We start from the raw sequence: 71,212 nt of genomic DNA, 5'->3' as shown, positions 1-71,212 counted from the left end.
GGGACAACCTCCACAACCTCCCCAGGGCCTCCTCAGTCAGTCAGGCCTCCCCAGTCAGTCAGGCCTCCCCAGTCAGGCCTCCCCAGTCAGTCAGGCCTCCCCAGTCAGTCAGGCCTCCCCAGTCAGTCAGGCCTCCTCAGTCAGTCAGGCCTCCCCAGTCAGTCAGGCCTTCCCAGTCAGGCCTCCCCAGTCAGTCAGGCCTCCCCAATCAGTCAGGCCTCCTCAGTCAGGCCTCCCCAGTCAGTCAGGCCTCCTCAGTCAGGCCTCCCCAGTCAGTCAGGCCTCCCCAGTCAGTCAGGCCTCCCCAGTCAGTCAGGCCTCCTCAGTCAGGCCTCCCCAGTCAGTCAGGCCCATTCTGGGAAACTGGTCTTGGACTAACACATACTTCGGTTCTCACTATTTCTTGGTGTTGGCTGTCATAGAGTCAGGCCAAGGTGAGGAGTTGAGAAAGCAAAGGAGTTTTCATTTGTTTCTTAAGAGAACTATTAACTTCCCCCTGCATTTTCTACCCACCCAGCTTTGCTGGAAGCAAGACTCCTTGTTAAGTTACGCAATCAGCAGTCCCCAGATTATCCCCCAGAGGTTCCAGCTGTGAGTACGAGCCCCTCCCCCACTGAAGAAAATGAGGGGCGGTGTTCTTCCCATCAGTTAAGGGGGCCCCCACCCCTCTCACCCACCCCACCCCACTCCCTGCACATGTTCCCTTCCGGTTGGGTGCCTCACCCCTGACACCTCCACAGGTCACTGGCTGACCATCCAGGGTCCCTCTCCTGGGGCTGGACAGCATGCCCACCCCTAGCCAGATGGATCAAGGCTGATGGAGGAGCAGGGAAAAGCTGAATGATATGGTTGGTACTGCATTTTTTTCCTTTAAAAAAAATACTTTTTTTTCTGATTTGAATCCAGGGACTCATGGCCTTGAACTCCTGAGTTTCCTGCCTCAGACTCTCAAGTGCTGTGATTACAGGTGTGCACAATACCCCCATTTATCCCATGCTAAAGGGTAAACCCAGGGCCTTTGTTGCTTTGTTTTTGTCTTTTGAGACAGGGTCTCTCTATGTAGTCCTGGCTCTGTCCTGGAGCTCACATCTGTAGACCAGGCTGGCCTCGAACTCAGAGATCCGCCTGCTTCTGCCTCCTCAAGTGCTAGGATTACAGGTGTGTGCCACCATGCCCAGCTCAAACCCAGGGCTTCTTGCCTGCTAGGCAAGCACTCTACCAACTGAGCTACACCCACCAGCCCTGCATTAAATTTAAAAAAAAAAAGATTTTATTTATTTATTGTATATGAGGGCTCTATCTGCATGTACACCTGCCCGCCAGAAGAGGGCATCAGATCACATCATAGATGGCTGTGAGCCACCATGTGGTTGCTGGGAATTGAACATAGGACCTCTGGAAGAGCAGACAGTGCCCTGAACTGCTGAGCCATCTCTCCAGCCCCTCGTTTCTTTCATTCATTCATTTGTCAGTTTTTCAAGACAGGGTTTCTCTCTGTAATCCTGGCTGTTCTGGACTCACTTTGTAGACCAGGCTGGGCTTGAGCTCACAGTGATCCGCTTAACTCCATGTCTCCTGAGTGCTGGGACTAAAGGTGTGTGCCACAACGCCCAGCCAACCCCCCACCTTTTCTTTTTTAAAAGGTCATATTCACAGAAAATTTCAGCTGCTCCACAAAGAACCTTATCTCAGAAACCATTTTTAAGTAAGTGGCCACCTTGCTGCCTTAAGGTGAACGCGTGCTCACACACCGTAGCACTGCCTCTGGAGCTGGGGCAGGGACAGGGAAGGAGCTCTGCCCTGAGTGCCTTACATCCCATCTGTTGTCACCTGTGTCCTTCGGTCTCCAAGGGTCCTTTCCAGATGTGTATTCGAGATTGAATTACGTATTCGCCTCCTCCAGCCTGACGCTGACACTAGCGTGACCGTTCTCCCTGGGCAGAATCCCCAGCGCGTCTGGGTTCACGCCGTTGGCAGCTCCTTCAGGCTGGCTGCACTCCACTGACGGAGCACCAGCATTCGTTAAGTATTCTTTCTTTCTGGCAGTGAGACACATTTGGATTCATTTCCTGCCCCAGCCTTGGACCCAGCATCTCTCTGCCATGCTCTGAATCCTTGGGTAAAATGTTATATTCAGTACTTACCTGCCAGGAGGGCACGTAGCACCGAGGCCCTTTCGGGGACAGCTGGGAGGCAGGTGTATCTGCACTCTTATGTCAAGGACACAGTTGGACTGCTCGGAATGTGCTCATGTTCACAGGGGCTCACCGAGAACTCCGCTTTTAACCCTACACTGTGAGCACCTACAGGAACTGTTCCACTCTTCTCTTTCTACATGTTCATAAAGTCCTTCCCTGAAAAGAAACCTAGTTCTTACTGTTTACTTTTTTAAAATCTATTTACCTTTATTTTATGTGCATTGGTGTTTTGCCTGCATATATATCTGTGTGAGAATGTCAGCTCTTTAGAGTTTCTGACAGTTGTGAGCTGCCATGTGGGTGCTGGGATTTGAACCAGGGTCCTTTGGAAAAGCATTCAGTGCCCTCAACCACTGAGCCATCTCTCCAGCCCCACTGTCTACTTGTAGTAGGGTCTGCTTATGCTGCTAGTGTTCCTGTGGCCTCTGCCAGCACCTCCTGCTTGCAGGCTTCCTCCTCCCTGTGCTCGGACTCAGCCTTCCTGGCAACACCTCCCACCATCCTTCAGATCCCAGACGTCCCTGGGGACATTACCCCTGCCCCCTTTCAGATGCCTCTGCTCCACAGCCTCTCTGCCCTGGTCCCCTCTTTTGCTCTGTCTTTCTTATGGCTTCAGGACAGATTTTTGAGGGGAAAAATGTGAGGAAGTGAAGGTCTTTTTCATTTAAAAAAAATAACAAAATCACAAAATAATCACAACAAGAGCTCTGCACCAATAAGGCAGCCAGCCTAATCACAGCCCCTTAGTGACTGAGTGGCCTCTGTATGCCCTTTGCCCACTGAGCGTCAGTTAGTTTCCTCAACAAAATGGGAGGGGACAGTGGTGTGGGTGAACCAATGCCAGGCCCAGCCTGGCCTCTGCCTGAGATAATCACTGCACGGATTGAGCAATGGCAGCTATTGGCTGTTGATTAGAATCCTTGGAAATGCTGACTTCCCGGGAGGCCAGCCAGGCTGCAGCTATAGCTCCCAAGCCTTTCTCCTTTGGCAGGCTTGCTTCACTTTTTTTTTTTTCCTTTTGCATTCCTTCAGCCAAGTTTTGGGAGGGTTTCTCAGACAGAGGTCCTCGTGTGCTCAGCCTGCACGGACTCTGCCTTCTGACCCAGGCCCCGCAGCAGCAGCAGCAGCAGCAGCAGCAGCAGCAGCAGCAGCAGCATGGAGTTCTGGGGCACCTACTTGCTCTTCTGCCTCTTCTCCATCCTGTCCCAAGTGACTGCAGAGTCACCTACGTCCAAGCCCAAGAAGGCTGCAAATGCCAAGAAAGGTAAGCAGGGGGCTCCTGTGCCTCGCTCCCCTCTAGGGCAGCCTTCCCTTCATCTTCAGGGGAGCATTCACCCTTGCCCACACTCTGGGGGCAGCTACCTCATGACCCTCCCCTTCCCACTCTGATCTTGATGAGTTCTTCTGGGACCTCGGGTGAAAGACGCCCTGGTGGCTGGGACTTTCTCATGGCAGGGATGGTTGTCAGAGCTTCACGAGCCCCTGACGCTTAGAACGGAGGAGGACCTCATTAGGTTTTCTAAACTGGCATCTTCTCCCCTCTGGCACCTAATATGTTGAAGAAATCAAACCCCAAAGGGTGGGGGGCAGAGGCAGGTCGCTGTGAGTTCGAGGCCAGCCTGGTCTACAAAGTGAGTCCAGGACAGCCAAGGATACACAGAGAAACCCTGACTTGGAAAACCAAAAAAAGAAAAAGAAAAAGAAAGAAAAGAAAAGAAAGAAAGAAAAGAAAAAGAACTCAAACCCCTGGCTTAAAGACAGCCAGTTCCCAACAGGAAGCACCAGACTGAGTTCCTCAATTGTGACGCCAGGAAGGTGGAATTTGCTCAAAGACTTGCAGCCAACATCTCATAATGTAAAATATGTAAAGCCCCTCATGGGCAAACCTGTTCTCAGCACCCAGAGGGGCAATGGGGAACAGATGGACTCTTAACGTCCATGGGACATCAGCCTTGTCACCTCAGACTGCCCTCAGAGCGTCTCTGTTCTCCTCTGAAACGCTGAGGGTGGAGTGTTCTCAGGTGATCCTGTGGCAGCGAGACCTACCACCATGGCCAGGTCAGTAGTGAGGGCATCCTGAGGTGGGTGGAGATGAAACAGCAGAGTGTAATGGCTGTCACCTCTGCAGGACTCGGAGGATGGCAGGGAGAGTCATGTGTAGAAACAGGGCAGCGCTAGAGCCCAGCCAGAGAGGAAAGGGTGAGGGGAAATCCACAGGCCCTCTGCACCTGGGTAGTAAACACACCAGCATCTTGGAGCACAAGGCTACAGCAAAGAAAGGCAGAATTCAGTTCTTAGGGGGCTTGCCTAGCATCTGCAGGAAACTGCGTTGCAGCCCCAGTGTCACACAGACCCAGAGTGGTGGTGCACACTCTAACCACAGCACTCCGGAAGAGAAGGCAGGAGAATTAGGAATTTAAGGTAATCAACTATACAGCCAATTCGAGGCCAGCCAAAACTAAAGAACCCCTGTTTCAGAAAACAAAATGAAACTCCAGGGTTAGAGTTAACAGCCTCCTGCTCTGCTGTGAGCGCCTGCCTACCATGTGTGACATTCTGTTCCATCCTCAGTACTGCAAACATTAATCTCCGTACTCTGGAGGCAGAGGCAGGGGCAGGTGGATCTCTGCTAGTCGGAAGCCAGCCTGGTCTACATAGTGAGTTCTAGGCTAACCAAGGGTGCACAGGGAATCCTTGTTTCAAAAATAAACAAAGAAGCCAAAATACCAAAGGCTGGGTTTACAATGTAACAAAATTCAAAGCAGAATGGATACTTTACTGTCATCGCTTTGGCAAAGGAATTCATCATGAGGCATAGCGCATGGAGATGAACCCCACTAACCTGAGCAGGTGACATGTGTCAATGATTACTTAGAAAATCTGAACGGGCTAACTAAAAGTAAATGTCTGGTATACATGTGTAGAACTATTCCAGAAAGATCCCAGAGATGACTTCTGGAAAGAAAAGCAGTGTGAATTGGGAAGGAGATTTTTAGGGTGGTTTTGATTTAAGTCAGACCAGCACATAGTTGTTTACAAATGTTCATGTTAGACCCGGAGGACTGGATGCCCTGCACAGTTCTGCCCCTGAGCATTGTCAGCACTGCCCCGAGGCTTGCTGTGTGGCGCAGACAGAGCAAAGGCAACACGTTCTGAGTGTGGAAATCCCTTTCCAGTCCTAGATTTTGATGAGTCTTGTAGATCGTGTCATGTGGGGAAGGAGAGGGTCAGAGCAGGCTAGGGCTGCATGGGCCTTCAGTAATGGCCACTTGCAAGCTCTGGTCCCAGATGCTCCCACGGACACTCAAACTAATGCTCAGGCATTGCTTAATCATTTGTGACATCTACGTGGTGCCCCGTGTTGGTGTCACATGTGAGTGTGCACAGGCGTCTGTGAATCCAGAGGTTGGAACAGAGGCTCACAGTGACCTGGTTGCTGCCTACACAGGCACGCACGCACGTGTCCCTCACCTACGCCTGCTGATGCGCATGTGATTCACCCCCTCGGGCAGTTGCTATCAGACTGACGGGAAGAGAGTGGCTCTGTGGCTACTTGGACCACGGCTTTGGGCTAGCTGATTTACCATGCTAGGCAGACATTTAAATCTGGCCTTGGGAACACTGGCCCTGCAAAATGGTGGAGAGTTAGGATGGTACTTGCCCATGGCATGGGGCGTGGGTGGTGCGCAGCAAGCCCCAGTCTCTCGGCAGTGGCTTCTGCTCTGTGGGGAGCAGGGTCCCTGCGCTCCCTCAGCTACAGCTGGGTGGGCACACGCCCTGTGCTAGGTCATTTCTCCTGGGCTTCCTCAGTCATCCCAGAGCAGTGTCGTCACTGTGCAGATGAGAAGGTGGAGCCGTTTTGGTGTCTCCACCCGGTTGCCCTCATCTCAGTCTGGGGCTTGCTGTCTGGGTTTGCCCCCCAATCCTGGGGGAGCTGACCTCTGATGTCATGGCCCTTCTGGAGCTGGCGAGGTGGCTGTTTCTTCAGGTCCTGCTAATCCCAGCCCCACCATGACAAGCGCAGGACAGAGAACCCTGAGAGGAGCCAGGAACAGGCACCAAGGGCCCACTGGAGGGTCAGTGCCTTGGATAGGGGCAGAGGAGGAAACACGGAGAGTCCGGGAGGAGTTGCTTCCCCTCGGCTCTCTGGGGCTGGCAGGCGGGGAAGGGGGCATCTGCCTGCTTTGGGCTTTCATTGCTTCATGCTTCTGTCCCAGATGTGGTGAGCCCAAAGATGTTTGAGGAGGTCAAGAAGAAGCTGGACAGCCTGGAGCATGAGGTGGCCCTGCTGAAGGAGCAGCAGGCTCTACAGACCGGTGAGTGCAGCACAGCTGTTTGGAGGAACACACTCAGGAAGGGGCCAGGCTGTAACGGGCAGCAGTGGGGAAGAAGGCTCAGTTTCCAGCCAGTGCCACGCTAGAGCCCTCCCTCACATGCTTCCTCAGGGGAGGCTGTCGACCTTCAGTCAGGCACAGTTAGGTCTGGTCACAGCTAGAGGCTGTGGCAGCTGAGTGCTCCCCAGGCCAGAAGGCACTCGCCGGGACCCTAACGCTGCCCAGTGGAAGTGAGAGCTCGGGAGCAGGGCCACGTGCTGCAGTGCAGCTGGGCCAGCCACAGGGGAGCTGCACTTAGTAGTCTCGGAGCTCTGAGCGCGTTGCTGCACACTCCTCCCCGTGTCCACCTCTCTGCATGTCTGCAGCTCTACACCACAGTAACCAGGCCAGCATTTGTCAGCCCCAATGTAAAGGTAGGTCAGCTGATGGGGACTGGAGAGCTAGCGTGACAATTAAGAATGCTTACAGCTTTCATAGAGGACCAGAGTTTGATTCCCAGCACCATGTCTGGTGGCCCACAGCTCCCTGGAACTCTAGCATTTCCTGTCCTCCATGGGCACCACATTAGTGCTTACACACACACACACACACACACACACACACACACACACACACACTAAAATTAAGGCTGGGCGTGGTAGCACACGCCTTTAATCCCAACACTCAGGAGGCAGAGGTAGGAAGATCTCCATGAGCCCAAGGCTAGCCCTAGCCTGGTCTACAAAGTGAGTTCCAGCCTGGTCAGGGTCATACACTGATTCTCTATCTCAAAAACAAAATAAATAGTAATAAGATAAATAAAAAATAAAATCACGGAGCTGGAGAAATGGCTCAGTCACTAGGAGCGCTAGCTGCTCTTACAAAGAACTTGGGTTCAGCCCCAGCACCTACATAATGACTCACAGCCATCTGTAACTCTAGCCCCAGGAATTTAATTCAATACCATTTTCTGCCCTGAGAAAAACCAAGCCAAGCAGTGGTGGCGCACACCTTTAATCCCAGCACTCGGGAGGCAGAGACAGGCGATCACTGTGAGTTCGAGGCCAGCCTGGTCTACAAAGTTAGTCCAGGACAGCCAAGGCTACACAGAGAGACCCTGTCTTGAAAAATAAGAAAAATAAAAAATAAAAAAAAAGAAAGAAAAACCTTACACAGACTTGCCATACACTCACACAGACACATATGCACATAAAAATTTCAATAAATACAAATAAGTTATATTTTTTAAAAGATGGGCTAACTGAGGCAGAGAGAGTCCCATGACCATGGGGACTGGAGAGCGGCAGAGTAGGACCACTGCCTCATAGCTCAGCCACTCTAAAGGCCAGGAGATCCAGCCTTCGGTCTCTTGCTCGGGTGGCCAAGCAGGCTGGCCAAAAGCACAGACCTGTGGGGCCTGGAAACAGAGAGGAGGTGGCCATCTACTCTGCCAGGCTAGTCCTCTTTCAAGTTGGTTGTCCCTCTCTGTCCTGATCTTTTTTTTTTTTTTTAAAGATTTATTTATTGTTATGTATACAGTGCTCTGCTTGCATGTACATCTGCAGGCCAGAAGAGGGCACCAGATTTCATTATAGATGGTTGTGAGCCACCATGTGGTTGCTGGGAATTGAACTCAGGACCTCTGGAAGAGCACTCCGTGCTCTTAACTACTGAGCCATCTCTCCAGCCCCCATCCTGATCTTCTTGCAGTGCCTCTGTCCCCACTCTCTATGCCAGTGACCTTGCCTCTGTTCTGTAGTGTATACTTAGCGTACCATATATGTGCTCGGCCCTCTCTAGGTATATGATGCGCCTGAGTGTGTTGTGGGTGCGCTCAGAGTCTGAATAAACACTTCTGTGAGGCCTGGTTGTCAAACCCCTCAGGAACACGAAATGCTTCTTTTACTCGCTGAGTGGAAGGCTAAGAGCATGGGGGAGGGGCCAATATGGACCTCTGACGTGTGTGGCCCCGCAGCAAAAGACGCCTCCACCGCAGTCTGCCTGGTGTTCAAGTTAGAAATCAAGCTAAGACACAAACTGCTGCCCCAAGCTCAGCATGAGTCCCCTCCTCTTACCGTGGGAGGCCAGTGCTCCCCTGAGGTCCCATGGTTCGTGTCAACCTCTGCAGCCCAGGGACCCCCAGCAGACACCAGGTGACTTTTTCACTCCATCTCTGGAAGTCAGTGTCCCTTTGCAAGCAGAGGGTGGCCATTCCAGGAAGAGAGCACCCAGTCCTCTTAAATAGTTTTCTGGCCTCTTCAAGTGTTTGCCACAGAAGGTTCCTGAAGCAGGAACAAGCAGGCTTCAAGCGATAGGTTGGATGGGATGGCGGTTGCGGGCTGGGAGGACGACAGCCTGGAAGAGGTCTCTTTGGGCTGGAGCATCCGACATTCTGTGACGCCTCTCTCTCCTTTCAGTGTGCCTGAAGGGCACCAAGGTGAACTTGAAGTGCTTCCTGGCCTTCACCCAGCCGAAGACGTTCCACGAGGCGAGCGAGGACTGCATCTCGCGCGGGGGCACGCTGGGCACGCCGCAGTCGGGGCTGGAGAATGAAGCGCTGTTCGAGTACGCGCGCCAGAGCGTGGGCAACGAGGCGGAGATCTGGCTGGGCCTCAACGACATGGCGGCCGAAGGCGCCTGGGTGGACATGACCGGTGGCCGTCCGGCCTACAAGAACTGGGAGGTGGAGATCACGGCACAACCCGACGGGGGCAAAGCTGAGAACTGCGCCGCCCTGTCCGAGGCTGCCAACGGCAAGTGGTTCGACAAGCGGTGCCGCGACCAGTTACCCTACATCTGCCAGTTTGCTATTGTGTAGCGCAACCCCGGAGGGCTGTGATGGGTGGGGCTTGCGGGGCGTCTGTGGTCTGGGTTGAACATCGGTGAGAGGGGCGGGCAGGGTGCTTCCTGGGGGAGAGACAAGCTGATGCAGGGCCCAGAGAGGGACATGGGAAACTTTTCTGTCCCCTGTTCCTCAATGCTCGGTTTTTGCAAATAAAGTTGGTACGGAATCCCAGGAGTTGGTTGGTCGGCGGGTCAGGAGAGCCCTAGTCACATTTCCAGTCTGCCTTTCGTGGAGACTACTTGTCTGTGTTGGAACGCGACGCCCACTCCAAGTCTGGCAGGTGTGCTTGGGGGCCCGGGGAGGGCTATCCTTCCTCTTGGCCGAGATCCATCTGGGGATGCAGGGACATGCAGGGGACGGCTGTTTGGTAAAGCACGAGGGAGATTATCAGGGCTTCCCAAGGAGATTGCTGTATGGCTCCATTCTCATCCCAGCGGGCTGGTCCGGGAGCCAAAAATGACCCGTTGTCAGCACTGCCTGGATAGTGTGTCCCTTTTGCCCCACTGCCAGCCCAGGCAGCCAGCCAGGAGTGCCATGTTATTGCATGTCAGCACAGAGCATCACTGAGCCCACCATATTGCCAGGCTGTGGTGGTGCATGCCTGTAGTCCCAGCACTCAGGAGGCAGGATGTTTCTGTGAGTTCGAGGCCAGCCCGGTCTACAAATCAAGTACAGGACAGCAAGGACTACACAGAGAAACCCTGTCCCGAAAAACATAAATAAAAATAAAATAAAATAAAATAAAATAAAAAGGAAGGTCCCAGCATAGAGAAGTTCCGTGGCTCCAGCTCATGAAAACCTAGTGATTGCAAAACCAGAGTTCAACCCTGGGCTGATTCCCCAGGCCTAGGCCTACCCAGCACCATCAAATACTGCTCTCACGTGACTAGAAAGCTCCAAAAACGAAACACAAGTAGCCTTGGGCCTCTCTTTCCCCAAATGGCTACTGGCTGGCTTGCAGTGTGCCCTGGCTTTGGCTGCCCTGTGGACCCAGCTCTGGGGCTTTCTCCTAACGCCCTTAGCACAGACTTAGTTCACAGGAGGGACTGCCCCAGCACCCTCAGCGTCTGGATAGGACAAGAGTGCCCTCCCATCCATGCCACGTTGATGACAGCGCACTCTGACTGGGATGGGAGGCAGCTGTGTAGGTCACCACTTGATTGCCTCTCGTTGGCACAACACTGTATGGGAATCAGGTGGTGGACAGAGTGATGAGCACTACCGTCCATATAGGAACATTCCGGAGTGAGGCCTGCGCTCAGGATGATGAGCACTGCTGTCCATGTAGGAACATTCCGGAGTGGGCCCTGCGTTCAGGATGGCCAGCCAGCTAAGAGCTCTGGTTCCAAATAGTCCTGGCTATTTCCTGAGCTGTGCTGATCCGGAGAAGTCTGTGTGTCCTGGCAGCAAGGCATTCTGGGCAAGCAGTAAGCACTGCCTTCTTCCATCAGAAGATGGCAGTGTAGGAAAGAGTGACTCCCTGTTCGGTCAGTCTGGGCTGTTTTTAGGTTAGAACACCTGCGCACTTCAAACTCAGTCCACCTGTCTTCCCAGCTGTGTTTGTTTTAGGGAAAAAAGAAATCTCATTGTGTTGTCCAGGTTGCCTTTGGGTTTGCGCTCCAGGATTCGTTCACGCAATCCTTCTGACTCCTGGCCAACTCTTCCCGCTGTGGTGACCTCCCCATGGTGAGTCGCTCTGGAGTGCTCCGGGATGGCAGTAGGAGGGACAGACTCACTAAGATTCATTTTGCTAACTTAGTACTTTCAGTCCTTTGCCCTCAGTATCAACTTAGGCAAAGAGTTGTCAGCTCGTCGCCATACAAGATAATTTCCAATGACTACACATTTTTCACCTATATTTTAGAAATCCAGCATCTGGACAGTTTCTACAATTCTTTTTGTTTTGTTTTTGTTTTTTGTTTTTTTGAGACAGGGTTTCTCTGTGTAGCCTTAGCTGTCCTGGACTTGTTTTGTAAATCAGGCTGGCCTTGAGCTAATGGAAATCAACCTGCCTCTGCCTCCTGAATACTGGGATTAAAGGTGTGTATCACCACACCTGGCTCTACAAGTGCATTTTTATTTTATTTTTTAAAGTGTGTGTGTGTGTGTGTGTACTAGAGGCATCAGATTTCCCTGGAGCAGGATTTGTAGATAACTCTGAGACACCTGATTTGGGTGCTGGGACTTGAACTACAGGAGTAATGTGTGCCTTTAACTGCTGAGCCATCTCTCCAATCCCCCACTTTCCAACTCTAAAAGTAAACAATATAGATAATATTAGTGCCAAATGCTGCTTCACCCTGTCTACTAAAACAACACCGCTTATCTAAACCAGTAAGATGGCTAAGCCGGTGAAAGTGTGGCCACGCAGCCCGAGGACCTGAGTGTGATCCAGGTGGAGAAGGAGAAAGGCGAATCCCCAGAGCTGTCCTCTGGTCTCCACACACGCTGTCGTGGTAACCCAAACTCACACAAAAAACATCATCTAAGCCTGCTGTTGGGGCTTATGCCTTTAATCCCAGTAATTTGAGGCTGAGGCAGAAGGAGTAGTGGGCATTCAAGATTGGCCTCAGCTGAGATGTAGACTCTGACTTTAAAAAACACACGAGCAAACAAAACCTGCTGGGCATCCTGGCACATACCTACAATGCCAGCATTTATGAAGCAGAGGCAAGCAGAGCTCTTTGAGTTCCAGTTCAGCTAGGGAGACTGTCTCAACAAACAAACAAATACAATTCAAACAAACAGACAAACTCAAAAATTCTACCCTGGATCCCCAGCCCCTTTATCTGATTGAGGACATCATATTTCCTGGGGATGTAGCTCAGCGTTTAAGGCTTGCTTAGCGTGTATAAGACTTTGGCTTTAAACTCCAGCAAAACACATCCACACAGTAAATAAATAAGTTAAAAAGGGGTAACTGTAGGCATACTTTTTAATCTATCTTATTTGTATTTCCTGTTTCTGTTTCTCTCTACTCCACCCTGCTCCCTTTCAACACCCCAACACCAGAGAGAGAAAGAAGGTTATGGGGAGAGAGATGTAGGTCTCTTTGGCTACTTCCTGCTGGCTAGGTCACTGGGTTCCTAGGGGGCAAGCCCAATCTTTGTTTCAGGATGTCTCCAACAGCTCCTCAAACTGCATCAAAAGCAACTGGGAGCAGCAGCCTTCTTCTTTCTCGGAGCCCCCACCTCCCACCCCCTGGGGACTTTGGCGTTTATTCCCTCTCAGGGTCCCTAGAATTAAACTATCTGCAGCTGGCAAAGATCATGCCCCTGTCAGAGGCCGCAGGAGGCAAACACTCAGCTGCTGTGGACAGTCTGAAGCGGCTTCATATCCCACACCTGGGATTAAAACAAAAACATGTTTACATAACATAACTGAGGGGTTTTTTGTTTGTTTTTGGGGGGGCTGGGGGAGGAGTCCAGGATAGCCAAGGCTACATAGAGAAACCCTGTCTCAAAAAAACCAACCAAACAAACAACCAAACAAAAGAGCATTGGCCGCTCTTTCAGAGGTCTGAGCTTAATTCCCAGCCCCTACATAGCTGCTCCCAACTGTCCATACCTGTAGATCCATGGGCTCCAATGCAGATGTGCATGAAGACAAAATATTCATACATAAATAAATATTTAAAAAATAAGAGTAGTGTAGTGTAGTAGGAAAATGGTTTTTGACTGAGGACAGGCGAGTTTAAATGGGAAATTGGATTTGCTCAAAATGCTAGGGTTTTCTTAACTGGGTAAACCGTGAGCCAGATTCTTAGTTACTCCACAGCAGTAGCTCTAGGTTAAGGGGAAAAAATCCTTGACTTATAGTCCAACTCTGCAGCTTTCTAGTCCTGTGGTCTTGGGGAGACACAGCCACAAAACTGTGGTTTCTTCTGCACTATTTACAGCAGAACACTGGGCTGCTAGAGCTAAGCTCAAAGGCAGGGCCAGCCAAAGTGAGGATGTTGTCCTTTGGCTTCTACTCACAGCCATTTGTAATGGAAACACTGAAAGTCATAAAGCCAGCACAGCTGTGTGACAAAGATCCAGCAAAGCTGAGCTGAGTGATGCAATCCCTGAGGTTGGACTGGGACAGAATCAGAGGTGCCCTCAAAGTGCTTCTAAAATGTCTCTAGGTCATACTATATACGGAGAATGACTCTGGGATGTCAATAAGCAAACTTCTAGAATGTTCTCTTAATGCTTCTATCCAGCATTTATGAGGAACTTTTCTGCTGACAGTTTGCAAAACTCAGAATAAAGCTCAAATCACATTCCAAATTTCACTGACAGGACGGCAGGGCAGGCATGGGCATGTCTCCCTTGCATGCAACGTATTTTGCTCGGTATCAGGGCTTAAAAGTACAACCATTTTGACAATTGTTTCTGTACTCGTGCAAGGTATGTGTGTGTGGGGGGGTGTGTATGGTGTGTGTGTGCATGTGTGTTTCCATTTAAATAATAAAGAGGTTGTGATTCTGCAGGCACTCAGGCTTCTGGATTCTTGACAAAACTCTGTAGAAATTGTCATTCCTTAGGCAGCCTGACCAACTGCTTTGTGCTCGGTCAAGGCTGTCTGAGCTCTGCCCCACTGGATTGGCTCAGTGAGCTTCTCTGTGTGGGAGCTCACACTGCAGATGTTTACCCAACAGGTATTTCTAGACTGTTCCTCACTTTCCTCACTGCCCACTCAAGAAGCCTGTGCCACTGGCTTCCCTGCAAGAGGTCCTAGACGATGGGCTGGGAGGAGCTTCCTGACCTCAGCACTGTTTGCTGAGTCCACACTTGGACGTGGGCGTTCTATGTGTTGAAGGCTGTCAGCAGGGGTAGCCGCTTTGACGATGTCCCAGATGTAGGCAGTCTGGCAAGATACTGGAACACATTTGTGGGCAGAAGACAAAGTTAGTAGACCAGGGGAAAAAATTCCCTTTAGGTGTACATTTGAAACTCTTGGGAGAGCAAAGGGAAAAGGCCTGAGACAATGCTGACAATGGCGTGAAGGTTTTCAGAGAGCAAAGAAAAGTCTGGATATAGGAAACTTCCTTCTGTTTTTCCCCGATTGCTGGCAGTAATTAAAAACAGTTTAGTTTTGGATCTGTTCAAGTTTGGTTGCAGAGGCATGTAAGCTTAGAAGCCCTTAATGTGGGCGTAGGGATTTGAAATTCTCAGAAGGCATCCGAGAGGAGCCTGGAGAAGCGGCGAATGGGCTGGTCCTCATGGGGAGAGTAGAAGTCAGTGACCTGTCAGGGAGTCCCCTGGGCAAGGTTTAACTTGATGAGATTAGTACAACTGTTCCAGCAGCTCATCAGCGCTGGACAGAGACCAGGTTTCCTAGCGCTAGGGCTTCGAACAAAGGGGGGCGGGGTTGGGATGAACCGTGCTGGCAGAAGGAGATCTCACCCAAGGGAGCTGGTCCTGGATGAAGGGTGTGAGTGTAGTGGTTCAAATGACAAGAGGTGTTTTCATCAACCGGAAGAGAAGAGCCAGCACCCAGTAGGTGTTGGGTCTCACAATGTAGCAATGGATAGCAGAATCCCAAACCAGAGAAAGGCGGGGGTGGGGGGGTGGGGGGGGTGGGAGGGGCAGGGGGGTGAGGGGGAGAGGGGGGAGGGGGAGGGGGTGGGGGATCCCACCCTCAGAGACAGGAGATAGGTGAGAAACTTAGGTTGTTGATTTGACAGTGCTTATCTGGACTCCATTTGACCTGAGAGATGGATTTTCTGTAGCTTACAAGAATCTTTGTTAGTTCATAAAGGGAGATAAATTTTAGACACATTAGCCTCCTCCTTGTTTGAAATCTACAGTGAAATACACATTGTTAGACATGTGCACACATTGTAGTAAAAGGCATGGTAGAGGATTGGGGAAAGAACTTTGTGTTAAAAGCACAGATACTCTGAGGTGAACTTAGAGAAGGCAGAAGGCTTTCTGGCTTCTGTGGGACAGGAACACGGGAAGGACAGAAATCTCCTGTAGAGCAGAAGGGGAAAGCTCACTTTAGCATCAGTACACATCGTGACGGGAGAGGCTGTCCAAAAGACTGGAGGCATATAATCTTAGTACAACAATAGACATTTTAAGAAAAAGACAAACAAAAGGAAATGTAAAATCTTGGGCTTGGAACTATGATAGGATTGTGTAGTGGAATGTTTTTATGGTTAGATCAATAAACTAGAACTCCATTGATTAGTGTCAACACTCTAGATAGTTAATACAACAATATCATAGCAACAGGATGAATAAAACACCTTATTAGAAATGTTGACTTTCACAACTTGTATTTACGAATCTTAAAACACCTTCTTGGAACACTTTCTTAGACCTTTTAACATTTTAACTTGTGTGTATCAACCTTAAAACACATTTTAACATTCATAAAACATCTTTTGGAACCTTGATGCCATAGGTGAAATTGTTGTAAATAGTCACTGTCCTTTAGCTAAAAGAATGGAAAGGTATCTGAAGCCTGTTTATCTTTAACCTGAGATCTGTGAGTAAGATAAACCTGTTTTTCCTTTTAAATAAGAGATACAGTATCTAGTAGTCTTAACTAGCTAATGAGTTGACTAGCTATCAAGTTAACATCAGCTTAGCCGTCAATGTGATCAGAGACTTGAGAAGGATAAATTGTAACCTAGAGGAATCTATGTATTAATAAAAAAGACAGAGATGACTAGTTAAGTCACATCCCAGTAAACAGACATGTCCCAGTTGTCTCCTGTGGTAGCCTGGCACCATGGGCAAGACAGCCTCCCATCAGGCACAGAGGACGGGGCTGCTCTGTGGAAGATGAACATGGACGAGGCTGACCTCACCTTGTGTTCAGCAATGTGAGACAGTGACTCTCCAGGTGTCCAGTTTGTCCACAGTGAGGCTGATCCACAGCAGACGTTGGGAGCAGTTTTGCTCCATGGCCAGAAACCACAATCTAGGTTGGAGTCACTGCCACTGTATGCAAGTCTCCGGAGACCTGAGACTGTTATGATCTGGGAATCTCTGTTTTTATAATAAATATACACATGTTAAATGCCCTATTCAGCAGATCTCTGCCAAGTTTGAGGGAGAGCTAGCATATTTGAGTTAAGCAATCTTTATATCTAGTTATCTGTAATTAATTAATCATTTAAAGCCATATCAAACCCATTAGCCAGGAATGGTTGAATCCAGATTAGCTGATGACAGGAGAAACAGCATCTATTTACTTGTCTAGGAATTAGGAAAAGCATAAATTAGCAGGAAAACATTCTAGATCAGGATAAAAACAGTTAATCAGTAATTATACACCCAATAAACAATCGTAGGATTTAAAAAAAATTTTTTTTTTTTGCGCAGAAAAAGAAATCAGAGACAATTTTTTTATTTTTAGGAGTTGGAAGGTATAGTCTTAGAGAAAGCAAAGCTGTCTGTCTGAGGTCCCGAGGCCTGGAACCAGTCAGTGAGTGCAGAGCCCCTGGTCTACCTGGCCGGCCTTGGCCGGGCTGGGCTCGGGAGGAGGGGTCGCACATGCGCATATCCACTGACTCTCCAGCCGACCTGAGATGGGAACGGGGCGGGGCCAGGGCAGCGGCGGGAATACGTGGCCGAATTTTTTTAAATGGAAGAGAACAGGCACTCCTCACGCGTCCCGGAAATGGCCTGGGTCGCTTTGGAGCAGCAAGGATGCACAAACTGCTCATGAAGCAGGGCGTGGCGGCAGTAGCAGGAGCCATCTGGCCGCCCAGCACCCCATGTAGTGTAATCTCTGTTCCCACGCGCGTCTGAACCACGCAGTGCAGCAGCGTCCTTTTCACCTGGCTACGCTTAGCTCCCAGACCCTTCCCGTGCGCAGGCAGTAGGGACCGGAAGCCCAGTGGCGAGTGCTCTAGGGGCCAAGGTTAGAGCTGGAGGCTGGGGAACCCAGACAAAGAAAACATCTGTTTACCTCAGCGGCAGTTTTGAAAGCTGGCGGGCCAGGAAGGCTTCTCTACAGCTGGCCTGGGGCAAGGCTAGGTTAGTGGGGGCTGGGGGGCTGGGGGGATAGAGTACTTAGAGGAATTTGTTAGGGGCCGTTAAGGGAGATGGGATTCCACTGTGAAGACAGCAGAATGGACCTCTGGGTTTAATATCCGAGTCACGTGCACCAATGTTATGATTAATAAAAAGAAAATAAGATGGTAAGATGCCCGGCAACAGATAGTATATTATATGAGGTTTATTAAGTGAGCATGGGGGAGAAGGAAAGGGAGAAGGGGGGCGGGAGGGAGGGAGGCTGCTGACTGGAGCAGAATGCTGACAAGAAGCAGATGGCATGGGGTTGGCTGAAGCGGGGCTAGGGGCAGCTGCCGCACTGTGGGAGGCAGTTTAGGAGAGTAATATCTGCCCTGCCCCAGGTGAACCAAGGCTACTTTAAAATATAACAGGTGTCTGTGGTTTTATTGACTGATAGCGGGTTAGAAAATACTGCCGTAGCTGGGCGGTGGTGGCGCTCGCCTTTAATCCCAGCACTCGGGAGGCAGAGGCAGGCGGATCGCTGTGAGTTCCAGGCCAGCCTGGTCTACAGAGCAAGTTCCAGGACAGACAAGGCTGCACAGAGAAACTCCGACTCAAAAAACAAAAAACAAAAGAAAGAAAGAGAAAGACAGACAAAGAAAATACCGCCATAATAATAAACAATTATTAGACCCTACCTTTAAATTAACCACAACAGCCATGACTCCCGAAATCCCATCACCTGGTAAGCAGACTTAGGAGACTGTAAATTCAATTCTACCCTGGCTGACGGAGACTCGTATGGACTCACTTATTTCTTGTGATGCAGGCTTTTCCTCTCCCTCTTCACGGCCACTTCCCTTCAGAAAGCTCCCTCACACGTGACCCCATCTCAGCATCTTCCTTTAGCAGAGTCCTGAACAGATTCAGTTATTAAGAAACTTGTGGCGCACGCCTTTAATCCCAGTACTCAGGAGGCAGAGGCAGGTGGCTCGCTGTGAGTTCAAGGCCAGCCTGGTCTACAAAGTGAGCCCAGGTCAACAAAGGCTACACAGAGAAACCCTGTCTTGGAAAAACAAAGCAAAAACAAAACAAAAAAAGAAACTTGTGTCCCTGCCCCTAGAAGTGTTGCAGGTGTGGCTGGTGTGTCACATGTGTATCAGAAGGTAGCAGAGAGGAGAGAGGCTGTGTCTATGCCCAGTGTTCTGAGCCATCACCAACATCTGAATGATTAGTAGCTTAACATTCCTGAAAGAAAAAAAAAAAACAAGCCTGGGACAACCACCAGTCTGGTACCATCGGGCCTGGAGCTAGCCCAAGATGACCACCAATCTGGTGCCATTGGGCCTGGACAGGGAGCTAGCCCTAGATGACCACCAGTCTGGTGCCATCGGACCTGGACAGGGAGCTAGCCTAAGACAACCACCAGTCTGGCTCTGTGCAGTCCTGGGGTGGGAGCAGACCAAGCCAAGATGTCCCCTGCCCAGCACCATAATGCATGAGTGAGGCATAGCACTCCCTAGACCTCTCTGAAATGACCCCAGACATGCAGAGACACCAGGCACCTCTGAGAGGAGCAAGTATGTGGTGGAGAAATGGAAGAGAAACAGAAGGATGTGTGCACAGCGAGGAGAGGCAGAACTGGGGACTCAGGGGGAGTAAGCAACAACCTGATGTGTGTAGCCAGTGATGCCACCTGGGACTGGGGGGGGGGGGCGGGTCCTGTTCTGTGCTGCCACTGGGAGCCACATCTGGGCCCATGGCACTGAAGCAGTAGCAGTCCGTTACCACCAAAGGTCCCCAGTCTGGGCTCCTGCCCAGGGACATGTTGATGTCTGAAGGCTGTGTAGAACTGGCCCCACCCTCACCTGGGTAGCACAGTAGACTGGCACTGGTGGCATGAGGGTGTGGTGATGATGGTGAAGGAGGAGGAGGAGGAGGAGGAGGAGGGTGTATGTGTGTGTGTATGGGGGGGAGGGGGATGCTGGCCAGCCAGCCCTGAGGGCATGAGCATGGGAGAGTTGGTCCTGCCACTTACCTGCCATATGGTGGCATGGGTGTGGGAGAGATGACCCCACTCCCCACCCCTTGATGCCTGTGGCCGGCAGGAGAGCTAGCCCCAGGGTCATGAGAGTGGGAGAACTGGCCATGATCCTCACCAGCTGCAATACTTGGGAAAGCGGGCCCTGCACCTCGCCCGGGCAGTAGGGTAGGGCTGGCCCTGCTTAGTAAGCCAGCCCAGAGGGCATGAGAGCAGGAGATCCAGCAGGCTGACCAGCTTGGATACCTCTCAGGCCCAGATGGAGAGTGTTTTGAATTGGCCCACCCCAACATCTAACCCCACTGAATGAGCTGCCGCTGTGGTGCCTGGTCCTACAGATGCAAACTGCAGGGTCTCCACGACCCAGGGCAACAGCAGGATGTCTGAGATCAATCCCGGTGAGGTTCCAGTATCAGCAGAGCAGCAGAAGCCAGGGGCCTCGTGCCAGACCGGTGAGTCATTGGACTGAACCTCTGCACACTAAGAAGTGTGCACAAAGGGTGTAGTGGTGACACACTGCAGCTTCCATAAGGAGAGTCTCTTTCTCTCTGTTGGGGGCAGGCTGCAAGGGTGGAGTGCGGGTACAGGGGGAGGAGCAGGGGGAGACCGGTGGGATTTGAGGAGCATGATATGAAATTCACAAAGCACCAAGAAAAAGGTAAAAACAAAACCAAACAAAAAAAAGAAGCCCAGCGTGGTGGCGCACGCCTTTAATCCCAGCACTGGGGAGGCAGAGGCAGGCAGATCACTGTGAGTTCGAGGCCAGCCTGGTCTACAAAGTGAGTCTAGGACAGCCAGGGCAACACAGAGAGACCCTGTCTCGGAAAAAACAAAACAAACAAAACAAAACAGAAACAAAAACAAAAACAAAAAAAAAAAAAAAGAAAGAAAGAAAGAAAAGAAATTTGTATCAGAACCATCAGCGAGATCTCAGCTTAAGGCGCTGGCTGAGGCGCCTGGGATCTGGGTTCGATCGTGGAACACACGTGGTGGAGAGAGAATTGACTCCAGCAGTTTGTCCTCTGACCTTCACATAGGTGTGTGGCACATGCTCACTCACCCCCCATACCCTCACACAGACTAATAATAAATAACAAAACTTTAAACAGATAAAAAACAAAAGCCTGAACCATGGATTCAAGAAATGTCAGTCCTTTTAGATTGCTCTACGGCACCTAGTGTCTGCGGCTGCCACCTCCATGGCAGGGCATGGCCCTTCCTGCCAGAAACGCGGCTCCTGTGGGGTTGGCCTGACCAGAGCTGTTACCTGAGCCCACATCCTAGTCTCATCCCCTCCACACTTCTGTGGTCCTAGCACATGGGAAGTGGAGGCAGTGGGAGCAGGAGGGTCGGAGGTTCAAGACCATCCTTGACTATTAAATTCTATGAGACCCTATCTCAGAAAAGGAAAATCGCCAAGAACCCTCCTCACGTTTTACAGCCGTGCCTCCAACTGTAATCCCTAGCCAACTCATTCCTCTGGCTTAGAGATTGTCTAGCAAAAGCAGACACACAGCGCAACGTGAACGGCTGTGCTGCCCAGTGGTTTCCGGAGATCTCTACCCGAGGTGAAGCTGGGATCTTTATTGACGCAGAAGAAAAGCGTTTCAGAGGAATTGGTATGAAGCAAAGTCGGGACTTGTTAAGGCAAGAGTGAGTTTGCTGGGTAAGCGCAGGAGCTGTTGAAAAGCCACCTAATGAAAGCGCAGCAGTGCACGGAGGGGATATCATTATTTATCTGTTAGAGTGGGGAGGAGATGAGCGGGTCCGTCTGGGAGTGGCTCAGGGTTTTCCCAGAACAGGTTTCCTCAGTTCTTCTGTATCATGTACTTTTCTGGATGTATCCTGGCGTCAGATGCATCATGGGAACGGATGGGTCGACCAGACAAATGCAGTGTAGATCATCATGAAGCAGAGGACAGTGGTTGTGGTGGTGTGAATAAGATGCCCCCCCCCCCAGGCTCTTATATTAGAACTCGAGGTCATGGGGAGTGGCACTGCTTGGAGTGGTTAGGGGGTGTGGCCTCGTTGGAGGAAGTGTGTCACCCTGGGTGGGATTTGAGGCCCAGTGATGCTCTTCCTGCTGCCCGAAGATCTAGATGTAGAACCCTCAGCAGCTTCTCCAGCACAGTGTCTGACTGCACTCACTGCGGCCCCTGCCACGATGACAATGGGGGCTAAACCTCTGAAACTGTAAGGCAGCCCCAGTTAAACGCTTTCTTGTATAAGAGCGTCCTCGGTCACGGTGTCTCTTCACAGCGACAGGACACATTGGTCCCGGCTGGCTTGGGATGCTCTTACTGGGATATGACCCTGACATTGCACGAGCCTGTTAAACTAGGACACAGGTCAGTTGGCAGAGTGTTTGCCTCGCAGTGATGAGGCTCTGGGTTCTACTCCCCCGGGCACTGCAGAAGCACAAAGTCAGTCTGCACCCATGCGTGCTTTGCTTCCTGCTCCTCGCCAGCCTCACCGACAGGAAGTCAGGTAGCAGAGCAGAGTCAGCCCTGCCTTTGACTCACTCTCAGCAAGCCAGTGAGCCTCACCACCACCTGGAGCTTGCGGTCCCCCCCCTCCCCCCACCGGCCTCCTTGGGCCTGCACACTTCCTCCCCAGCAGGCGGCTTGGGGGTTTGCACACAGTGGGTGTTCAGTAAGAGTGACTGGGGGCAATAGCTGGGTTGAACCAAATGCCCAGAAGGATAAATGGCCCCATTGCTTTAAAACTCCTCATGCAAGCCAAAGCGTGTGTGACGCCATGTTTACTTACCGCTCGGGCCTTGGCAAAGGTCTGAAGGTAAAGTTCGTTCATGAATTCTATTCTGGCAACAATTGTAGCAAAAGTGCAATTTTTCATCTTAAAAAATCAATGTCCTTGGCTTAGAGGATGTAAATGAAACTGTTTTTTTTTTTATTTAAGCATCAGAGACAAAGGCTTCATCCATTGTCTCAGAGGGACCTTGTTATCAACCCATATTGAGGGTATTTAAAGTAACCCAATTGCACATCCAAAGTGATTGGACCCTGGGGGCATGTGACAAGTTTCCATCATTGGGAATTTCTGTTTGGCCACAGTCGTCAGAGAGGCTGTATTTACAGAGAGTCACGGAGTTGCCTTTGCAGCAGAAGTGAGGAGAGATGGCACTCCAGATGAGGGAGAGTCACTCCACAGCACGTGCCTCCCAACCCCCCTCCTCCCGCCCGGCCAGAGAGGTCAGTACAATGTGCATTTTGGTCACAAAATAAATCTTCAACATTTATTCTGAATTTAGACGTTTATGTTCGTTGTTGTTTGTTTTGGTTGATTGGTTATTCTCTGTGTACCCCTGACTGTCCTGAAACTCAATCTGTAGACCAGGCTGGCCACACAGAGGTCTGACTTTGTCTGCCTCCCGATTAGTGGGATTAAAGGCGTATATCACCACCGTTTATGGTTTCTTTAACGATGCAAAAATGAAGGGCAATGGTTAAATACTAGCAAACTGTATCTTGTTACCTTTTTTATTTTGTTTTATTATTGTTGTTGTTGGGTTTTTTGTTTTTGTTTTTGGTTTTTTGTGTTTTTTTTTTTTCTTTTTTCTGAGCCAGGGTTTCTCTGTGTAGCCTTGGCTGTCCTGGACTTGCTTTGTAGACCAGGCTGGCCTCGGACTCACAGCAATCCACCTGCCTCTGCTTCCTGAGTGCTAGGATTGAAGGCGTGCGCCACCACTGCCTGGCTCAGTCTCTCTTATTTCTTTGTCAGTTTTTGACTTGGATTATGGTATCCATTTATTTATTCCTAGAAACAGAGGCTTTTTATGTAGCCTAGGCTGGAACTCACAATCCTTTTACACCAGGCTCTAGAGTGTCCGGATTACAAGTGTGGTGTAGGCGTCCCCACTGAGCTGAGGCCAGCCCTCCTGCTTTGCTGCCTTTCTCCCTCCCACCGAGTTTTCTCCATCCAAGGCTCGCTGTGATTTCTCAGCTCTCAGTAATACAGGCTTGTTCCCTAGGGAACTGGACATCACACAGGCTTATTTGATTATTATTCTTCAGAGAGATTTCCCCAATTTTTCTCTCGTCCCAGCTCCTGCTTTACAGCACTTATGTAACACAATGCATTACACCTATCAAGTTGTTTTTTGTTACTGTTTCTTCCAATTTTCAACTCTAGCAGGAGCCTGAAGCAAGCTTACTGCTTTATCCCCAGAGCCTAGTTAGTACCCAGTAAATAATTCATTGCCTGACAGGATGAAGGGATGGATAGCTGTAAGCCAAAGTGACAAATCTACTTGGGCAGGTGCTTACTCTGTCTTTGAGTGCCACCTCTGAGGAAGCCATGTTTGCTCAGGAGCAAAAGTCATGAATCGGAGCCTTAAGATAGAAAAAAAGATGGTAGCCATGAAGTAGTTAGACACTACCTAGAACAGGAACTTCCTGTGGTTTACATAGTGTTAGGGAGGGAGGCTGGACTTGAACTCCTGCCCTAACATCCCAAGTCCTGGATGATAGGCACGCACACCTCACCTGGACTGGGTGTGAGTTGTTGCATATGTGCACAGCCACAGCACTCACGCCCAGCACCTTACAGCTCAGTAAAGTTGAGACAAAATTAACCATCTCAGCAACTTACCAACCGTCTTCAATGAACATCTTCTCAGGGGCCCAAGAAAGACGCCAACTAGGTGTCACCCCTCTTGCGGCTCTTTCTTTGGTGTTTCTATTTCCTTGACAACCTTAAAACTTGATTTAAACCCAACAGTGACTTTATATTAAGCCATGTGGACAAAAGAAGGGAGCAGGTCAGCTCTCAGTCCCACGAGACCCTTGTTTGTACGGCATCTGCTCTGCTCTAAAGTTCTGGAACGGCCTGGGCTGAGACCTTGGATGACATGTGGTTTAAAGAAGGCCCCACCATCACCACAGACTCCTGTCAGCCTCACGGTTCTGGTTGTAAGGATCCGTCCTACCCCTCCAGGCATCCCAAATGCCAAACCTAAATGGCTAAGATGCTAACTGATAATCGTTTTAAATAACAAAAGCCAGCATCGCTGTCAATGCTCTGGAAACATTGAAATGTGTGGTGCCCCTCTCTCCTCACGGCTGTGCCTCAGCTAACACAAACCAAGCACACTGAGGGGTTGCAAGAGGCTGAGAGGTTGAAAGTGTGGAAAAGCACCCCAGCAAGCCAAGGGTAATTGGAATGTTCCAGCCAGAAGGAAAAATGCTGACAAGGATCTGGGTTCTGTGGTCTTCCTGCTTGTGACCCGTCCCCCCAACCCAAGCCTCTTTCTGATTCTATTTTTAAAAATCTCTTTTGTGTCCCTGACTTCCCTAAGCCTTTATGTGGGTTATGCCCCCGACCCCCACCCTCACCCTGTCCCCAGGTTCTCTCAGACTCTTGAATATACTGGATTTCCTGCCTGTCAACACTTGGGTCAGGGTATTGGCTTTCAAGTGGTAAGCAGATGCACTTGCGTCTGACAGTTTTGGGCAACATTCTTTAGATTTCCTTCTGTCGTATGGTGGAAAGAGACGGGAAGGCGAGAGGGAGGAGAGGGTCGTCCAGCTGTTTGCACTTCCCTGAGTGGCAGGTGGTTCTGAGAGCTTACTCAATTCAGTTTATTGACTTCTTATGTGCTTAGGGCTGAGTACAAAGTAAATTGAATGTTTGTGAGTGCACTTTGCAAACTAAAAGAGAAAGCATCAAACCCACTATACAATCAAAAAACAGGTGGTCTGGTTAGAGCAGGGACCAGCTTATTCTTAAAAACCATTCTTTTCCCAAAACACCAGCTCCTTGGCTGCCCGCTCTCTACACACAGCCTGATCTGATCTGTAGGCTGCGTAACAGCATGGGCTTCTAATGTTTCTGGGCTAATTGCTTCTACCCTCTTCAAGCTCAAGGGCTGTCCTGCTCCATTTTCAATCAAGGCTGTCACCCTTCCCCCACCCCTCCCCTTTCCAGCCATGAGAACTGGCTGCAGGCTCAGTTTCAGAAGTCCTTGCACTCATCACACACACACACACACACACACACACACACACACACACACACACACCAGTTAGATTGTGGGACCCGCTGCTGGGACTTCACAGTTGAGTGTCATCAGCACTGAGGCTCTGTAACCCAGCCCCGAGGCCGGACTGGGATAACTAAACACACGTGGTCTGCCTTGTGGTTGTTTTGTGAAGCAGGGTTTGACGCTGGGTTCTGAAGGCTGGGAGCTCCTCTGGGGTCTGTACATGTGTGTGGGCACATGTGCGCATGTCTGTATGTGTGAAGGCCAGAAGACAGTTCAGGCGGCTTTCCTCAGATGGCACCTATCTTTGGAGACAGGGTTCTTCACCGGCCTGGAACTTGTCAGGCAGGCTAGGCTGGCTTGCCGGTAAGCTACAGGGATCCACCAGTCTCGGCCTTCCCAGTGCTGGGATTATAACTGTGTGCCACCATGCCCAGCTTAACATTTCTTTTGGTAAATGCCAGCTTGGGAGCTGGGAAGATGGCTCAGTTCGCAAAACACTTGCTGTGCGTTTTGTGCTGTGAGTTTGGATCTCTATCATGGAATAGATGGCTGTGCACCGGGGCTGCTCTTGAAGAGGACCCAGGTTCGGTTTTCAGCATTCACATGACAGCTAACAACCATCTGTAGCTTCAGTTATGGGGGATCTGATGCCCTGTTCTAACCTCCATGGGCACCACAGGAGCACACGGTACACATACACACATTTAGACAAAACATAAAATAAAAATCTTAAAAAAAAAAAAAAAGGTAGGCAGGGACATACGCCTATAATCCCAGCCCTGGAGACACTGGAGGGTCCTTGAGGTTGAAAGCCCAGCTACTTCAGCCAAACTGTGACTTCCATGATCAACAAGAGACCCTACTCTAAAAAAAATATCTTAGGTTGCTGTAGGTGGGACTGCATCTCTCACCTCACGGCCACCGCTAGACCTCAAAATGGATGGCAGAATCTAAGACCCTTTTCCTGCTTTGTTGCCCAGGCTGGCCTTGAACTCACAATTCTCTCTCAGTCTCCTAGTGTGGGATTGCATGTGTACTGCTGCGCCAGCCAGGTATCGTCTTTATTTCAAACAGAAATATGTCTGCCCGTCGGGCATGGCACCAGATAACGAGCCCCACTTTCTGTGTAGTGAAACCTTGGTGAACAGCGGACAGGGCATCCGCTGGGCCCGCGTGATCAGGGGACGGGGCAGCCGCTGGGCCCTCGTGGCGCTTGGCAGAAGAAACAGCTTTTGAACAAGGGGGCCTCTACGGAAAGGGCACAAGTAGTGGCAGCATTGAATAGCCAGGTATGTGTTTATTTTGTATATATGTTTATTTGTAAAAGTATAGGAAATGAATGTTATCTAAAATGCCTCTACATTAAATAAATAACAATTATAATAATTTTGGGTTTTTTGTTTTTGTTTTTGTTTTTTGAGACAAGGTTTCTCTGTGTAGCCTTGGCTGTCCTGGACTCACTTTGTAGACCAGGCTGGCCTCGAACTCACAGAGATCCACCTGTCTCTGCCTTCCAAGTTAAATAAATAATTTTCATACATGGATTGCAGATCTGCAGGTTGGTCCTCCAACCTGTCCTGAGGTTACAGCTGAAGGACTTTGGCTTGTTTCCAGGGAAGGGTCAACCGTTTCCCTCCATATGCAGCCACAGGCCCAGCCGTGTGTGCACAGGCAGCAGGGCCAAGGTAGAAGGGTCCTGGGCTGACATACAGTAAGAACCAACGCACAAGAGGCAGAAGCCAATGGAGAGGAAGCTGCCTGCTAACCATGGTGATTCCAGGTGAAGGAAGGAGCCACAGCTGCCTCGGCCCTTTGCGGAGGGTCTGAGGGTCGTCAGCACCTTGGGTGGCAGGGCGGGAGACAACGTTCTCCCGTGGAAAGGAGTGCATGAGCCGCGCCCAGGGTGTGATTAGAAAGTGCACCCTGCTGTGGGAGAGAGCTCCAGAGGGCTGGAGTTTGGACCAGGCAGGAGATCTGCGTGCCCTGTCTCAGGGGCGGCGGGGGCAGGATGAGGAGAACAATCGCAAGGTCAATCCCCCGAGCGTCACAAAGCACATTCATTTCTAGAAGGTTTTGCAAGAGAGCCTGACCTCTACAGTGTGCTAAGCCACACTAGCACCGTGTTCCCTCTAGGTCATGCGGGCAGAGACGTCAGCTGTCTCCTCACCCTGCAGTGATGGAAACTCCACTCTTGACTTGTCATCCAGTTCAGTGTCAACGTCACCCACAAGCACACAGCCTCAGAGAAGAGGCAACAGGGGAAGCTGGGCGTTAAGTTGCCCTGGATATCCTGTTTGAAGGCAGAGCCCCTGTGGTTCACCTTAGTTGGCATCTCTGGCTGAGGATATGCATCCAGCATGAACAGGTCCTCTCGGCTGGAGTGTAAGGGAAACAATTAACTTTAAGCGTTAATTTCAAAAAACCCCCCAAAACCAAAGAAGCCAGGCATGGTGGCACACGCCTTTACTCCCAGCACTTGGGAGGCTGAGGCAGGTGGATTGCTGTGAGTTCGAGGCCAGCCTGGTCTACAAAGCGAGTCCAGGACAGCCAAGGCTACACGGAGAAACCCTGCCTCATCGAGGAAAGAAGAAAAAAAAAAAGAAAAAAAGACTACAAGCTAAGTGCTTTTTAGCACCAGTGGCAGGAGGGTGCAATGGGAGAGCAATGCCCTCTTTCCCTCCGAGATGTCCACACCTACAGCCCATGGATGTAGAACCTTCCCAGGGTCATTAAGTCAAGGCTGTTGATGTGCGAACTATATGAGATTTGCAAGTGAAGTAGGAAGTTGAGTAAGTGATCAGCCATACCATGTGCAACAGCCTTGCCCAGCCATGGGTGCTTCTAGAAGCTGGGACAGGCAAGAAAACTCTGAGAGCCTTGGAAGCACAGCTTTACCAACACCCTGATTTCAGTTCTGCCAAGCTAGTTTGGGAATTCTGATCTCCAGAAGTGTATTGGTGCTGTTTTTAAGCCACCAAAGGATGTGCTGCAGTGACACAGGGAAACTGACGCAGACGGCTGCTCTCTGGTGTTTACATATGTATATCTCTGTGTAGCTCTGGCTGTCCTAGAACTCACTCTACAGTCCAGGCTGGCCTTGAACTCACAGCTATCTGCCTGCCTCTGCCTCCCAAGTGCTACCACCGCCAATATTTATATACTTTTAAAGGATCAAATTACTCTCAAGATTTCTGTTTACATGTCAAAGTATTGCTGCAGCTGGGAGAGCCACACACCATACAGGGCAACTCAAGGAAATTTATTATTAGAGTAGGGGGCGAGGGGATCTGTGATAAATTCTGCAGGAGGACAGTTGTATACAGCCAAGGATTGGGAAATCTCTTACTGAGTAAGACACACACACACACACACACACACACACACACACACACACACACACTCACATATTTTTCTGGCTGGGCAGACCACAGGTACACATTTATCTAGTGGTCTGCAAAACCCAAAAACACAGCTGTCCAAAACAGTTAGCACCAGTCATTACTAGACAGGGTCAAAGGAGCTGTGCATGTTTTTAAGAGTCTTTAAGAGTCTTCCTCCAACTTACTACATATTTGATGACGACCTTGAAATTCTGACCCTCCTGCCTCCCTAGTGCTTGATTACAGGTGTGCACCATCACAGGTGCATTGAGGGAGGAGCCCAGAGCGTTGTATGTGTTAAGCAAGCACTCTACCAACTGAGCTGCACCCCCAGATCCACATGCAACTTTTAAAAACATACAGGACCACCAAATAAATACTACTACGTCTACTAAAAAAAAAAGCACATCGTCATGTTCATCCAGAGGATTCCAGTGAGAGCAGAGACCTCAACAGAGCTTCCGAGAATCAGCTAAGTCTCTCTCTAACCATTGGGAGTCCAGGGCTCGTTGCAGTCCTGTCTGGGTGGACCATGTCTCTCTTCTGTCCCTGTGGCCAGCCCCAACACAACCTGAGTTCAGGAAGGCCTTCCCATCAGAAGCCATGGCTTGCTCATCACTGGAAGGAGGAGTCCACCAGAAAAATCAAGATTTGGCTGCACCTTGCAGACGCTCCTCCTCCTCCTCCTAGTCCACTGCTCGTCCATCTGACTTCTGATTGGGACAGTTCTGCGCGTCTCGACGCCCGGTGCCAGGCATCATGGCAAAGTCTTTGGAATGGGGCCAAGTTAATCTTCTTCCTCCACTGACCCCCGGGTGTCGAGTAAGGGGATGTCTGTCACCCTGACACCGACCACCTCCTTGTTGGGGTGTGAGAAAGTGTAGGGTTCGCTCTCAGACTCAGGAGGGCTACTAGGGGCTGGCTCATCTGCAGTGAACTTCGCAGTTGGGGTCCTGGAGAATATAGGGGGCGGGGAGGGGGGGCAGTCCCCCACGGGGCCCTGGAAGGGCCGGTAGGTGTCCACCTCCGGCTGGGTGAAGGATCCGCCGGAGTCCTGCAGCAGGTGCCCGTACACCATGGTGTCGTCGATGACTGCATACACGTGGGAGTCATTGTCCTTTCGTCTTTTCTGGAACTTCTGAGTCTGGGGCAGCTGGGTATTGACGTTGCCGTTGTAGATGCCCACAGCAGGACCCTTGCTGACCTTCTTCCTGTTTGTGGAGAGTGACACAACCAGATAAGAAACCAAAGGGATGAGCAGCATGAGGGAGTCCCTGGGGGTTCTAAAGCCTAGCTCACACAAGTCTTTAAGGGCCATTAGCATGTGAAGATGAAGCTGTCCTAGGGGCCACTCTCTTCAGCAAAAGAGCCTTTGTCTCAGGGTTCCAAGGTGGATCTTGAGGGGTCCTAAGTGGAAGAGGTGGTTTAAGGGAATTTGTTTTGCCTCTGATCGACTTCAGGGAGACCAACAATGGAGATACCTGGTAATTCCTCCTCATCTTCCTTCCCAGAATTAGAGATGCACAAAGCTTTCTAAACCACATCAGCTCAGCAGGCCCAGGCCAGCCTTCTAGAACAGTCAGTACTGTGCTGCTGCTGCTGCTTGTGCAGAGAGCAACGCTGATTAGCTAATGCCAGACGGTTAATATCAGCACTCAGGAGAGAAGGGTATGAGCTAGCTAATCTGCTATAGTTGAGGACAGAAGAGCTCCTCATTAGCTGAGTGGCTCCGTCCCCATTCCATCAACAGCAGCCACCAGGGGAAGGAAAAAAAAAAAACCAAGCTAGAGTACAGACAAAATCCAGGTTCCCTGAGCCATTAGCTTTGGGTGTGTGATGTTCTTTGGTACTCAGATGTGGACAGTCGTTGGCACGTCTGCCTCGGGCACAGGGCTTTTTGCCTTCAGTGAACCAAAGCAACAGGGACTTGGACAATGGCTGACTCAAAAGGATGCTGTCAGCCCAATTAGCATAATAGGCTGCAGCGTGCAAAGACTGGCAGCTCACTAATCCTGGACTATGCTTTGGGGAGCTAAAAAATCCATCTGGTGTTGACCAGCTCCAGGAGCTCTCACAGGAAGCCTTCAACAGGAAGGCCCCACCCCCACCGGCCCCTGTCTCAGCCTCACGGTGCCTAGCTCTTCCCTTTACCCATGGATTGTGGAAAGGGCTCTCTTGCTCCTGTTTTATCCCCAGTACATTACAAAGGAGACCCTCAGTGAATACCTATCGGGGGAACACGTTCAGTGTCAGTATTTCCCCTTGTCCTTGCACAACCTGCCCCCCCCCCACACATACAACTTGGGGACCAGTGGCTTCACACAAGCACGTCAGCTAGACGCCTCATGCAACTGAAGACCACAGAAAGCCTGTCTGTGCTGACAAGTCTCAGGTCAATCTGCAATAGTCTGGAACAGGAGGCATGACAGCTGGACTCTTCCCTTCAACCACATCCAAATCTCCAAGAGGCACTGGGGGCTCAGTGTTAACTGGGATACGCTGTGTACCCGGACAAGGAGGAGCCAAGCATTTCTCAAAAGCTGGATGGCTTAAGACTGCACAGCAGGGATTTGCCCAGGGCCATAGTGAACTTAAAACGTTCGGGGACTGCGGAGATAGTTGGTAAAGTGCCTGCTCTGTGAGCATGGAGACCCAGTCAGAGGCCCAGCATCCATCTGTAATCCCAGTGCGGGGCGGGAGACGTGCATGCTGCCGGGGCTCACTGCCGAGCAAGCCTGATGTGTAACCAAGTCTGGTTCCCAAAAACTCATGGTGGAAAGAGAGAACCAGTTCTCACAGATTGTCCTCTGGCCACCAAACATGGGCTGTGACATGTGTCCACACGTATAATACACATACATAATAGATAAAATGTAATAAAAATTATATTTTTAAAAATTGAAGAATGATATTTAGATGCTGTTCTCTAGCCTTCACACCATGACCAGGACACACACGTGTACCACACACACACCTGCACACTCACATAGCCTCCACACCACGACAGAACACACACGTGTACCACACACACACCTGCACACTCACATAGCCTCCACACCACGACAGAACACACACGTGTACCACACACACACCTGCACACTCACATAGCCTCCACACCACGACAGAACACACACGTGTACCACACACACACACCTGCACACTCACATAGCCTCCACACCACGACAGAACACACACGTGTACCACACACACACCTGCACACTCACATAGCCTCCACACCAAGACAGAACACACACGTGTACCACACACACACACCTGCACACTCACATAGCCTCCACACCATGACCAGAACACACACATGTACCACACATACACCTGCACACTCACATAGCCTCCACACCACAACCAGAACACACACGTGTACCACACACACACCTGCACACTCACATAGCCTCCACACCACGACAGAACACACACGTGTACCACACACACACCTGCACACTCACATAGCCTCCACACCACGACAGAACACACACGTGTACCACACACACCTGCACACTCACATAGCCTCCACACCACGACAGAACACACACGTGTACCACACACACACCTGCACACTCACATAGCCTCCACACCACGACAGAACACACACGTGTACCACACACACACACCTGCACACTCACATAGCCTCCACACCACGACAGAACACACACGTGTACCACACACACACCTGCACACTCACATAGCCTCCACACCAAGACAGAACACACACGTGTACCACACACACACACCTGCACACTCACATAGCCTCCACACCATGACCAGAACACACACATGTACCACACATACACCTGCACACTCACATAGCCTCCACACCACGACAGAACACACACGTGTACCACACACACACCTGCACACTCACATAGCCTCCACACCACGACAGAACACACACGTGTACCACACACACACACCTGCACACTCACATAGCCTCCACACCACGACAGAACACACACGTGTACCACACACACACCTGCACACTCACATAGCCTCCACACCAAGACAGAACACACACGTGTACCACACACACACACCTGCACACTCACATAGCCTCCACACCATGACCAGAACACACACATGTACCACACATACACCTGCACACTCACATAGCCTCCACACCACGACAGAACACACACGTGTACCACACACACACCTGCACACTCACATAGCCTCCACACCACGACAGAACACACACGTGTACCACACACACCTGCACACTCACATAGCCTCCACACTACAACCAGAACACACACATGTACCACACACACACCTGCACACTCACATAGCCTCCACACCAGGACAGAACACACACGTGTACCACACACACACCTGCACACTCACATAGCCTCCACACCACGACAGAACACACACGTGTACCACACACACACACCTGCACACTCACATAGCCTCCACACCACGACAGAACACACACGTGTACCACACACACACCTGCACACTCACATAGCCTCCACACCACGACAGAACACACACGTGTACCACACACACACCTGCACACTCACATAGCCTCCACACCACAACCAGAACACATACGTGTACCACACACACACCTGCACGCTCACATAGCCTCCACACCACGACAGAACACACACGTGTACCACACACACCTGCACGCTCACATAGCCTCCACACCACAACCAGAACACACACGTGTACCACACACACACCTGCACACTCACATAGCCTCCACACCAGGACAGAACACACACGTGTACCACACACACACCTGCACACTCACATAGCCTCCACACCACAACCAGAACACACACGTGTACCACACACACACCTGCACACTCACATAACCTCCACACCACGACAGAACACACACGTGTACCACACACACACCTGCACACTCACATAGCCTCCACACCACGACAGAACACACACGTGTACCACACACACACACCTGCACACTCACATAGCCTCCACACCACAACCAGAACACACACGTGTACCACACACACACACCTGCACACTCACATAGCCTCCACACCACGACAGAACACACACATGTACCACACACACACACCTGCACACTCACATAGCCTCCACACCATGACCAGAGCACACATGTGTACCACACACACCTGCACACTCACATAGCCTCCACACCATGACCAGAGCACACATGTGTACCACACACACCTGCACACTCACATAGCCTCCACACCACGACAGAACACACACGTGTACCACACACACCTGCACACTCACATAGCCTCCACACCACGACAGAACACACACGTGTACCACACACACACCTGCACACTCACATAACCTCCACACCACAACCAGAACACACACGTGTACCACACACACACCTGCACACTCACATAGCCTCCACACCACGACAGAACACACACGTGTACCACACACACACACCTGCACACTCACATAGCCTCCACACCATGACCAGAGCACACATGTGTACCACACACACCTGCACACTCACATAGCCTCCACACCATGACCAGAGCACACATGTGTACCACACACACCTGCACACTCACATAGCCTCCACACCACGACAGAACACACACGTACCACACATACACCTGCACACTCACAAGGAGACAAGGCAGCTAACCAGGCCCCACTTTCTCTTAGCTTTAGGGACGTCTTTTGGCACAGGTCTGCAGTCCCACAGATAAGCACAAAACAGAGTTTGCTGAAAAAAGTAATGGAGAACAAGCCAGGGCAAAACACTTGTTTTCCCTCCAGGTAGCAGAGGGCGTGGCTCCCGCTACAAGCATTCTTGCTGCCATGGCCTGATAAGCAAACACAGGAGACTTGTGCTGGGGCCAGGATGTCTCTCTCTGTCTCTGTCTCTCTATTTCTGTGTGTGTGTGTGTTTGTGTGTGTGTGTGTGTGTGTGTGTATTTCACTCCCCCAGGTATGCCTCCACCCTCTGAAACTGTAATACATCCTTGGTGAGAATATTTAACGTTGATCTTTGTGGGGAAATGCTAATCAAAAAACATCACTGACATGAGTAAGCTGATGTGGCGACACATGCCTGTAATCCTAGCACTCGAGGAGGTAGAAGAGGGTAGGGAGCTCAGGGCCAGTCAGGAATATATAATACACTGTCTGAAACCATCCATCCATCTCTCTATCCATCTGTCCATCTGTCCATCCGTCCGTCCATCCGTCTGTCCATCCATCCATTCATCCATCCATCTGTCCATCCATCCATCCATCCATCTGTCCATCCATCCATCCATCCATCTGTCCATCCATCCATCCATCCATCCATCCATCTGTCCATCCATCCGTCTGTCCGTCCATCCATCTGTCCATCCATCCATCCATCCAGTGTTGTAATCCAAGAAGCCATTAGATCAGTGAGCGACAGCTGGAGAGGTTCCACCTACTTCTTTTTCACCAGGCAGCAGATGAGAAGTCCCAGGGCGAACAGTAGCAGGGCTCCGCCTCCTGCTGCACCGATGATGACAGCCAAGTCTGTGAGCGGAGAGAGGGGGGCAAAGTAAGAACGTGGTGAGTCTCCCGGCCCCAGCTGCTCCCCTGCTGCTACAAAACTGGAGGCGACTGGGTCAGATCTGAGCCTGATCTCTACAGGAACGGTCAGCTGGTACTTTCTTCACGACAGGAAGCCAGGCAGTCTGTACAAAGCCTGGCTATGTGGGAGCCACTCGTGTTGGTCACGCAGGGCCTCCATAGGTGTTAAACTCCATGGAGCCAAGGTGGGAAGCCAAGGCCCAGGTGCGTCTCCAGCCAAACTATTCCGTTTTTTGAGCTGTTTGTTGTATGCGTATGAACCACTGTGTTGTCCGACCTATAGTGTCCGGCCACTGTGTTTCTAACCCATGCTTATGAGCAAACAGAATAGTGACTGTCTAAGCCGACACAATTTAGAGTAATTTGTATGTAGCAGCACTTAGATGCATGAAACAGAGGCCGGAGGACAGCTACTTGTGGGGCATTGCTGGGCAAGGTGGAAGTCCAACCCCTCTGGAAAGCGGGTCTAACAAGCTCGGAAAGGGAGGGGTACTCTCTCTTGGTCCCGGTTGCCCCCTAAATCCCATCTGGTGAGAGGTGTCACAGACCTGATTCTGCTTTAACAAAAAACTTAAACACCACCTCTGGATTACCAAGGACTATTCCCCTTAGGGAGATAAAGCTCTCAGGACGTTTACTATAAACAGAAACCATACCCCGCGTAGGGCTTTAAAACCCTGGGTTCCCAGGTGGGGGGTCGCCTTTGGCTCCTTCTGGTCACCTTTCTGGTCCTCCCCTCTCGAGCCTTCTGGTCCCCACCCTCCTCCTCATCCTGCTTTTTGCTCCCCTTTAACCTTTTGGCTTTTGACTCCCCCGTTCTGCACCGAATGCACAGTAAAGTTTGGCTCCTGTTTCTGTGGCTGTCTCTTTGTGGCTTGTGATTCCAGCAGCTGCTTTCTACACGCTGCAAGCCTTTCCCTCCCTGATTTTGAGACGCAGGGGTGGAGGGGGTGGGGGGCTCTTCCTGAGGAGAGACTCGAGCCTAGCTTCTCTCCTCCTGAGAGCACACTGGTCTGGGCAAAGGTCTCCGCAGCACCCCATGTTAGTTCCGTGGCCTAGGATGCAATGACCCACAGCCCTGCTCGTCTGGTCCGCCTGGTCATCCGTCGCCACGCAAGCTCCCCGAGCAAAGATGAGCAAAGGGCGGCACCTGCCAAATCTCTGACCCATAGTTATAAGCAAACAAATAGTGACTGTCTAAGACAGTGCTCCTTGGCCTTCCTAATGCTGTGACCCTTTAGCACAGTTCTTCGTGCTGTGGTGACCCATGACAACCCTGCCAACCATGAAATTATTTTGTTGCCACTTCATAACTGTAATTTTGCTACTGTTATGAATCATACAGGATATCTGACATACAGAACATCTGATGTGCGACCCTTGTGGGGGCTGCGATCCACAGGTTGAGAACCACTGGTCTAAGCCCATACAATGTGGAGTACTTTGTATGTAGCACTTAGATACATGAAAAGGATGTGTGTGCAGGGACCTACCGTCTACCCAACGCCCACTCCTGGCTTCCACTGGGTGCGTCCCCTGGTCACCAGGCTGTCTGAGAGAAGGAAGAGGAGAGGAGCAGAGAGGACAGCAGGGGCTCAGACGCCAGAAGGAGCGAAGGGCCAGGCCATTTCAGCGGAGTTCTCTTTTCCCCACACTGCACAGTGGAAGAGCCCAGGCCTGAGAAGGAGCAGCACGCCACGCAGGGATCTAGGACTCACCGGGTGCTCGGCAAGAAACAAAGGGTGGGTTTGGATGACACAGAAATCAGTGACAGAAAAGGAAAGGCAAGTGGTAACCTCAGAGTTGGGCATTCTCAGTAGTGGCTTTTGATCAATTCTGTCTCTGTCTGTCTGTCTGTCTGTCTGTCTGTCTCCAGGCTCTCCTTTTTTCAACCTTCATTACTGAATCCCTATGATTCTCCACCTCTCACTCTACAGATGAAGATCACAGGAGTGAAGAGAATTCATATATATCAATATCTATATCTATATCAATATCTATCTTCTATCTATCAATCATTTATCTATCTATCATCTATCTATCTATCTATCTATCTATCTATCTATCTATCATCTACCTATCTATCTATCAATTATCTACCTATCTATCTATCTATCTATCTATCTATCTATCTATCTATCTATCATCTGTCTCATGGAGTTCAAGAGTCAAGAGTTAAGAGTCGTAGCGTAAGGGTCCAGGTGAGTGAGAAGGCTGTGGCGGCAGCTGTGTTCTGCACGCTCCCTCTGTGCGCCCTTTGGTGTCCTGCGCATTTCTCAGCAGGGCTCGCTATGCAGTGGAGAGTCAAGTAAGCTCAGCTGCCTCAGATGATTTTGGCTTGGACCTTTGGGAACATCAGTACACAACTAAATCAGCAAAGTCTTGTAATCAATCTGCAGATGAGTGAGGGAGCCTGATAAGCCCAGCTCAGGGCAGACTTGCCCCGTCAATGCATGAACAGTGATAAACGATATACAGTACAGCTGACTGACACGTGCACAGCTAGGACTCAGCCTGTTTCCGGGCTTGCCTCCGACACTTGTTCCCGGCCACTCAGATGCCAATTTTCTTTCCTTCCCCAACTCTAGGAGACTCTGAAAGTCCTTACCCACAGTCCTTGGGGTGAGGGTCACCCAGAAGAGCAGATCCAGCTGCTTGCCATTCACGGGGCTACAGTTGGAGATATTAACCCAGAAGCTGTGACGATGGAAACTTGGCTTAGGCAGCACTTGCTCCTCCAGGCTGAAGATCTCCTCTGCCCGGCCCCGGTGTTCCTGGATGATCATGAACGCACGCCCCGACTGGCAGACCACGCCGGAACGCTCTTTGAAGAAGGTCAGACAAGCCACTTGGTTGCTAGGCACACTGATGTTCCAAGACACCGAGGAGAGGGCAGGCAGGCCACGGTCCCAGTTGGGTGTCCTCAGGTAGACCTTGCTTTTTGTGTCCGGGGTCACCGTGAAGATGCCTTCCTCTAAAGGAAAGGGAAGAGACTCAGACAGATGTTTCACTCAACAAAATGGTGAGGGGAAGGGGCAGTGTAAGGGACACTGAGCAGTCTGCACCAGCATCAGCTGACAGAGCTTCCTGCTGTCATGGACACGTTCTACGCTGTGACTGTCCAATAGGTGGCCGTTATTCATGTGCAGCTGTTGAGCACTTACTTCGTGCCCAGTGTGACGGTGTGGTATAGCGATGAGATCCCAGAAGAACTGAAATTGGATTTCAGGGTAACTGGGGCAAAGGTTAAGAAATAGGCCTCCAGGAGATAATCTGGCCAGCTGCAAAGAGCATCCCCTGTAGGAACCAGGCCCGATTGGGCTGCCTGCCTGTCTTGCTGTTTCATGTCCTGTTTCTAGCAGCTTCCATGTCTGTGTTTATCTTGGTTAGCTAGTCATGTTTACTGCTCTGAGAACGCACCCCTCCCTTCCTCGAGACTTTTCCTCCTGTGTGCAATCACCTCTTGAGGGATTTCACCTGGGAGGAGGATTCCTGTTTGGCTGCCTATAAGAAGGCTCTTTGGAACTCTGGAGAATAAAAAACCGCTGCCTCGGCTGCTGCTGCGGCTGCTGCTTTCTTAGCATGAAGGACCCACTGTGCTAGTGTGTGTGTGTGTGTGTGTGTGTGTGTGTGTGAGAGAGAGAGTTAAATCCGCAGTCCCTCGCTCTCGACTTGGTACCACGGTGGCGCGGGCACCACAATCCCCCAGTGGAGATAGCAACGCCTCATGACTGACCGGACCAGAGGTCCCACCAGAGATAGAGTTGATAAGAAATACAGTTTTATGGCCACATTCCTTCCTGCCCACCAGAGATAGCGTTACCTAGTAGCCGACCCATCCCGTGATGTGTGTGTGTGGGGGGGCAGACGACAAAAGAAGTTAAGTCACGAGTGGTCTTGGCGCCCCTTTTCTGCTTAAAGGACATTGAGAGGATAAAAGGTTCGAGGCCAGCCTGGTCTACAAAGCAAATCTAGGACAGCCAAGGCTAACACAGAGACCCTGTCTCAAAAAACCAAAGGGGGGAAAAGAGGAAGAGAGAATAAAAGGACCTCAGATCATGGCCTCGAGGTCACTCCTGAGGCCTAGCATTTGGGGGATCAGGTGCAACCCAGCTCAGAGCTAAATTAAAGATTCTTCTTGCATTTTACAATGGTTTCATGTGTTTTCTGGTTCTTTTTTTGGATTGATCTGGGAGCAACACTGATACTTGAGCTTTCCCCAAAGGCTGTGTAGTATAGGCTCAGTTACCAGGCCACACTGCTACTGGGAAGTGACCGAACCTTTAAGGGGGAGGTCAGGTAGAAGGAAGTTAGGTCACTGGGGACATACCCTTAAAGGGGCTGTTGGGGACCTGTCCTTCCCTTTCGTTTGGCTTGCTGATGACCAGGAGGCGAGCAGCCCCTCACATTCACATTCCTACTAGGAGGTATTGCTCCAACACAGACCCCCAAAGCAGCTGGACCACCAGAGTCAGCCTTCAGCCAGCCAAAACAAACTTACTGCGTTTCAGTTCTTTATCTCATAGCGACAGAAAGCCAATACAACAAAGACTCATATTTTTCATTTATTTAACATTGATTTTGGTTTCCATAATCATATGTGACTATTGTATTGGCCAGTGAAGGATATATCTCTGTTAGACAAGGCATCCAGGTTCTTTCAAACAAACAAACATCAGAACAGTTCACCAAATGAGGGTTCTCAGAAATGTTCCTAACATGGCAACACCCGTCCTACTTTGCTGTGGGAGTGGCATATATCTATGTCTGCCCTAGAGGATAAACAACAACAACAACAACAACAACAACCAAAAACCTTCAGGTTTGGGCAGAAATCTGGAGTTTCCAAGTTAAAAGGGCTTCCGACATGCCCACAGGTCTGCTGTGAGCTCCAGATAGACTAGAACTAACAATGTGCCCTGATGAGAATGACCCCGATTTTCAAAGGGTTCCCAAAGGCGTTTCCCTGGTAACCTTGGAGATGGTAGTCGGCCTGGACTGACCTTAATCTATGGCCAAAGATCCATTTCTTTCCCACTATGCCACTGAAAAGTCAAACAAGGGTCTCAGCCAATTTGAAAATGCCCTCTAATTTAACATAATCAATCTTTGAGCAACACATAATGGCGATTGTGACTTTTGTACTCTGCTGCATTCAGGTGACCCCAGAGAGCCATTTAGACCTCACTTTCTAGCTCAGAACACTGTGGACTTTGATCCTGCCTCTGCCATGCAGAATAGGACCCTTGTACCTGCCACTTCTTCCCCAGGAATCCCCCTTCCCCCGCTGTGCTCTCCATGGTATACTGAATTGTAAAAGCAGAATCATAAAAATTCAGGTTTTTAATGGTCGTTTCTCATTATTTTCCCATGTCAGCTCCCAAAAAAAGACTAGAACCTGATTCCTTGTCTTACTGCCTGCCAGCCATTGCATCCCACTGTCAGAAACATTTTTGGAACTTGTAAGATCTAGAAATTTCCATGGGTGGTTGATGAAAAAGCCAGGATTGGGACCCAATGTCCTGCACACCTCTGATGCAGGACCAACCTCTGGCAACAATCGCTTCTCTGTAAATGGACAGTTTTGTTAAAGGCTCTGCTAATGTTTTAATGTGAAAAGTCCCCCGGGGGACACGTCTCCGAATGTTTATTATCCCTTGAGTGATGCTGTTGGAAGGCTGTAAAACCGCAGTTAGTGGAGACTTGCTGGAGGAAGTGGGTCATCTGGGCCCTGAGGTTTTATAGCAGCACTTCCTGTCCCTCTCTGCTTCCTAAGTGCAGACACAGGCTCACACTGCTGTGACTTCCTTACTGTGGCGGACTATGCCTGTGAACTGTGAGCCGCAGTAAACCTTTCCCTCAGGTGCGTCTTATGTACCTGATCACACAACAGGAAAGTAACTAATACAGGTTTATGCAAGACACACTGAGTGGCTAACAGGAATGGCTGGTGGTGTATGAGCAAGGGGCCGCTTACCTTTGAAATACGGTATGAAGGATGCTGTCAGTCCTTGCCTGGAGACCTCTTGTTGGAAGCTGGGTGCGTACGTTCGCAGCGTCACGGAGCTGTTCTGCTTCACCTGGATCTTCTCGATGGAGCCCCCTGGGCAGAAGGAGCCAAAGTACAAGTCCTGGCCAGGGGCGGTGCTGGCCACGAGGTAGCCGAAGCTGGAGTTACAGGCCTTCTCCCGCGTGTGCTGCTGCAGCTTCTGACTTGGCACCAGCATAAGGCTGAGCCTGTCCTTGGGTGCCAGTAGCTTCCAGGAGAAGTCATGCAGCTGCACGGGCAGCTGGAGGATGTCCCTGGGCACCTGCAGGTGGAAGGACCTCTTGTAGCAGTAGTAGTTCAGACAGCCTGGAAGAGAAAGCTGGTGGTACCCATGTGCAGGGAGGGAGGGGTGCACCCTCCTTAGCTTACGGGCTGCCGAAGGCCGGAATCTAGGGCTGCCTGCTTTCTTTTCCACTCATGATTTTTAACTAGCTTTCCTATTCTTCTTGTCTACCATCCTGGCAGCCAAGACCCCGTGAGCACTCAGGACAGAAATGCTCTCTTCTGACTTGTGTTCTCCTTTTGTCTGGGATGCTAAGACACAAGTCTCCACCCCAGCATGCCCCTGCACTTTTGTGTCATGTTAGAACTGTGAGTGACACTGTGGCCATCTTAGCTTGCACCTCATAATTGGAAGTGTCCTGCCACTTCCTAATTGGGTGGCTTCATGCTACTCTAGCTCCCGTGACCCCCAGCTTCGTGTCAGAGATCGTGGTGTCTCTCTCAGCTGGAAATGGCTGGGTTTTCTTTCCTTTAACATTGAGTCTCTTTATACCACTTTGGCTGTCCTGAAACTCTCTATGTAGACCAGGCTGGCCTTGAACTCACATCTACCTTCTATCTGCCTTTGCCTCTTTTTTTAAAATATAGTTTATTAATTTATTCATATTACATCTCAATTGTTATCACATTCCTTGTATCCTCCCATTCTTCCCTCCCTCTCATTTTCCCCTTACTCCCCTCCCCTATGACTGTTCCTGAGGGGGACCTCCTCCCCCTGTATATGCTCATAGGGTATCAAGTCTCTTCTTGGTGGCCTGCTATCCTTCCTCTGAGTGCCACCAGGCCTCCCCATCCAGGGAACATGGTCAAATATGGGCACCAGAGTTTGTGTGCCTTTGCCTCTTGAGCACTATTCAGCTACATGAGATAGGGTCTCATATAGCTAGGTTGGCCTGGAACTCTATGTAGCCAAAGATGACTTTGAACTTCTGATCCTCCTGCGTTAACTTCCCAAGTCCTAGGATTATAGCGGTGCATGCATAGTTCATGCACTACTGGGGATAGCCCAGGGTGTTGTGAACGCCAGGAAATCACTATTCCAATTGAACTTCATCGGCAAATCTTGAGTATGAGGTTTGTTGCATTTGCTAAAAGACTTTCACAAGCCACAGAAGGAGCCAGGCTAAGTCCATTTTGTTTGTTTGCTTTATTAGCCTCTCATCTTTCCCAGGCTGGGCTTGAACTTGTATAGCCAAGGAATAGTTAGTTTATATGGTGTTAAGAATTAAATTCAGAGCCAGGAATGGTGGCGCATGCCTGTGATCCCACCACTTGGGAGGCAGAGACAGGTGGATCTCTGAGTTCGAGGCCAGCCTGGTCTACAGAGCGAGTCCAGGACAGCCAGGCTACAGGTGTCATAAAACCAAAAAATATTTCAAGACCTAATGCATGTTATGCAAGCATTCTACCAACTAAATTACATCTCCGGGTCCCAGGAGTCTAAGTTCTTGACAGACAAGGGGGCAGGAAGCAGACAAATGGAGACACAGAGACGGGACAGCTGAGCAAAGGAGCAGAGGACTTTCCCAGGGAAAGGCTGGCAGGTTGGGACCCAGGCCTGCTGTGGCAATCCTGACAAGGCATCTCAGCATTGGCCTATTCTCTCTCTCACCCCTGTTCACTTGCCCTCAGTGGTCACTTCAGACTATGCCCTGCACAACCCACACACTAAGCTCCACTAAGCGAGGCAAGAGGGCTCAGTGGATAGAGGCGCACGCCGCCAGACTGGGGACCTACCTAAGTTTGATCCCTGGAACCTACATGGGAGAAGGAGGAAACTGATTCCCATAAGTTGTGCTCTCTGACTTCTGCGTGCACTTGTGTCTGGGTGTGTGTGCCTGTGTGTGTCTCACACACACACACACACACACACACACACACACACACACACACACACACAGAGTTTTCTAATAAAGAGGCTGAAGCATGGGAGAGCCTATGCAGTCTGAGCGTCTGGGCAAAGCTATGGTCAGGGTCTTTGGTAAGGGCGTACTTATGGTTTTCTCCACATTCATCCACAGCTGTGTCAAGTCATCGCACAGGAAGGAAATCTTGTGTTTGGAGCCAGCTGTCAGCGTGACATTGTTACTACAGGACCAAGACTCGAGACACACGATGCACTTAGGGTCAAACTTGCCACCGTGTTTGACTGGCCGTGGCTCTATGCTGAGTGACATGGCTTCTTCTTGACTCAGGTCCACCACGTAGGCTTTGTCTGAAACCACAAAGAGACAGGGTGTGAGGCATGGGCAGGCAGCTGCCATGTGAGGTGGCCAAAGTGACAAGTCATCTCTTGGGATGAGCACACACACACACACACACACACACACACACACACACACACTCTCTCTCTCTCTCTCTCTCTCTCTCTCTCTCTCTCTCTCTCTCTCTCTCTCTCTCTCCACCACATAGGCTTTATCTGAAACCACAAGGAGACAGGGTGCGAGGCATGGGTAGGCAGCTGCCATGTGAGGTGGCCAAAGTGACAAGTCATCTCTTGGGATGAGCACACACACACACACACACACACACACACACACACACACACACACACACACACTCTCTTCCTCTGACAAGCTCTGGGTTTTGAGTTTGCTCTACTGCTGTTAAACTGTAAGCTTCAAGGCTAGTCCCACACGCATTGGAATCTTTTGGTTTGATTAGAATTAGCTAAGGCTTTGTAATGTTTGGTATGTTTAGCACAGGGTTTAAAATGCAGTGTGCCCAATGTGTGGCTGTGGGGAGTTCACTACCCCACTGTTGTTGCTCATGGTGTTGACTGACATTTTGGTTCCCACTGCAGGGTCAAGGTAAGAGAGGTCTTGCAAGGCAACTTTTCAATGTCCTCATTAGAAACAGATTAGCTGGGGCTAGAGAGATGGCTCAGTAGTAAGAGAATTTGTTCTTGAAGAGGATCTGAGTTCAGTTCCTAGCACCCATATCAGGTGGCTCAGAATTGCTGTAATGGCACCTGCACATACACAACATACACACAGACACACATACACACATACACACGGACACACAGACACACACACACACACATCCACAGGCACACACACGACTCACATACGCACGCACGCATGCATGCACGCACCTTAAAAACAAAAGCCAAACCCACCGTCCTTCCCACCCTGAATGCAGGACTGTGTTTGCTTCATACTGTGCTAAAGCAAAGTGCCGGCTCAGGGTCTCCCAGTGAGGCTGTCTATGTCAGCACTCACTTCCTGAATCTCCTGGTTGCTCTATGCGCAGAACAGGCCACCTCCTCACCTAAGGCCACACAAGGAACAGGAAAAAGGAGACTACGGATTACTCACTGCTCTCATTCTGTGGACGCTGGACCAGGACCTGAAACTGGAGCCGGAGGATCCCCGGGCGCTGGGCATCCTGGTCACAGCCTTGCAGGGAGAGGTTGAAGCTCCCAGCCATGTTCCCTGGCTGCTTGTCCTGCAGCCTGAACACCTCCGGGTTGGTGGTGGATCCTGGGATATAGTATTCGACTCGCTCCTCCTTCCTCTCACAGTTGGAGACATTGAAGTTGAGGAAGAAGACACTGGCCCTCAGGTGTACAGGGACAACGAACTGCCAGGTCATGAGCTCATCCTCAGGGAAGCCTCCTGGGTAGTTGGCAGACATCATGGTCACCGAGCCTTCACCCTCGAATACCGACTCAATGATGCACAGGCCTGTCGAGACAGATCCAAAGCAGAAAGAAAGGCGATGCTGACACTGGCTGTTCATGGCTGAGGGCAGAAGTGATGGGGCTGGACCTGATCTTTACACTGAGGGCAGAGACTAGGAACAAATACGCACTGGCAGGTGTATGAGCAAGCATTGAATAGCTGACTGGGTTGGGGGAAACGGGTTTGTTCAGTGCACCCATCTCCATGCAATTAACACAGTCCCCAGGGCTTAGTTAAACATTCCCAGCACATCTGAACGTGCAGCTGAGCAGTGTTCTGACATGACAGACAGACAGACACACATCACCGAGGGCATTAGGCAGGCCATAGAAGAATCACGAGGAAGTGATTAACTTTGAGTGTTTACTGCCTTTGCTTCTAGGATGGTTTGCTTAGCTAACGTTTCTATCATCTTATTTTTTGTAATGTTGAGCCGTTGAACACAGGCTCCTTCAAGGTTGACTCTCATGAGGGAGCATGAGGGGAGAGGCCAGCACAACAGGCTGCACCGACATGCTTGGAGAAGGCAGGGGACAAAGTCAGAGACGTGCTCTGTGAATGTGGGTCTGTAAGGCCATGCCATGTCATTCTGTGAAACAAACACTGTGTGCCAGACGGAAAAAGAAGCTCAGTCTGGTCACGCGCACTTGTAATACTAGCACCAGGGAGATGGAGGCAGGAAGGTCAGGGGTTCAGTGCCAGTCTTGGTTACGTAGTGAACTTGTAGCCATCCTAGGCTATATGAGACTCTGTCTCAAAAAATAAATAGCTGCACGCCTTTAATCCCAGCACTCGGGAGGCAGAGGCAGGCGGATCTCTGTGAGTTCAGGGACAGCCTGGTCTACAAAGAGAGTCCAGAACAGTCAAGGCTACACAGGGAAATCCTATCTTGAAGAAAATAAAATAAAATAAAATAAAATAACGCTGTTGGGCAGCGGTGGTGCACACCTTTAATCCCAGCACTTGGGAGGCAGAGGCAGGCAGATTTCTGTGAGTTCGAGGCCAGCCTGGTCTACAAAGAGAGTCCAGAACAGTCAAGGCTACACAGGGAAATCCTGTCTTGAAAAAAAAAATCTGTTGGGCAGCAGTGGCACACGCCTTTAATCCCAGCACTGGGGAGGTCGATGAAGGCAGATTTCTGTGAGTTCAAGCCAGCTTGGTCTATTGATGAGTTCCAGGACAGCCAAGGCTACACTGAGAAACAGTCTCAAACAAACAAATAAATTGCTGACACGTTGAAAACTCTGGAACATTCTGCCTATGTCCATCTGATCACATAGTGGGCATAGGAGGGGCATACTCACGTTTTATAGATGATCGGTTGGCGATGCTGAAGCCTGAGATGTTCCTGGAGTGGAACCAGGGCAAGTGTAAGGCCATTTTCACACCCTCTTGCATCTTGATCCGGGACACGGTGCCATTACTGCAGAAGGTCCCAATCCTGACCTCAGTGGTATCTATACGGCCACTGATGGAGTAAGTAACTCCAGCGGCACAGCTCTCGCCTGGCCCTATCTGCCTTAGGCGAGGGGCTGAGAACTGCAGCTCCAGGCCAATGCTCTTATGAGCTCTGACATCCCAGATGAAGGTTCTGTTGAGGGTGGGCAGCTCTGATGTGGATGGCTGAAGAAGAACCTCTCCAAAAGGACACGGGCCTGCCGTGCAGTCTAGAACACAGACACAAGAGCAGCTTTGATCACGGACACAGCAAGGCCACAACGTGCTGCCCCTCCTAAGTAGGCGCTATGGAATTGTGCCCAGGAGCTTTTACCACCCCAGTGGCTCACTGGTGGCCTTTTGCTGGTCAGCACCTCAGCTGGGGAGTTATTTTGGATCAGAGACGCCTGGGAGACATGGCTCTCTTCTCGTTCTGATTTGGGGTACAGGACCGAGAAGGGTTGGCCCCACTGCTTGAGGAGACACAGCCTGGGGCTGACAGTGCACCACTTCGGGCCTGGAACATTCTTTATGTAAAGTCCATGCGAGGCTGGACTTTAGCAGAAACAGTCACCTCGTGCTCAGTTTGCTCCTGGTCTCTCTTTTGTTTCCCTCTGGCTGGGCTGCTTCTGGGGGCGTTTCTTTGTGGTAGTTATTCTAGAATGCGGAATCACCATGGAAACAGATCTCTGGGCATGTCAATGAAGGATTTTCTAGATTACATTAATTAAGGTGGGAAGACTTGAATGTGGGTAGCACCATCACCTGGAATGGGGTCTTAGACTGAATAGAACGCAGAAAGTGAGGAGAGCACCAGCATTCACCTTTCTCTGCCTCTTGACTAGAGATGCAACATGACCAGCTGCCTCTTGACTAGAGATGCAGTGTGACCAGCTGCCTCTTAACTAGAGATGCAGTGTGACCAGCTGCCTCTTGACTAGAGATGCAGTGTGACCAGCTGCCTCTTAACTAGAGATGCAGTGTGACCAGCTGCCTCTTAACTAGAGATGCAGTGTGACCAGCTGCCTCTTAACTAGAGATGCAGTGTGACCAGCTGCCTCTTAACTAGAGATGCAACATGACCAGCTGCCTCTTAACTAGAGATGCAACATGACCAGCTGCCTCTTAACTAGAGATGCAACATGACCAGCTGCCTCTTAACTAGAGATGCAGTGTGACCAGCTGCCTCTTAACTAGAGATGCAACGTGACCAGCTGCCTCTTGACTAGAGATGCAACGTGACCAGCTGCCTCTTGACTAGAGATGCAACGTGACCAGCTGCCTCTTAACTAGAGATGCAACGTGACCAGCTGCCTCTTAACTAGAGATGCAACGTGACCAGCTGCCTCTTGACTAGAGATGCAACGTGACCAGCTGCTGCCTCTTGCTTCTGCTGTCAAGTCTTCTCCACTATGACTCTCCATAGGATCCCTTGGAACTCTGGTCAGAAATAAACCCTTGCTTCCCTGAGCTGCTCCCAGCAGGTCTTTTGTCATAGCCTTGAGTAATAATATGCACCCCGCACCCACACCACCAAATCCGCCTTTGGATTGAGGACATCTGACACTGTTTCCCAGACTGTGCTTGGTATCTGGTTACTTGTCCCCCCAACTGGCCTTCTAAGGAGCTATAGGGAGCCTGCAGCTTGAGATAACTTCCTTCCCCCATTAGTTTCATGGTTTTGAGGACAGACTGCCAGGCTCCACCTTTTAAACTTCCTTTTCCTTCTACGTCTCATTAACTAATTACTGGACGTATTCAGCACACGGTTCCCCTCACTGGCTGAGCTGAGCCCTGAGCTTCCTGCTCCGCTGCTCTCTCCTCTAGCAGCACTGCAGAGGAATCAGCTAAAAGCTAATAACTAATTATATCCTTTGATACATTTTATCTCCTAAGCCTTTTAAAACAGCATGCTTGTTTCTATCAAGGAGGCTTCAGCAAAGACTGGAACAACAGAAAGCAGGCAACGCCTCTTCAGGGTTAGTGTTGTGCAGGGAGGGTGTGTGAAGGTGCAATGGCCTTCGGTCTTGTAGTAAGAATCTGTGGTTCAGCCAGGTGGTGGTGGTGGTGGTGGCGCACACCTTTAATCCCATCACTCCAGAGGCAGAGGCAGGAGGATCACTGAGTTCAAGGCCAGCCTAGTTTACAGAGTGAGTTCCAGGGATAGTCAAGGGTACACAGAGAAACCCTGTCTGAAATTAATCAATCAATCAATCAAACAAACAAACCCAAAAAGGCCTGGAGAGATGGTTCAGCAGTTAAGAACACTGTCTACTCTTCCAGAGGTCCTGAGTTCAATTCCCAGCAACCACATGGTGGCTCACAGCCATCTGTACTGGGATCCGATGCCCTCTTCTGCCATGCAGGTGTACATGCAGATAGAGCACTCATCTACATAAAATAAATAAATAAATATTAAAAAACAAAACAAAACAAAACAAAAAAAGAGCTGGGCACAGTGGTGCACACCTGTAATACCAACATTCTGCAGGTGGATCTTTGTGAGTTTGAGGCCAGCCTGCTCTACAAAGCGAGTCCAGGACATCCAAAGCCACACAGAGAAACCCTATCTTGAAAAACAAAAAACAAAAAACCAAACCCCAAGCAAACAAACAAAAACCGTCTACACCCCCAAAATAGAATCTGGGTGTTTACTTGTGCTCCTCCTGGGTGTTGATGGTGCTGGGGTGCTTGTTTTGTGAGCATGAGGACCTGAGTTCAAAACACCAGTGCCCCATAAAAAGTTGGCATGGCAGTGCACGCCTGTAACCTTCAGCACTGAGGGGCAGAGAGACAAGTGGACCCAAGCCTTTTAAATTTTTATTTAATTTTTATTTTAGGTCCATCAGTGTTTTGCCTGCATATGTCTGTGTGAGGGAGTCAGATCCCCACAACTGGAGTTACAGACAGGTGTGAGCTGCCATGTGAGTGCTAGGGAATTGAACCCGGGTCCTTTGGAAGAGCAGACAGTGCTCTTAACCGCTGAGCGGTCTCTCCAGGCCCTGGGTCCAAGCTTTGAAAATCCAGTGTGAGATCCCATCTCAAGGTAATAAGATCAACAGAGGGAGAGACACCCAGTGTTCTGTTCAGGCCCCTACGTGTGCATGCTTGGGTCTGTGACACCCAGTGTTCTGTTCAGGCCCCTACGTGTGCATACTTGGGTCTGTGTGCCTGCACATTCATGTGTGTACACCTCTTACCTACACTCAAAACCCAGGTGGGGCAAAGCGTGCCTGTAGTCCAGACCTGAGAGGCAGAGACAGGAAGCGCCTGGGGTCTTGATGGACAACCAACCTAGCTAATTGGTGAGCCCCAGATTCAGTGAGGGATCTCATGTCAAAAAAAATACAGTGGAGGAGCTGGGTGTGGTGGCGCAAGTCTTTAATCCCAGCACTTGGGAGGCAGAGGCAGGTGGATCGATGTGAGTTCAAGGCCAGCCTGGTCTACAAAGCGAGTCTAGGACACTCAAGGCTATAGAGAGAAACCCTGTGTCAAAAAAAAAAAAAAAAAAAAAAGCAGTGGAGGGCAGTAGAGGAAGACACTGCACATTGATTAGCTTTCACATGTGTGAGCATGGATGTGACTACACACCACATACACATGCACACGCACATGCACACGCACATGCACACACTGTCAACTCCAAAGAGAGTTAGGAGAACTCAGGCTGGAGAGATGGCTCAGTCGTTAAGAGCACTGTCTGCTCCTCCAGAGGTCCTGAGTTCAATTCCCAGCAATGATATGGTGGCTCACAACCATTTATAATGTGATTTAATGCCTCTTCTGGCCTACAGGTGTTCGTGTTTATTTAATAATAAATAAATCTGAAGGAGGAGGAGGAGAAGTCAAGAGGAGGAGGAGGACGAGGAGGAGGAGAAGTCAAGAGCAGTCTAAGACCTCTGAGATCATCCACATCAAACCTGTCATTACTGCAGAGCAGCTCTGCATGATTTGCATTTGTCCACTTGTAGATGCAGCTGACTCAGCACTGAAGCTGGGCTGTCTGTGGTCAGCCTGCACTCATGTCAGGGCACTGCTCGGCCAAACCAATAAAACAGAATCAGATAAAGAGGTGATTAATGAGGCTAAAATTAGACTTGTGTGTCGATAAAGATCACAGCTATTTTAGGAGCTCATAGAAACTTCACTGTGTGTATGGAACAGCTCTTAGCTTTCCACTCATGTTGCACGTGTGTGTGTGTGTGTGTGTGTGTGTGTGTGTGTGTGTGTGTGTGTGTGTGTTGGAAGTCAGAGGACAACTCATAGGAATTGATTCTCTCCTTCATGGTGTGGGTTTCAGGAATCAAACTCGGGCCATCAGGCTTGGCAGCAAGTGCCTTTCCTTTACCCACTGATCCATCTTGCGAGCCCCTACTTATTTTCCTCAGTGACAGGGCAAGCAGCCCGTTCTCTCCACAGTGGGATCTGAGTCCCTCCCGAAGCAGAGCCCCTGAGTCTGGCGCCCTAGACTCGTCCATAACGTGCGCTAGTCAGCAGCTTCTGGTCTGACTCTATACCAAGAACTCAGCCGAGAAGCCTCAGCTGGTGCTAGACTCAACACTGGGGACATTGAACGAGAATGCAGCTACTGTCCTTTGTCACCGAAAGTTTAGTTTTCAGGATAGACACAGAAGTGGAAGCCGCTCTCTGACCAGCATGCCTATAAATATCTTGCATTCTGCCCAGTGCAAAAAACTCAAGAAAGTCAGACGCTTCCCCTCCAGAGAGGGAGGGGCATGTGAGTCAGAAGTGACCATAGCTCCTTTGCCCCAGCAGAACTCCCCTTTCATAAATTTTCAGGCAACTGCTGTGGAGTGAGAACTAAGATGTCAAACTCCACTCAAAGCTTCCGGCTGTTTGTTGGGGGAGGAAGTGAGGGGCAGGCGCACCACTGGATACAATCCCAGGTCTGTATCTATTATTTTTAAGAATGCTACTTTCTTATTGCCTTGACAAGTTGAAAGCATGCATTTTCACTCCCCACCAAGTGATTCGGGCATCTCAGCGCTGAAGGACCAAAATGTACCAAAACACTTTACTTGTGGCATAGCTCCTTAGTGACCCTTTTCAAAATTAAAGTCACTTTATTGGCTTATTTAGTTATAAAGCAACTCGTGTTTTAAAAATGACGACCACAAAAAGGGCAGTAGGGATGAACAGAAAGGAGGGACCAGGGAATCACACTGAACTCCATGACCTTCTAATTCTCTGTCTTCTGCTCCTCTGTGCCTTGAGTGTTATGACCTCCCTAAGACCCACAGGTGAAAAACCAGTTCCCAGCATGGCGCCATTAAGAGGCGGTACGTCTCTTAGTGTTGCCAATAGGAGGTAATTAAGTCACAAGGCCTCTACAGGAAGGTTCAGGTTGAAGGGACGTCACCCCCTGTACCTTTATCTTGGGTTTCTCAGCCTCTAATACCGTGAGAAAGATACATGCCTGGTCTTTGTAAATTACCTAGCTTCAGGTATTGTGTTATAGCAGGGAAAAACAAAAGGTCCTATGGTGAGACCCTTGTTATTTAGATCTTCTGAGTTCATGAACCAGAGCCTACCTCGTCTATGGGTCTCTCCTGCGCTCTGTGTGGCCTGTGTGGCTACGGGGTTAAGAACAAAAGTCTAAAGTTGGGTGGCAGCACTTGGGAGGCAAAGGCAGGTGTATCTCTGTGAGTTCCAGGCCAGCCTAATCTATATAGTGAGCTCCAGGACAGCTTAGGGTATGTAGAAAGAAAGACCCTGTCTCAAAAGCCCAGAAAGAAAGAAAAGAAAAAGAAAGCGAGCGAGCACTCCAGCCAGAGTCGCTGACCTATTCTACTCCTCACAAGCTAAGTAAGCTCAGACCAGCTCCTGTCTGGGTGGCCTGGATTTTCTTTTTTCTTTTTTTTCTTTTTTCTTTTTTCCTTCTTTCTTTTTCTTTTTTTAAAAAATAATTTAATTTATTTTATTTTATGTGCATTAGTGTGAATGTGTCAGATCCCTTGGACCTGGAGTTACAGACAGTTGTGAGCTGCCATGTGGTTGCTGGGAATTGAACCCAGGTCCTTTAGAAGAGCAGGCAGTGCTCTTAACCACTGAGCCATCTCTCCAGCCCCCCTGGATTTTCTTGAAGAGTAATCTGGTGCCCATGGGAAGCCATGGCTTCTACCACCACCATGGAAGAGCCATCCTGGAGAGATGCGTGAGACGCCAGAGTGGGCCTCTCTCCAGCACCCGAGGCTGGCACAGCCTGGGAGAGCAGCGTGTGCAGGGATTTACACAACAGCGTGTGAGGACCAACTCACCGATAGTCTTCTCGACCTTCATCACAAAGTGCTTCTCTGGATTGTGGCAGCTAAAGGTAAAGGTCTTTCTTTCTCCGGGTTTCACAGACAACTCGGTCATATGCTGCCTCAGCATGGTGATGTAGCAGGGTTTCCCCGGCAGGGCTGGGCTCGCCAGCTTGATGTGCACTGTAATGCCGCTTCCATGGGGCAGAGCAATCTCCAGTGCCTCTGAAGGAAGGGGCAGGAAGGACATGAGAAAGAGGCAATCAGATGAGATCAGCAAGCCTGCATGGTCCCACTGGCCTGGGAGGGGACTGCACGAAGGTGGGGACACAGCCTCTTGTTTGGGCTGTTAACTTCAATAAACAACAAAAGCAACTCTTAGCACACTGCTGATCTCCTGGGCAGTGTCTCTTCAGATCCCTATACATGGCAGCACCAATGACAAGCAGAGACGTCGTCTTGTCTCTTTTTCTTTGTGACTGGGGTGGGGTCAGACATGACATACACGACACCACACAGATACCATCTGCCTACAGAAACACTTACTTCCAAAGAGCTGCCACCTCTTGTCGTAAATACTTTACAAGCCAAGAGCATACATTTGTAGCGCAGGAGGACCAGCCTAGCAGTGCAGGAGGCCGAGGCAGGATGGTCCATAGCACCTTCTCTGCCGGGATGGGCTAAATATCTCCAACTATAACCTCAGAAAAACTCTTCCTTCCTCAAGATACTTCATGCCAGGTATTTGGTCACAGGAATGAGAAAAGCAAGTGATAAGAGTTCCATTCATATACAGCAGCTTTCTCTGGTCACGCCAAGCTCCTGCAGTGCTCCCCCCACCCAGTGTCCTGGGCTCTCTCTGTCCCTCAGTCTCTAGCCTAAGGGCACCCTGCCATCTGCCTCAGTTCCCTCCTCTCACCATCAGCCGGCAAGCTCCCACAGGACAGCAGGCCTTGCCATCTTCCTCAGCAGTAGCCCCAGGACACAGAAAACGTCAAGCCCTCAAACAATTCTACCTAAAGGTATAGTCCCCACGGCTTTTTCCTGCATTTAATTGCTCACAAATATATGACAAGTCCCTTACTTCAATTCAGGCTAATACATCTTTCCTTGGGTATCCAGGGAGACACACACACACACACACACACACACACACACACACACACACACACAGAGAGAGAGAGAGAGAGAGAGAGACAGAGACAGAGAGAGAAAGAGAGACAGAGAGAAAAAGAGAGACAGAGACACAGACAGAGAGACAGAGACACAGAAACACAGAGACAGATAGAGTCAGAGAGAGACAGAGAGACAGAGACAGAAATGTGTTTTCTCAAATGCTTTGTTCTGAAATAGTGTGATATTTGAACCTTCCAAAACAGACTCAAAGTCTGAGGAATTTTTTAAGACATTAGATTGAGGTCCACGTTCAGAATCGTGGTGGTCAGCTTTATATCTGAGCTGTGTATACAACCCTTGTGCTGTTTCTATAACTGTAAAACTGTCTTCACACGGTGTCCAAAGCTTGCAGTACACCCTCTCTAGGCTTGCCCCACCCTTCATTAATACTTCTGGCTTTTTAGCCAAACCATAATTGAAAATTATTATTATTGTTAATTAGTATTGTTCTAGTTATTAGACACAAGGCAGCTAGATCAGCAGTTGTGGATGGAGCTGGAGTCCAGGAGAGGGAGGGACCAGGAGGCTCTGATGCAGAAGCTGCCGTCACTGTGGTGGTGATGCTCTGTGTTGTACACATGCCAATACCTTGTCACTCTGTACCCTAGATGTGATGTCATCTAAGGTACAGTTTCATGTTTTGTGGGGGGCTATCTTCTTTCAAGGTGCATGTAAACATTTCAAATCCCTTTTTAAAAAATATGTATTTATTTATTATGTATACAATGTTGTATCTGCATGTACAACTACACACCAGAAGAGGTCACCAGAATTCATTATAGATGGTCGTGAGCCACCATGTGCGTGCTGGGACTTGAACTCAGGACCTCTGGAAGAGCAGACAGTGCTCTTAACCTCTGAGCCATCTCTCCAGCCCTCCATTTCAAATTCCTTTAACCTGGATTCAGAGAAGACCAAAGCTCACCAGAGTCTCCCCCTCAGGCAGCTCCTGTTTGCAAGCGGACTGGGGCCCAAAGTAATTTTGGCAATTTGTCTTTTAGAAATCTTGGTGTTTTAGAATCTTTGAAATCAAATATTTATTCAACAAACATTTTCTGGATTAGTAACATATTCTAAGGACCACACTTGGTGCAAACAATTTACTGACAAGCCAGGCATGGTGCCACATGTCTGTAATCCCAGTACTTGGGAGGTAGTGAGTTCAAGGCCAGCCTGGTCTACATAGCAAATCCAGGCCAACCAAGGCTATACAGTCAGACCTTGCCTTAAACAATTTTTTAAGCTAATTAATTAACAGGAATATCCAGAGTCCCTGTCCTAACGGGGCTAATAGTCTAGTCTGTCAATTTTAAAAACAAGGACACTCTGAGCCCTGGGGGGCCTGACATAAGATCTGTTCATCTGTACTGGAAGCACTTTAAAAATTATTTTATTTTTTGAGTGTGGGTATGTTGCCTGCGTATAACGTGTGTGCCCGCAGAAGCCAGAAGATGACATCACATCCACTCTGGACAGGGAGTTAGAGACAGAGGAGAGGGGCCACGTGGGTGCTGGGAATTGAGCCTGTGTCCTCTAAAGAACAGCCAGTGCTCTTGGCTACTGAACCAGTGCCCCCTCCCTTGGAAGTTGTTTGTGTTTTGTGATTGATTTTTCTTTTTTTTTTAACTTTGGGATTCACTTTTAGTTATTTATCTTTCCACGGGAAGAGCTGACTGTTCCCATCTAGTGAGCACAGCGCCTTTTCCTTCACCGCTGCTGTGGACACACTCTGTCGTGGGCCTAAACAACCAAGGTTGTCACATGAATTTAGTATGATCTGATTCCAACAGACCCACGACCCCACTAAGTTCCACTCTCGGGTGCATTCTACTGCCCAGCTACGGCGTCGTTTTTTCACATCTGAAATGTCCCCAAAGGCCCATGTGGCCTGGCCCCTGAGGAGCACAGCTTTGGAGAGTTTTGGAAACTTGAAGGGTAGGACCTCGCTGGTGGAAGTGGGACTATCTTGTCCCAGGGTCCTCTCTGGCCCCACGTGCTTCTTGCTGGGACGTTCTTTCTGCCTGAATATACGCGGCCAAGCAACCATGGCCTGAGCCCTCTCGGAATGAGTCAGAATAAACCCGTCTTCCCTCAAGTTCTTTCTTCAGGCGTGTTAGGCACAGCAGTGACAAAGGCAACCAACATCTTTCACTGACATGGACCATTAAGCCACAGTGCGGTCCTACTCAGCTTCCAAAGGAAATACCGAGTTAGAACCTCGTGCCCAGCCCCGTGTGCAGGGGAGGGAGGGAGTTTGATGCAGAGTCACAGTCGAGGACTCCTCACTGCCAGGGCTACCCCCCCCCCCTTCTGAGTGAGCCCTAACACAACAGGAAGGGCAGAGAGGGAGTGAGGAGGTCATGGGGTTCCACCTGGGGCCCGCTGGTCCCACTTCCAATCCTCGGGAAGCCATTACCGCACCACAATGAAGGGCCATGGGAACAGTACTGCATGCATAAAACAAATCAGAAACTCATTCTGATCACAGATGCTTGGATTTTTTAGAACATTTTGTTTATATGGTTTTTCCTCATACCCACTCAACCATTTATCACACCTTGTAATTGGAAAACCCAGCACTTGGAAGAAAAGCCTCACTCAGCCTTTCCCGCCCACTCCTCCGTGGGGACTGGCATGCCAGAGTCCCTGATGAAGCTACCACGGTTTGGAGGAGAGGCTTTTCTTCTCCGTCATTTCTTTCATCTCCGGAGGGATTTTTATACTTCATTTGTGGAGAGTTCAAAAGGTTTGGGAGCTCAGCCCAGAGAAACGCAGAAAACGCTCCTAATACTGGTGTGATTTTTGCGGTCTTCCGGGCTGAAAGAAGCCCAAGCCTCGCTTCAGCGAGTGAGTGCCCAGGTGTGGGGCCCCGAGGAAAGCTTCTGAGGCGCCAGTTCAGCTCCTGAGTCACAGCTCTCCTTAGCTCCTTGCTGTCCTAGTTCTCCTTATTAGGGCACCTTCACTCAGCCCGCCTTGCCCGCCTTGCCCGCCTTGCCCGCCTTGCCCGCCTTGCCCGCCTTGCCCGTGCCTCCCAGGTGGGGATTCCCAGCGGTTCCACTGGCGGCTCATTATTCACAACTGCCTCTTGCTGTTCCTTCTCCCCACCAGCCCTTTCCTTCCGGTTCTCCACAGCAGGAGTTTAAATGCTAAGGAGCCATTTCCTCCCATGTGTCAGACAGTTTCTAACACCAACACACTCAGAACTGGTGTGGCTTTCTCTGGGGCTCGGCTCACATTCACCTTCTCCATCCAACCATGATGCACTAGGCAGGGACAAGGCTAAGCCTGGGCGCCCTCGGGCGGGGCGCCCCGCAGGAATACCCAGAATGCCAAGGGCAAGTGACGACACGGAGTGCTAAAAGTGAATCTGCATGGCTGACCAGCCACGGCTTGTGTGGGGGTCAGAGTCCAAAGTCAGCACACAAGAGGCTAACGCCTGAGTTCTGCCCTCTCTTAAAGAACCAACCTCTTTACTCGATGCGGTCGCCAGCTAGCGTTTCCTGCTTCCATGCCTCGGGTCAGAGTTTCTTGGTTGAATGCGGGGTAAATGAGCGGTTTGCTTCTAGGTGTGAGTTTGCAGTAACCCTCTTTGTTAACGGACGGCTGCGCAGAGGATGAGGAGCTCACACTAAGGGCACGAGTGACACTGTATGAATGACTTATCCCATCTTCACCCCTGACACCAAAGAACGATCCAATGTCATCTCGGCCATCAGACGCCTTCAGAGTCAGTAACCCGAAGCCACCAAGCAAGTTCAAACTACTCTGAAGATACTAGGGGTGGGGGTGGGGTTAGCCATGAGGTGTCTGGAGGTGCTTGGGCGTCCCTTGTTGGGGCCGACATGTGCTGGGGTGAATGAAATAGGTTTAGAATTCGTTACTCTACTGTCCTACCTGCTGTGTTTGCTTGAGCAAACTGCTTAGGGACAAAACTTGAACTGTTTTGAGGCTTAAGTGAGTTAAGTGTCCATAAAGCACTTACCCAGGAGGGTTTGGGAAGTCAGCACATTTACCATGCTCACTGTAGATAGTGCTAACAATGGGGCCTTTCACTCTCAGTGTTAGTGATGGGTACTGATGTCCAGTACAGACCAGACTCACCAGCTTGCCTGGGCCCAAGGCGTAGAACCCTGGCAAGTGGGGCAGGGACTGGTTGAGGCCCGGATGGCAGCTTCAGGACAAACTTCCAGCACTCTCACTCGGAGGCTGTGCACGAGCTGTGAAGGCTTTCCCGCCCGGTTGACTCATGTGACTCCTGGAGACTCAGAGACATGACCTTACTTCCCTACTTGTGCTGCATGCACTCTGGAGTCAGTTGGTCAGACATGCCTATCTGCCCTACTCAGGGACCATAAATGAAATGTCCTCCGCGTGCTGCCAAGCCACCCAGCGAAGGGACACTGTTGCCACTCTTAGGAAGTAAACAGAGTTACTGGCTGCTGCCAAGAGGCTGAGGTTACCACCAACACGAGCCACTCCACCAGGACCTGCTCTGGAAGGGAGAGGCTCTCCTACCAGGCTCCAGCCTACAGACGAGGACTGAGGTTCAGACACGTTAAAGAAGTCACCCAGGCATCTATGACTAAGGGAGGCAAGGCCAGGCCAGCACCGGAGGTATGACGCTGGAGCCCAGGGCATGCTAGACGAGTACGCACAGATCTAACTCTACCCTCGGAATTTCACACAGCCAGGGCCTTTCTGAGGAGAAACGTCTGTTCTCGCTCATGGTAAACCAAGGCGGCATGAAACATTCCTGAGATAGAATTCCCCAGGCAACAGCTCCAGGCACTCATCTCATATGCATTCTCTCTCTCTCTCTCTCTCTCTCTCTCTCTCTCTCTCTCTCTCTCTCTCTCTCTCTCTCTCTCACACACACACACACACACACACACACATACTCCTTTTTGGTTTTTTGTTTTGTTTTTTCAAGACAGGGTTTCTCTGTGTATCCTTGGCTGTCCTGGACTCACTTTGTAGACCAGGCTGGCCTCGAACTCACAGCGATCCACCTGCCTCTGCCTCCCAAGTGCTGGGATTAAAGGCGTGTGCCACAGTGCCTGGCCATTTTCCTTGTTTTTAAGATGGGGTTATAAACAGGCCTCTGGTGTGGTCTGTCAAGAAATGCCTCTTCCCAGATTAGAGACTCCCATCTCTCCTGGCTATCTGGACCATAAACCCCTTGTTCATTGGGTGGGTGGGTGGGGGGGTGTCAAACAGGACCTGACAAGCCACACCGACCACCCTGCCCTGATCTGCCCTGCATTAGTCCCTGGGGTGGTTTGGGAAAAGCAGGGCAAACCTCTCTTTCTCCTCAGAACTGCAGAGGGAATTCAAACCACACCAGGTGGAGAAGAGAGATCAAAAGGGAAAACTGAAGTTTAAAACCAACAACAGAGTGTGATGGTAGGACCAGGAACATGGGGGCTGCGGGTTAACAACCCGCCAGCCTCTGGCCACTGTACATAATTTGGGACGGCAGGCTACACTGCTTCCGCACCACTTCACGTCGTCTCGACATCCCATGGGATGTTAGAAAGATTCACCCTGTCACACCTCAAAGTGTGGGTCAGGAAAGTCACCGGAAAGCACAGCAGGTGTGTGACACGGGGATAGTAGAGGCTCCCGGGTTTCCTGTGCCCGGCTCTTCCTCTTCTCTCCCTCCTGTCTTTCTTTGTTTTCTTGAAACATGTCATGTGATCACCTCAAGCTGACTCTGAACTTGGTCTATTTATATGTGGCTGGACTTTGGGCCACCAGACCTGGCAGAGGATAGCCTTTTAAACATCAAAACACTGGCTGGGCACAGTGGTATACTCCTGTAATCCCAGCACTCAGAGGCAGGCAGATCTCTGTGAGTTCAAGGCCAGCCTGGTCTATAAAGTGAGTCCAGAACAGCCAAGGCTACACAGAGAAACCCTGTCTCAGAAAAACAGACAAAAACATCAAAATGCTTTAGCACTGGTGATTAATAACAGAGCTATCACCAGGCATGGTGGCACATCCCTGTAATCCAAGCCCTCCTGGAGGTAGAGGCAGGAGGATCTTTGAGTTCAAGGTTAGTATGGTCTACAAAGGGAGTCCAGGATAGCCAAGGCTACACAGAGAGACCCTATCTCAAAAAAACTAAAAACAAAACAAAAACAAAAAAACAGAGCTCTCCTATGGCTAGGCTTGGGTTTTATTAATAGTTTCTTATAGGCCTCAGGCATCAGAATATCTTGTCTTCTTCTTTTTTTTTTTCTTTTAAAGAAAATTTATTTTGAATTTTACAAAATTATGTGTATATATATGTGTGTGTGTGGGTGTGTGTGTGCTGTGTGTGAGTGTACGTGCTTGAGGCATTCAGAAGAAGGTGTTGTGTTCCCTGGAGATAGTTCGGAACACCACACTACTGGGCTCCACAACCAAGTTTAAAAAGGGAAAAAAAAAAATTTTTTTTGAGACAAGGTCTCTTTATGTAGCCCTAGAGGACCTGGAACTCAATGGGCAAACCAAGCTGACTTTGAACTCACAGAGATCTACCTGCCTCCGCCTCCTCTACGCCTGCCCACTACAGATTCTTAGATTCTTGCAGAAAGCAATCTCAGAGTTTTTCAAAGTTTTAATGTAACAAGTTACTGACTGCTAGCTTTGGTTTTTAAGATTTTAAGAATATATTAGTTGGGGGCTGGAGAGATGGCTCAGTGGTTAAGAGCACTGCCTGCTCTTCCAAAGGACCTGGGTTCAGTTCCCAGCACCCACAGGGCAGCTCACAACTGTCTGTAACTCCAAGATCTGACACCCTCACACCAACGCACATAAATTAAAATTAAATAAAATGTTTAATATATATATATTAGTTGGGTGTGGCGGCTCACACTTGTAACTCCTGCGTGTGGAAGCTGGAGGCAGGAGTTCAAGGCCGGCTGTGGCTGTAGTAAGCTTGACAGCAGCCTTGGCTACTTGGTTACATGAGGTTCCATCTCAAATTGTTGTTGTTGTTGTTGTTGTTGTTACTGTATTAAAGGCAAAACTGGTAACAGAAGACCAAATCAGTGATTGCCACACAGGAACTGATTGTAAAGGGTCAGGAAGAACTCCCTGGGGCGCTTTCCAATGTAACACACACTCAGGAGTACCTGGACAATCAAGCCATTGAGATTGGTGAATTTTATGGCCTTAAGCCTTAGTAGAGTTTGAAAAAAAGGGGGGGGGGTCTTTTACATTTAGTTAAATAAAACATAACGTATAAAGTTAAGTGGAAGGCTTGACCAGCCAAACATCTTTTAGTCTTCTGTTTCTTTTCCCAGAGGCGGTCACTGCACACAGGTGTGGTCTTCCTGAACTAATCCATGGCTATGTGTGTGCACACCTGTACCACCTTCATTTACTTTTTTGTTGCCAGAGGTCGCATGTCATCACCGTGGCTCTGGACCTGTGTTTCCGGCCTGGGCATCACTCCACAGTAGTTTACACAATGTCATCCCATCCTTTCAAAGGCAGCCTGGGACCTGCCATGTATATTGCAGAACAGAATCTAGCTAGTTAGTTGCCTTCTAATAACGGACCCGTTCATTGGCTGTTTCCAGGCACTAGGCAAGGATTAGGTATTTACTTAGAGCTGGAAGATTCCACCGGGACACACTTCTCCCAGCTTCCCTGGCCCAGTGACGGAAGGAGAAGCTGGGACAGAGCACAAGCCTGAGTCTAGAAGATGTTAATTCAGGACTCAGCTATGAAGGGGATGGGGTGTAGCTCAGCTGGTAGAGTGCTGACCTAACATGCACAAAGCCGTGCGCTCAGCCTTCACACCGCACAAGCCAGGAATGGTGGCACATGTCTGTAATCTTAGCGTTTGGGAGGTGGAGGCAGGAGGATCAGAAGTTCAAGGTCATTTTCAGCTTTGTAGACAACTTGAGACCAATCTCAGATACACAAGACCCTACCCTGTCTAAACAACAGCAACCACCACCCCTCAGTTGCATCCTACAAGCATGCACCTCAATTAGAACCTGCGTCTTGATGCATGCTAGGCAAGAGGCTCTGCCGCTGAGCTACATTGCTACCTCACCCCCACCCCCCATGGCTGGCTTCTGCAAGATGACCCAAGCACTGTTTATTGCATAAATCACATCTCCTTGCCCTAACAAGATAAGAGCTTGCTCTTGAAATTTAACCCAAAGGCTAAAGTGTCTGATAAGACTGTAAGCATTCCAGGTCCATTCTGGACAAACGCTCCATCTCTCAGCAGGCAGGGATTAAAGAAAAGGCCAAGGCTCCAGGAGACAACCAGCTCTGGCTTCCGTGCTTGGTCACAAGGAAAGCTGCAGTCCTGGGAGACATGTGCTGACTGAGCCGTACAGAACCCGCCTGGTCAGTTCCTTGGCTAACAGGAAATTCGTGTGTGAGTAAACAGTGTTTAAGAATGTGTTCTGTTTGTCATGGGAAACAACTTAGAGCTTCTAATTTAGCAAGTTGACTTCTAGGAATTTCCCCTGGGAGTCCTCACACATGCCCTAAGTGAGCCCCAGTGGGCCAAAGCACATGCTGTGGCACTGGATCTCGCAAAGGGAATGGTTACCGTGACCTCGGCTGCCACAGTTCTGAGCGATGGAGGGATCTGCTCCAGGTCAGCGGGTTGAGTGACTTACACACACCCTCCCAGCAGGACGTTGGCCAGCTTCCAGGTATGCTATGTCTGTGCGGTAGCTCAGGTCAGCCTTAGGTTAGGTCACCTGCCCAGATGACCTAGTTAATAATAAGCACTGGCATTGTGATCCAAACCCAGTTTTGCTCAGGTACTGTGTGGATGACCTGTCCTGGAATGAAGGCCCGGAATCCTCCTAGGCTCCAAAAACTCTAAGTCACCGCCTTCACCAGCTCCCACCCCCAGAGTGTAAAGCAGTAAACATTGCTGTGGGAAAACTCTTCCGTGTGCCTGAAGCGTGCAGAGGGAGCTCCAGAAACTCAGCTTTCACGAACCATTCCCCGGGCTGGAGTGGGAGTTTCCAGTGACGCACCTGCCCGAGTCCCTCACGCCCCTGTGAGTAGCCCCGATGCACTCACGGGTCACCAGGCTATACTTGACTGGAACCAAATCTTTGGTCTATCACGGTTGTACTATCTGGGGTGAGGAGCCATCTTCTCACAACTCCAAAACTCCAACACCAGCTGCTGAGCAAGATGGTTTCCAGAAAGAGAGACGAGCCTTTCAAAGGTACGGTGGACTATGGCAGCGAGCAAGACCCAGAAGCAAACGCCACAGTGACTGAGGAAGGCTGGCCACCCGCATCCGCTGTCATCCTGAGCCGGGCTTGTCTGCTGGATTGTGGAGAGTAGACGACCTTACCGCCTCAGACAAAACCCTCCCCACAAGGCAGTCTCTGTGGCTTGGCGTCTCCAGCAGGGCAGACCTCCAGCATGGAGTCTCCAGCAGGCCAGACCTCCAGCATGCACAGGAGCTGTGAGCATCCTAAAGAGCTGCTCCCGACTCCGGCTGTTAGGCCAATTTGCCCAGGAGTTGGGGCTTGCCTGCTCCATGTGCCCAAAGTCCCTTTGACTCAGGGCTCTATCTCCTGGCCCATGCGTACCGTGGCGACTTGGGGCCGGGTGTGGATATGCTGTTCGGGAGATACATGTTCTCAGAGGTTTTGTGGCTGTAGTAGGCTGGCATTTGCACCTCCAGATGAGTATACGGTCCAGGGCTCTGTTTAGATGAATGCAGCTCATAGCTGCCGACCTAACCTACCCTGTTCAGAGCCCCAGAGTACGTGGTGCCGAGAACCAGAGGCACTGTCACCGACCCCGAGGTTTATGATACGGCAGCTAGCTAGGCAGTGGAGAATGTTCTCTGTGTTCCTGACGCTTGCAGTAGATGAACACAGGAGCCAAATGCGGAAGGTGGGAGAGCAGAAAGTGGGAGGGGGCTGGGTCCCCCTTATCCCTGCCTAGATGGCAGCCTCTGCTTTGTATTTTCTGTGAGCAGGAACTAAACACCTGTGTCCTGGGAGACAGCTCGGAAGGTAAAGCGCTTGCCTTGCATGCCTGAAGACCCGAGTCTGATTCCCCAGACCCCACAAAAAGCTAGGATGACGGCACATGGTTGTAATGCCAGCATCGGGAAGGCAGAGATGGGTGTAGATCCCCAGGGTTTGCTGGCTGCCTTCCTGCTACAGTGAGGTTGAGCCCTTCTGTCCCTATTTTTGCACTGTGGTCACATATCATTTAGCAGAATACATTCTGGAAAATACAACACTGGCCCTTTTCACAGTGGCGCAAATGTCACTGGATGTATCGAAACAAACCTAGAAGGTTCCACCAGAGCCATTGCTGGACCTGGCTGGCTCTTGATGAAGTCAAGGGACATGACAACAGGAGTACCTGTGGTGTAACATGGAATAGGGCTGTACAGGAAACACATGTGTGCTAAACACACAAGTTCTTGCCTTGCTGTTTACCCCATGCTTTCATCTCCTAGGCCGTCGACACTGTGCAGATGTAGTCAATGGCACGTAAGTTAACTTTACCAAGTTAGCACAGACACGAGTGACAGGCACCTTGTGCTCTGTGTGGGGACAGTGACATCACTGTTCAACAGAATGTTTTGCTTAGATTTGCTTGAGACAGGGTCTTGCACTCACTCTCCTGCCTCTGCCTCCTACGTGACAGTAGCAACTTCATCTCCACTGGGGTCTCAGGGGCTGGCCACTGTACACGCGGCCTGTTGTTGAACCGACCCTACTTCCAAACAGTTTTAAAATTCTTGAATATGAACAACAAGAGAAGAACCCCACTCCCAAGCCAGGTATAGTGGGGCACATCTCTAATCCTATTTCTCAGGAGGCAGAGTAGGGAAGATCACTGCAAGCTTGAGGCCAGCCTGGGCTACATAGGAGTTCCAGGCCAGCCGGGAACACGTAGTGAGAACCTGTCTCAAAAAGCACCATCGATAACACAACACATGCAAGGACACCCGTTGGCAGGCGGCCAGAAGGCTGTGCACTGGGAGAGACGGGGAGTTAGCTGCAAGTTCTCCCATGGTGACTTGTTTGGAGCTAAGCCCTTCAGCCTGGTGTTTCTCAAGTACGGATAGCAACATGGATCCCCATGGCTCTTAAAGCAGTGGGACAAATTGTGCGATGTCTCAAAAAAGCAACCTAGAGATAGATGTTCCTGCTTTTCTGACATGCTTAAGACACTCGGTGGGATTTAGAAAAGGAGTTCTTTTGGGAAAGGCAAAATGAGAAGACTCACACACGGTGCACACCTGTAACCCTACCCTTGGGAGATAATGCCACACACCTTTCATCCCAGCACTCAGGAGGCAGAGGCAGGTGAATCCCTGTGGAGTTTGAGGACACCCTGGCCTATATAGTAAGTTCTAGAACAGCAAGGGGTACATATAGAGAGAGCCTGTCTCCAAAAAGCCAGAAAGATAAAATTAAATTAAAATAAAAATAATAAAAGAATGTGAGGGAGAGAGAGAACGCAAGCAAGCACATTCCTAGGATAAATACAGACAGAGCACTAAGTCCTGTGTGGGTTTTTGTTTGTTTCTTGTTGTTGTTTTAAGTCAAGGGAAGTTTCTGGGATGCAGACAGTGCGGCAAAGATGGCCAAAAGTCCTGGGCACCATCTCGGTACCCCTGAGCCCTGCTGGGGTGTCTCAGGGAGGTTACTTCACCTCTCTGTGCCTGCTTCTCTGGGAACAGAGGCATCAGGACACAATGGCCTCCTCTCTCTCTGCTTTCTCAGGAGAAAAAGAGACTCGTTTCTAACTGTTCAAACATTGTGACTTCTATCTCCCCATCAAAGTCACTCTGACCGGTTTGTTTTGGAAACATATGTTTATAGCTCTAAACAACACTTTTTAAAAAGATGTGCTTGGGAGCCTCTGCTTGTGTTCCACATACCATGGAACCGAGGAGGCCAGGAGCCGTAGAGACAAAACACTGCCGTAGAGAGTGTCCACAGAGGGAGGTGACCAAGAGACCATGTGTGATAAGCTGCACATATGGCCGTCGGTGTCCAGTCATTGCTGTATAGCCTTCACACTTCACAGTGTTGGTTGGTAATTGCCTGTGAGTATCGTCCAGTGTTTCACTACATAATCAGAGTTCTGCACGGCCGAGCGACAGGCTTACAACTGCCCCTGCCACGGAACAATGAGACTTGGGGTGTCAGCGTTTTCAGGAAGGGGTTACTGATGTTAACTAGCTATACCAAAGGGCTTTCACAGAAACAACACTTCATAGGCTTCAGCTGCTAGGAGGGGCAGCAGTAGCCAGTGATTGTAAGGGATCTATCTGCCTAAAGATGGCGGGGCCTCAGAGCAGTGATGATAATTAAAGCTTATTAAGACGAAAACAAAAACAAAACTATTGATGCAAACACAAAGGAAGGGTTGCCAAGGGATGAGGCGGGACTGGGTTCTACTCAGAAGGTTGTCTAGAGTGCTGTTCAGACTCTCAGAAGAAGGTGACAGGCTAATTACAAGGTTGTGGTGAACGGCTTGAGACAATTTGATTATGGGATAATTTTTACATTTGGAGTTACAATTAAAGGGTGTTAACTTTCTTAATTAACAAAGCTGAGGGCCTAAGCCACAAGTCTCCCCATCAGGGGTCTGGCTGCTCTCTACTGCCTCACACAGTGACCTCCCCCTTCCTTCCCACCCTCATTGGCAAACCTGTTGAGGTTTGTGCCGTAAGTGAGTGTGTGTGGATGTGCATGTGCCTGCATGTGTGTCTGTAGAGTATGTATATGTGTGTATGTGTGTGCATGTTCGTGCACGCGTGTGTGTGTGTGTGTGTGTGTGTGTGTGTGTGTGTGTATGTGCTCTAGTGCGTCTGTGTGTAGGTCAGAGGACAACTGGGGAACAGCTTCTTTACTATTATGTGGGTTCTGGGGATTGAACTCAGGTAGTCAGGCTTGGTGACAAATGCTTTATAATCCCACCGAGCCATTTCCTTGCCCTGTGCTATGTAATTCTTCAGACCTGTCCATTGAGCAGAATGAGTGAAAACTGTGCTGCATTCGTTTGTTCATGTAGCCCAGTGTAACCCTGAATTAGTTACGTAGGATAACCTTGAACTTCTGACCCTCTCTCGTCCATCTCCCAAGCACTGGGATTACACTTGTGCAGCACCCTGCCTCATGCATGCAGTGCTGGGGACTAAAACCCAAGGCTTTGTGTGTTCCGGGCAAGAGCTCTGCCAATTGAGCTACATTCCTCACTCTATAAATAAATAAATAAAGTAAATAAATAAATAAAAATGTTTAGGTATCATAGTTATTCTGGAAAAAAATTGTGATATGTATAACAAAGTGAAACAAAACACTGTGAGCAAAGGTGAACTCTGAGGAGAGCGTGTGGGTGACGTGAAGGCCTGACTGCCTATGACTCACCCCAGGGCAATTTGTGGGGTGTCGGGGAGGGCTGTAGGATTCCACCTCCTGCTAGTAACACACTCCAGGCAACAGCCAGGGTTGCCATTTGAATTTGTGTCAAGCGCAGCTTTGGAAGAACAACAGCAGCAAGACAGTGGCGGCAGGGACACCGACTCTGGTACCCATAACAACTCAGAAGCCTCCGCCAGTTGGACGGAGCCTGACATCAGGAAAACCAGGGCGCGTCTGCGGCGACCTGTTATGTGACCTCAAGGGGTCCTAGATGAAGAAAGTGAGTTTTGGCGAGATCCCTGGTCTTTACACAACTCAGCTAGGGCAGATCTTCCTGGACGACAGGTCTTGAGTGGCATTCCCAGGAACTAAACGGCGACCACCCCCTCCTCGTGTCTGGGTGAGTGAGACATGCAACGTGTGGAATGAAGCTCTCTGAAAACCCACATCTGAGCTGAAGACGCTGCAGACTGACAGGCTGTTCTGAACTTCCTGAGTACGGAGAGTTGGAATGTTGCAGATTGAGAGTTAAAATTATTTTGGAAACTTTTTAGTTCCCTTAATAGCCATGTATCTTCACCTCTGTATCTGACCTCACATCTTTCTTCCTGTCACGTTAAAAGCTATTTGATTATATTGACTTAGAAGATCATTAGCTTCTACAAACCCAAAGCCAAGAATAAATCAGATAGCACGAAGACTTTGCCAGTTGGCTGTAACCTACCTACTTGACCTCCCCACCAATGTACTTAGTCAATGCCTTGATATATAACTTTCTTTTGCTCTGTGACTATGAAAGTTCATGTAACCACTTCAAGACTCCATGCTCCTAGGCTATGATCACCCTATGGGTCTCAGAATAAACCCTCTCTACTTCTCCTGTGGTGTAGACAGACAGCAGCCAGTTCAGAGAAGACCGCAGACCTTACACCATATTCTCACGGGAGAAGTTTTCCACTATTTTTTTTAAAAGTCAGAAACATCTCGAGACAATCCCTAGAGCGTCTCAGCCTCCACCGTGCTGGCACACCCCACCTCACTCCCCCATGCACACATAGCTTCACGCCCTAATTTTTTCATTTTAAAATGTTTTTTTAAGACAAAATTTCATACATCTCAGGTTCAGTAAAGAACTCACCATGAAGCTAAGAATGAGCTTGAATTCCTGGTTCTCCTGCCTCCACTTCCAGAATCCAAGATCACAAGTACGAGCCACCATGCCCAGTTTATAAAGCGCTGGGAACTGTACGCACTAGACAGGCACTCTACAAACTCTGCCCCTTAAACTGGTTGAAACTCACTCCTAAGAAAGTGGTGGCCCACATCTGTAATGAACCCCAGCAGCCTGGAAGAGGGGGCATGAAACTCTGAGGGTTCAGGGCCAGCTTGGGCTATGCTGAGAGACCCTGCCGCAGAAAAACGGCAACCAAAGTCTAGCAACAGCAAAATACAAACCAGTGTGTGTGTGTGTGTGTGATTTTAAGCTACGTCTTAAATTTTTCTGTCTATTATACAGTAATACGTCGCCTATTGTTGGAAAAAGGAACCAGGAAGTTTTCTTGCAGTTTACACCCAAGTTCAACCACACCATTTCAGTTCTATTCTTTAATTTATGTTAGTTTCTACCTGTGAAACAAAATCACCCCTCAAGTATTATGAAATATACCACAGACCCAGTCACAATTTGGACAGCACCATTTTTAAAACATAAAAACTTGTGCAAGTCTGAGAAAGAGCTTTACATCAAGTACTTATTTGAAGAGAGCTAGATTTATTCTCCATTTTCTACTCCCAGGGCCTGTGGTTCCGGTTCTCCCCTGGAGTAGATCTCTGGGTAAGGGCAGCCTCTGCTCCCAACCCAGACTACCCGGAAACCACAGGCGTAGAACTACTACCCTCCAGCCTTCCACCAGGGAAGGGGCAGGCCACCCGTGGGGTCTCCGATGCTGGGTGCCAGCGCTGGCCACTCGACAGGTAACTGTCCTCCTGAAGCTATCCTTTGGGTTAATTCTCGGAAGGCCTCAGGATAATGGGGCGCGCAGACAAAGAACTACCCCAGTGGGACGTCAAACCAGCACGTCTTCTTGCACTTACTGCACTGGCCCAGGTGGGGAGGAAAGCTCTCCCACGCCCTCACCGGGTGTCCCTAAAAGTCTCAGCAAAGCCCCCCGCTGCACAATGAGCTACCTTGAATACATCCTCTTAAGGCTCGCTCCGCGCGCTTATTTGCTCTGGGTCTAGCGGCGCTCACCCAGGTCCAGGACTGGCCCACATGTCGCGGCCTGCGCTCAGAGCGAGTCGTCCCGAGGACCTCACGCCACCAAAGCTCTCCGACCGTGCTACCGGGCCGGGATCGCGCAGCCCCAGAACACGCGCCACCTCCAGGGCCACAGCTCGCTCTTACCTGTCCCGCGCAGTAGGAGCACTGTGCTCAGCAGCAGGGCCCCCAGCAGTGTGGCTGAGAACCCGCAGGCCGAGCGGGCCATAGCGGGGCGCGGGGTTGGGGTGCGCCTCGGTCTCCGTAGGGCACGACAGCGGCCTGTGTCAGGGAACGGCCTCAGCGGCGCCGGGACACCGAAACGCAGCTGCGCCCCGCCCTGCTCAGCCGCTCACCTGCGCGCAGGACCCCGCCCCACCCTCTCCGTGAGGGTGACCCACGCTTCCTCCCTGGCCTCCTCCTCTTCCTGCTACAACTCAGGTACAACCCTCCCTTGCCCGGTGGCCTTGAGGCAAACTTGTCCCCGCCTTCCCTGGGCCTCAGTTCCTTTCTCTAAGTCCAAAGGACCTTGGTGACAGCAAGCTCCTCCTCCCTTCGCTGTCCAGGTGTGCCTGTTGGGGAGGAGAATCTTCCTGTGGGTCACTGATCTCTTTTAACCTTTCCACTTTCTCTGCTTCTGCCCCGAGGCCCACCCCAGGCTCTCCCCTGCAGTGTCCAGTGCTCACATCAGCCTTCCCGGTGTCAGACCAGATAGACTTTCCAATCTGGGCAAATGAGCGCAAAGTTGCCAGAGCAGTTAGCACAGATACGATGGCACAAAGTGGCCTCTGCGAAGCTGCTGTGGTGTTCTTTATTGAAGCGGAGTGTCACAAGGCCCCTCAGCTGGGCTGTGAGTGGGGCAGGGTGCACAGTGTTGTTGAGCTGGGCAGTGAGGTGTGAAGGATTCAAATTAGAAGCTTGTCTGTCCTTCCAGTGTTGCTGGCATCAGTTCCCTTCTCAGATGTAGGCGGGCTACCTACCTCTGGTTTCAGAGGTCCTGTGGGGTCCTTCCATCCCCTAATGAAGCAATGGTTTTCAGCCGTCCTAACACTGCGGCTCTTTAATACAGTTCCTCATGCTGTGGTGACCCTCCAACCTTAAAATTACTTTCGTTGCTACTTCATAGCTGTAATTTTGCTTCTGTTATAAATCGTAATGTAAATGTCAGTATTTTCAATGGTCTTAGGCGATCCCTGTGAAAGGGTCATTGGACACCCCTCCCCCAACAGGTCGCCCCCTACAGGTTGAAAACCATTGCTCTAGGCCATACCATGTCCTGAGTCCCACCGAGCTACGGTAGATGGCTCAGGAGCTCTTGGCTAGCAGGCCAGGATGCAGCCGAAAGGACTCTGTGGCCCTATGGGTGCACTGTGCCCATGGGCCAGGGTCACT

The 71,212-nt window shown here is 50.1% G+C and overlaps 2 protein-coding genes across 2 annotated transcripts; one reads left to right on the top strand and one right to left on the bottom strand.

Moving 5' to 3' along the window:
• The first annotated feature begins 3,163 nt into the window (after positions 1-3,163).
• On the top strand, positions 3,164-11,424 carry CLEC3B (C-type lectin domain family 3 member B). Its single transcript, XM_084754795.1, has 3 exons — positions 3,164-3,462; positions 6,416-6,514; positions 8,929-11,424. The coding sequence occupies exons 1-3, from the start codon at positions 3,354-3,356 to the stop codon at positions 9,327-9,329; spliced, it is 609 nt and encodes a 202-aa protein (XP_084610921.1). The 5' UTR covers positions 3,164-3,353; the 3' UTR covers positions 9,330-11,424.
• Positions 11,425-28,597: 17,173 nt separating this feature from the next.
• Positions 28,598-70,185, bottom strand: CDCP1 (CUB domain containing protein 1). Its single transcript, XM_084752344.1, has 9 exons — positions 69,968-70,185; positions 53,024-53,233; positions 46,613-46,975; positions 44,943-45,311; positions 43,616-43,837; positions 41,269-41,646; positions 37,900-38,265; positions 35,147-35,234; positions 28,598-29,950 (listed from the first exon to the last, which is right to left on the bottom strand). The coding sequence occupies exons 1-9, from the start codon at positions 70,047-70,049 to the stop codon at positions 29,527-29,529; spliced, it is 2,502 nt and encodes an 833-aa protein (XP_084608470.1). The 5' UTR covers positions 70,050-70,185; the 3' UTR covers positions 28,598-29,526.
• Between the last annotated feature and the right edge of the window lie 1,027 nt (positions 70,186-71,212).

Source organism: Acomys minous, assembly GCF_964271855.1.
Source record: "Acomys minous genome assembly, chromosome: 13".
Taxonomy (NCBI): Eukaryota; Metazoa; Chordata; class Mammalia; order Rodentia; family Muridae; genus Acomys; species Acomys minous.
The sequence above is the reverse complement of the archived record's forward strand: the minus strand, read 5'-3'. Positions and strand labels throughout refer to the sequence as shown.

Bases quoted from the DNA above. Each gene is read 5' to 3' on its own strand.
- CDCP1 (XM_084752344.1), bottom strand. From the start codon at position 70,049: ATGGCCCGCTCGGCCTGCGGGTTCTCAGCCACACTGCTGGGGGCCCTG. The intron at 45,312-46,612 runs GTGAGTATGCCC...CTGTCTCGACAG, and splicing joins CAACCGATCATCTATAAAAC to GCCTGTGCATCATTGAGTCG. The intron at 41,647-43,615 runs GTACGCCCTTAC...TTTCTCTTCCAG, and splicing joins GAATGTGGAGAAAACCATAA to GCTGTCTGAACTACTACTGC.
- CLEC3B (XM_084754795.1), top strand. From the start codon at position 3,354: ATGGAGTTCTGGGGCACCTACTTGCTCTTCTGCCTCTTCTCCATCCTG. The intron at 3,463-6,415 runs GTAAGCAGGGGG...CTTCTGTCCCAG, and splicing joins GGCTGCAAATGCCAAGAAAG to ATGTGGTGAGCCCAAAGATG. The intron at 6,515-8,928 runs GTGAGTGCAGCA...CTCTCCTTTCAG, and splicing joins GCAGCAGGCTCTACAGACCG to TGTGCCTGAAGGGCACCAAG.